This window comes from Micrasema longulum, unplaced genomic scaffold (assembly GCF_059751315.1).
Source record: "Micrasema longulum isolate JH-2025_06_02 unplaced genomic scaffold, ASM5975131v1 h1tg000403l, whole genome shotgun sequence".
Taxonomy (NCBI): domain Eukaryota; kingdom Metazoa; phylum Arthropoda; class Insecta; order Trichoptera; family Brachycentridae; genus Micrasema; species Micrasema longulum.
The window spans coordinates 390514-462602 of NW_028277603.1; the positions used below are offsets into that span (position 1 = coordinate 390514).

The 72089-nt window shown below is 33.8% G+C and overlaps 2 protein-coding genes across 5 annotated transcripts; one reads left to right on the forward strand and one right to left on the reverse strand.

Annotated features, from left to right (window-relative positions):
* Positions 1–4047: 4047 nt before the first annotated feature.
* Cdk1 (Cyclin-dependent kinase 1) lies at positions 4048–40936 on the reverse strand. Of its 4 annotated transcripts, none has more exons than XM_088225998.1 (8): positions 40817–40919; positions 40420–40579; positions 33364–33643; positions 31452–31561; positions 26702–26815; positions 26439–26541; positions 26036–26227; positions 4048–4426 (listed from the first exon to the last, which is right to left on the reverse strand). In XM_088225998.1, exons 1-7 carry the CDS (start codon positions 40848–40850, stop codon positions 26075–26077), a joined length of 954 nt encoding a protein of 317 aa, XP_088082124.1. In that variant the 5' UTR covers positions 40851–40919; the 3' UTR covers positions 4048–4426; positions 26036–26074. The 4 variants fall into 4 exon arrangements, with proteins under 4 accessions (XP_088082124.1, XP_088082122.1, XP_088082123.1 ...); XM_088225996.1 differs by having other exon boundaries at positions 4305–4426; positions 40420–40633; positions 40817–40914; XM_088225997.1 differs by lacking the exon at positions 4048–4426 and having other exon boundaries at positions 25259–26227; positions 40817–40936.
* Positions 40937–54354: 13418 nt separating this feature from the next.
* Positions 54355–69424, forward strand: LOC148281849 (apolipoprotein D-like). Its single transcript, XM_088225999.1, has 5 exons — positions 54355–54759; positions 58177–58399; positions 65585–65736; positions 67284–67461; positions 68319–69424. The coding sequence occupies exons 1-5, from the start codon at positions 54634–54636 to the stop codon at positions 68489–68491; spliced, it is 852 nt and encodes a 283-aa protein (XP_088082125.1). The 5' UTR covers positions 54355–54633; the 3' UTR covers positions 68492–69424.
* The last annotated feature ends 2665 nt before the right edge of the window (positions 69425–72089 follow it).

The following is a 72089-nucleotide window of genomic DNA, read 5'->3' on the forward strand; positions in this document are numbered from 1 at the left end:
AAAAATCACATTTTAATTTTTGTGTTCTCACCGGGAATCGAACCCGGAACCTTCCGTGCGTGAATCAAGCGTCTTGACCACTACAACACGGAGGCCTACGACATTATCTACGACACTAGCCCAGTACTTAAGTGCTATTGGAAATTAAAATACCACCCTTTTAGTAACATTTTGGTGCTGTAAATCCCGAGATAATGCACGTTCTTATTGTTATTTTTATGAAAGTAATGTTTCAGCTTAAGTGCGTTCTAAGCGTTATCGTTCATTTTATTACTTCGGATAAAAATAACGCCAAAACGTCGGAGTAACAATTTTAAAAGGATCCTGACTTGTAAAATATCTAGGAGGTCAACAATACTTTGAGTTTGTCCAAATTTTTGTTGACATGGACTGGATTCAACTGCCTGGAGAGCTGTTAATATTAACATATTACAACAGAGATAAAGAACATTTTACAGAAAGTTCTTCTGTTCTATATTACCTTCTGTAAAATGTTCTACATCTCTGTTGTAATATGTCGGTAGTCAGATGGCAGAAGGGACCATCTGTAATTTTCAAAAATGTTCAGGAGAGCTGAAATGAGACTAAATTTCAAGACTTCAATCCACAAACTAAAATATGTTACTGTTATTTTTAAATGACAAATTACCATTCTGAATAATTCTGTTTTTATTTTTAAAAAAATATGTGTATTTACCAAAATATTTACTAAAACTTTTGAAAACTAAAACACAAAAAAAAAACACAGATGGTCCCTTTTGCCATCTGACTACCGATGTTAATATGAACAGCTCCCCAGCGAGTTGAATCCAGTCCTCGTCTACAAATTTTTTGACAAACTCAAAATATTGTTGATAAATCCACCTGGTCCATGTAGAAGTATAGAAATTGAAAAAATAAGATTTTTCAGGCGTTGCCTAGTATGTTGGTAAAATAATTCAATTAGATGAATCTTATGTTAAGGTTTCAGCTCTTTAACTTCACAAACATCAACAGACGTTAGCATTTAAGAAATATAGGTGTTCAAATTTGGGCAGAACGGTGAATGTTACACAGTGAGTAAAGTGGCCACTATGGCTTTACAAAAATCACACTTTTCCCTCTTTCCAATTGTTCCAAGACGCTAAACTTTTAGACAGAAGACAAATATATTGTTTTCAATGTTTAAAATATACATTTAAGAACAAAAATTTATTTACAAGTAATTCAAATAGATCAAGTCAAAGAAGGAATCGTGTGTTTGAAATACCACATTGTAAAACGAGGCTCGCGCAGAGACATGCATATTTTATAGGCCCAAAAATTTTTTAATTATTTTTTTACTGGTAATATTTTATTGATTCCAAACTTTCAAAATTTTCCTTCTTTTAAAAAACACGCACTATCCTGGATTCGAACTAAAGATATGAATTCTTTTTTTCTATGATATATTTTGTTGCCCTTTAATAATAAGGAATATTTTTGTATTTTTTATTTCCTTTTTTAATTACTATAAAAAAATACCATATAATCTTTTCAGAATATTTTATTTTCTCTTTCTTATGTTAAACAAAAATATTATAACTGTCTATTTATTATAGGAGCAAAAATTCATAAACATTTCTTGTATACCCACGTACAGGCCATGCCTTTGTGGGATTTTTTTTAAAACTATTTTTACTATTAATATGTATTTCATCGCTATGTAATTATCCTTTATTTTTTAATACTCTGTTTTACCTCTAATGTATATTGTAAAAAAAAAACAAAAAAATATATTTAAAAAACAGCCAATGATAGGTCTTAAGCCCTGTAGATGCCTAGACTTCTATATTACCTTCTGTAGAATGTTCTTCATCTCTGTTGTAATATGTTATCTAGAAGGTACCTACTCAAAATTAAGCACAAGTATAGCGTTGAAACTAACAACAGGGCTTTACTTATAATCCTGATATAAAATTACGCCTAGGCATAGTGATAGAATAAGGATGGTATAGTTTCAAAGTACAAAAACTCGTGCTTGGAACAATGAAAAAAGTTCTTTTATGCTATCTTTCAAAAGAACTGTTTGAGAATGAGGAAGTTCAGTGGTTTTTATCAATTTTTTTATTTGTTAATTGACTGTTAAACTAAGTCAAATTTTTTTTTTTAATTTTTACATATCGTATTATCGGTGCTACGTGACGTCAGAGGTTCATTTCCGCTTATTCTCATTCAATTCTTCCCATTGGTCCAGAAGCGATAAGCAGACCGGAAATCTTCCATAGCTCTCAGATCATAGGTCGATTCACATGAACCAGTGACGTCATTTAAAGTAGTGCGTGTTTATCAAAATATTTTTTATTATTTTTTCTGTACATTTTCAAGAAACTTTGTCGTACAATTTAATGCTCTAATTTTTACCCCGCGTAAGAAAACATTTTTTGTATCCAATTTCCCGTAGGGCTGAAGTTCCTCGTTGTAAAGTTCTAGATGTGCGGCAGCTATTTTTTAAAGTGCCACTTGGGAACTTTTTGAAAGGAAATCTGTAGATAAAGTCAGGACTCAGGACACAGAAAAATATACAGACGTGATCAGCGGGAAGGATTAGGAAGTCGGATGGTCCTACCTAAAAGAAACTTTACCTTCCTGGCTCCGAAATTTTTTAATCAACTTCCGGCAGCCATAAAGAACTAGTTACCAAAAACGATAGTGGTATTTATTTATTAATATTTTATTTTATTGTGGTGTTTAAGATTTGGAATTTCTTCTAAAACAATAAACTATATTTTTTGGGCGTCATAGACTTTTGAAAGAGAATATTATATGTAAATAATATTTAAAAAAACGATTCATATATATTAATTACACCACGTACAAATTGACATTAGTCATAAAAAAATACACACCGAAATGAAATATGCCATTGATAGATGTTTAAACGCATACATTTTCATTTAATAAATTTAAACATGTAATATAATAAATCTTTTATACACAGCTAAATATACCGAGGATCATTTTCAAAACATGCTAAATAAAACTTATCTGAATGTAATGAATGTGTGTCCCAAAATTCATTTGTTATCACTACTTATTACCATTTCCCCACCCGCATTCAATGATGCATATGGCACTGCACTGGCACTACAATTTTACATAGAAAGTAAGGTGGTCAATCTTACGCTTTAGGCGCCAGTCCAGGAACAATAAAACATTGCTGTCTAGAAACACCTTTAAAATCAATATTTTAAGTCCAGATTATGATCCGATAGGTTATGAATATATTTTTTTTTGTTTTTGCAACAGAACAGGCCAGGAGATCATACTACAGTGGTGAATTACAACACAGAACACCCGGGCTTGAGAAAAATCACATTTAATTATTGTAGTCTCGGCTAAATTTCACTAAAATTTAACTAATTTTATTGTAATACCAATATTAAATCAACTTCTCCACAAGTGTATAGCTTATGTTAGGTTTTTGTTATTTCATTGTGCGTTTTGTAATATAAATAATATAGATGTACATAAATTAATTATAAACATAAATAAATAAGTGAATATGGAATTGTATTTTGATAAAGAGTGTGAATAAATAAATAAATAAATACGTAGTGTTTAAAACTGTTCGAACATTTTGTTAAATATCTCTGTTTTTTCTCAAATGTAAAAATATTTTTAAAAAAGGGTATATTGTTAAGTGTCTTCGGCACGGGTAACCCCAGTGAGGTCACATTATTTTTATTATTAGTTATAGTTTATAAGATAAAAAATAGTTTATAAGATAAAAAAGGATTGGCAATATATAATATAAAATGTCATATTTTTTGTCGGTTATTAATTGGTTTGAGACCCAGTATTCATTTAAAATTTATGTTAAGTAAATTAAATTGTATTCGACTTTATTTGGCGGAACTAGGGGACGCTGGATTGACGTGGGAGGACGCGAGACTGCTGGCTGGCGACAGTCTCCTGGAGGCAACTGGTGATGTCCACATGCTTCACTTAGGAGCGGATGTGGAAAAGAAGAAGAAGAGTGAAGAAATTAAAGTGTTCATATTTAGAAAAATTATTTAAAAATACAGGTAATTCTTGAATCATTTATTTTGTACTTACAGAATAAAAAATATTTTTTTCGTATCCGCAGGAATTTATTCGGGCGTAAAAGAGCTAAATCAAAACGACAGGTTCTACTGCCAAAAAAATTAAATTCAAACTGAATTTGGTCGTGCCATGCCTTTCTCAATCTTCCTCCTTCACAAAGAGTGATCTAATGTTTTCTTAACGCTCGTCTTCTTCGAAGGATTCTTCTAAGGATTCTAAAAATCTTCATTCTCAGGCTTCTAAATCGTCCTAGGAGTGGAACCATCGAGGAAATTAATCCTTCAGATCCGTCGGAGTCAAGAAAATGGTCAGGCCTTCCTTTCAAGAGGCCGTGGTCATTATAACGGCCCCGAAGAACACACTAAAAATAAAATTAAAAACATAATTAAAGCAAATTAAATTGATTTTCTAGAGAGGGTATCATTTGCCTATTTAGGATCTTCATCGTAATTTTTTTTTCCACAACATGTGGTGCATAGGGCACTGCATTGGTAAACCAAATGCAGCTAAGATAAGGTGATCAGTCTTGTAAGATCAGAAATGTAAGAATCCGAAGCAATTTTTTTTGGATAGCTTCAATTCTATCCGAATTAATTTTATAATTTGGAGACCAAATAATGGAGGAGAATGAGGAAGTTCATCGGTTTTTTTAATTTTTTTATTTGTTAATAGACTGTTAAACTAAGTCAATTTTTATTTTTTTTATTTTTATATATCGGATTATCGGCGCTACGATTTTTCAAAGTTTTGTATTTCTGAAATAACTCCGCGTGTAACGTCAGAGGTTAATTTCGCTTATTCTCATTCAGTTCTTCCCATTGGTCCAGAAGCGACAAGCAGACCGGAAATCTCCCATAGCTCTCAGATCATAGGTTGATTCACATGAACCAGTGACGTCATTTAAAGTAGTGCGTTTTTATCAAAATATTTTTTATTATTTTTTCTGTACATTTTCATAAAACTTTGCCATGCTCTAATTTTTACCCCACGTAAGAAAACATTTTTTGTATCCAATTTCCCGTAGGGCTGAAGTTCCTCATTCTAGAATTATACTTAGGCAGAGAGATTTATACAGAGTGATGGGAATTAGTGGATTTTAGAATGATTTCGTTATTCTTAAGATAAAATTTAATAATTTTGAAGCACTTTTCACAATGTTTTCAACGTGACAGTTAAATCTTATTGATGAATCAAGGATAACTCCGAGGTCTCTAACTGTTGTTTGTGTAATGATTTTATGGGTGTTTAAATTGTGTGAGTGTATGATTTGAACTCTGTTATTTGGTGAATACATTTATTCTCATTAAAAAAAAAGATCATTTACTTTACACCACTCATTTTTGACAGTTCCGAACTTTTGAATTCTGTGACTTTAAATGTGAGACAGCGTGGGACGAGACAAAATACTTATTTTGCTGTTGATTTGCATAGTTCAAACTATGCCAAATACTCACCTATTCCACGGTTCCACATGTTAGCAAACAAACATGGGAACTTACATTTATTAATTTATCTTTATACAAATTAAAATCATTACTTTTTAATCACTTATTTTCGAAATTAAAAAAATTTACTAAGTGTTATACTTGTTTTACTGTTTATGCTATGATTCATCGCCTCTGTTACTTCATTACTTTTTATATTTAAACCCTTTATTTATTTTTAATTTGCTGCATACCTTTGTTATAATTCCTTATTTAATTTTTCTTTATTATTTCCTTATTTTCTGCTAATTTTATTTCATGTATCTATTTTTTTTATTTTCTTTTATTCAGGAAAACATATAGTATAGTTACAAAGTTTAATATTTTACACAATTAGACTTAATTCTAATGGACCAGTGAAGTTTCCATATTATAAAGCAATTATATGTTAAGTTAATTATGAAAGTATAAAAAAGAGAAGGAAAAAGAAAAAATAAATGAAAGTTGTATAAAAATTAAAATTGAAGTTAAAAAAAGATAATTTAAAGTTTGTAGTTTGTAGTGAGTATTTACAAATGGAAATAATATTAAAAACGAAGAAAATTTGTAAGAGTAATTAAAAATTAAGAATTGAAACAAAGAATGAAAAACATGCTCAGATGTAAAAATAAAATAAAATAGTAATAACATTTTTTTAAAAAAAGGTAAAACATAAATATACACATATTTATTTTAAGGGATTCAAAGAAACGATGAGAAGAATCTTTAAGTGAAATATAAGACAATTTAGGAAAGTGAAATATAAGATAATTTAGGTCAATTTAAAAAACATCTTCAAAATTAATGACACATTATAGTAAGAGCAGCAAGATATTGATTTAATTTACATATATAATATAAGTAATTAAAAGTAGTTTAAAAGTATAAAAACATGCCAATGCAGCAGAGATAAAAAATAAAGAAGGAATAACAAGTATGGCAAGTAATCTTTAAAATTTGAAAAAGCAATATAAGGAGAAGATTTTAAACCATCAATAGTTTCTATACTGTGTACAGGTGTTTTGTTTCATTATAATTGTTTTTCAATATTACTTTATAATTTGTCAAAGGCGTAAGCCGTCGAAATAAATAAATAAAGAGAGGTTAGATCTCTTTGAAGAAGCTTACAGTCATCCATTTTTAAAACACAGTGATATAATAATTAAAAACATTTCAAATCGATATTTCACGCCCACCCTGCCAGGAATCGAACCCAGGGCCTCAAAAATGGTAGGCGAACGCACCAACCGCTTTGCAACGAGGCGGACTTATCTCCACTCGATTTCTTTATTCAAGATTTTCGGATGAGAGCAGCCATCGAGTCGAAAACGCTCGTCTAGGGTACTGGTTCTATTTTACTCGCAGAACTGTTTTCTTCATCCGCCTGGACACAGGTACAGACATTTGAGATACCCCTATAATAAATCATAGCGTTGTTTCAGAGGACGGCTAAAAAGATTTACGATGTGAATGACGAAGGATGCAAAGACCAACAAAGACATGGCACGACCTAATCCGACAAATTCTTGAAGATGGACTTGTCAAAAGTTAGAATAATCGGCGCGCGTGTATGGAAGATGTATAAATGTATAGGAAGCGGACAGGCTAAAGTGGCGTATTATCCTCTCTGCCTGTCCCTACGGAGAACGGCGTGATGCTTTGTTTGTTTTTTTTTATTTGTCATCAAAATAACTTCCGCATTTTAAGGAAACATAATATTTGAATAATAATCACAAGTGAATTAATTGTTTTCATGTGCATTTTTGCCTAAAAACAAATTTTACTAAACAAAACTACAGAATGATCTAAATGCGGTATTTAATTACCGTATTTTGCGGACGATAAGACGCAAATTTTTCTAAAAAAAAATGACGACAAGACGCATCGGCCCATTAGACTCACCCCAAATTTATGTTGAATTTTCAGAGTAAAAAATTGCGTCTCATGTTCTGAAAAATACGGTTTGCACAGTATGCCGATGATGTATGAATTTTTTTTTACACATCAAAGTCAAAGGAGGCAAAAAAGTTGTATTTTGGATCACTTTGAACGTAAAAATTATTAAATATTCCATACTACTTTTGGCCCTCAAACGAGGTTTGAAATTTATCACTGTCTGAACATTTTGTTCATTATATATATTGATAAAATTATTTTTTGTTAGTAAAGATATAATTTATTCACATTACAAATCCGAACACGTTTTAAAACTACCGAAACGCAAAAAGTTTACACTCCGCGGAACTGATTCCGTTGAGCGCCTGGCTAATATTGACGAAAACAATGGCTCATTAAAACAATGCCACCCATTTATTAAAAAACAAAGTGCAACTTACGCCCTTAGATGCTTATTTAATAAGGTTTAATGCACATTCTTGCCGGGTCCCTTCGACGTAGGCAATCTACAGCGAAAGCATATGTATCTGTCCTGCGCTAATTGTACATTTCGCAGCCAGGACGACTGCTTATTGATGTACTCGCCGTAGTTATTCCTGGGAAAAGGACCAGAGTGGTTTCCCGTTGCCTTCTCCGGTGGATTTTCTGTCGGGGTTACCTTACCTTAGCTGGTTGGTTTTGGTTTTGAGGCGCCAAAAACTCGCCTTTCATCCTCTCGTTACCTGCTGTGATCACACCGTTCTGAGTGTGATTCCATTGCACAGGGTTCGCGACGAGGACGCTAACGAGTTGGACTATAGTCCTTAAAATACGGCTTGATAAACTTATTTCATTATTGATGGGAAATTACTGATAACTAATCAAATCGATTTTATCAGTTATTTCATGCAATCATGAAACTCTGTTTTCGAAAATTGATATAAAAAACGCAAAAACAAGCCTATTATAGTGTGTTTAACACAATTATTCACCAAAACATGAGACATTTATACTTTTTTCATGAACAACATCAAATGAATAATTTTTTTATTCGATCAATTTACATTGATCAATTTGTCCCATCTCTAACGTAATGTAACTTTGTTAGAACGTCGTTAATAATTACGTTTTATTTATTTTTCTTTTAGTTTCAAAGCTGATTTCATATATTAATGTTGATTTATGTTTCAAGCATTGTATTAAATAAATAAATTAACACACCAGATACAAATGATTTTTCGTGTGTCAATATCAATAACTCCTTTGACGTTACTACAAAGTTATGTCGTCACTTTTTCTGACAACTGTCATTCTAATCATGTTGCATTTTAAGGACTATGGTCAGTAGTGTTGCCGGTGGAATGCAACTGGGCGTTGGCAGCATTTTGTAGAATCACATCTTCCAGCAAGATGTGACTCTCTGCGACCCTACTGACAGTTCGAACCCCAAAAATGCACATTACAAAATTTAATTTGACTGATTTTATTACTTAAATACAAAATGGCAGCCGGTTAGCGCAAAAAATCGACTTTTTCGAAAACTTCAAGCTCTGGTTGTGGGCCAAAAGTAGTATCGATTTTTTTAAAAATCATTTTCGTATTCCGAGTAATCCAAAAGGCAACATTTTAGACCCCTTTCATTTCAAAATTCAGAAAAAAAAATATCGACCCACCCTAATGCACAATGTTTGAGGGTCAAACCGTGAAACTTCGGAGGAATATTCCTCATGGTGAACATTAAAAAATCCTTATATTTTTTTCCAAAAACTATTTTTTTTAAAAAACTCCTTGGGAAAATTGTATATAATTATGTATAATATATTTTCAATATAATAAAAAAAAATAAAAAAAATAAATAAAAAAATATTTATATATAATTACAACATGGAATACACCTTTCATTTCTCGTACTAGCAATAATGTTATCCGTCTCTGTAGTAATATGTTAATCTTGAAAAACAAACTTATAAATTTCCATTGAAGAGTTTACTGAGATATTTGCGAAGAATTTTGAGATTTGTAATTATGCTTCACCAACTCAATGGAGAATGCTAAGTTTGCGGTGTCATAATTGAAATTTGTTTTTGCAAGATTTAGAGACGGTTTTGAATTACGCTATTATTTAGGCAGGTAAGTTTTTATGTATAGTTTAGTTTAATACCCTTAATTATTTAATATAAAATAAAATCTTACCTCAGAATCGAAAATCAATGCGATAACCAAAATTAAAAAACAACACAGCTTAAGATTCATATTGGATTATTTTAAAGTTACGTATTGTCTTTCTTTGAATAATTAAATATAAATGTGTTTTTCCATGCCGTTTCTCCTATTAAATATTTTTGAAAATGTGTTTTATTTTTTGTATTTGCAAGATACGGCACAAACTTACAAATGGACATGTTTGAAACACCTTGTGTTGCGTCAAAATGATGACAAGGTTGTTGATTTTTGGTCGATCAGGCATTTTCGGTAGACATAATTTAGGCATTTTGCAGAATATGTGCATTTTTGTCGGTTCTACGTGATATATATTTGATATTTCTATCAGTTTATGCAGTTTCAAGTAATAAAGCGAGGTGAAAACGTTTCAAGATGGCGGTAATAAAATTTGAGATAATCATAGCGTGTGCATCGATATTGCAGGTAAGATAACTTATATTAAACGTGTTTAATCAGGAATAAAATTAAGCCTCCTTGGAGCAATGGCTAAGACGCCTGGCTCAGGCATGGAAGGCTCCTGGTTCGATCCCAATCGGAACACAAAAATAGAATGTGTTTTTTCTCAAGCCTGGGGGTTCCGTGCTGTAATTTACCACTGTAATTGGGTTTCAATTACAATTGGAAGTTAACAGAACTCTTAACTTTATATTTTATTTTATTTCTCTATTCGACTGTCTATTAAGTAAAATAAAATTTTATGTACCGAAATGTATATATCGGTATGAAAATTTTAAAGTATCTTCGCCGGTAATTTGTAATTGAACATGTTCAAAAGAAAAAAATGTATTCATATTCTGCTTTTCATACAGAAAACTTCATTTTACTTTGTAGATAAAATTGAAGATACCTTTTTACTACTCATTGTAATCAAGGCCCAGAAACGCATTGTATCATAATTTTTTATTTTTTTTTACATATTTATTACAGCAATTTACAAGTTATTATTTATACAACAAATTGATTAAGTAGTAAAAGTAAACATATATATTTTTTTTATTTTTGCTGTTGGTTCATCTAAACTGCCTAACTAGGGATAGCTTCCCCTTCTAAGGCAGTAAATTATGTATTTTATAATAATATTAAAAAGTAATTACAGTTTTATCATAATGTGTGCTTTTTCAGTCTTTAAAGTAAACAATAAATATCCAGAGAAAACATAAATAATACCAAAATCTCTCTATCCTAAGTCCTAAGTCATTACTAGTAAAACAAGAAACCAGCTTACGTCCTTCTACATCGGACAGCAATTTCCCTGACTCCCTCCGACCAATATGGATTACAAATGCAGTCAACACCTTCCTCAGCCTGGCAATCCCACCACATTTCCACGAATCTGGGATAAGGTTATATACCCTCGGGCCTATATAATATTGCTGCCTTTGAGCCAAAAAAGTATTAACTCCTCTCTGTAGAATCAGATCCTAATTGGAGTGTCTAGTATTATGAACATGACAAACCCTTGCGTATTTTTCTCTGTTGAGATGTGTGACCGCTACTGACCTCAATATATACTGTTGACGAATATGCAGCGCTTGAAATTCTTTAAAGAGCGAATCACTCGGGTATTGGTATGGTTTTTTTAATATAACTCTTAACACTGATAATATATCTATCTTCTTCACGTAACAAATTAATGATTGTGTGAAAGTGGGAGCAAGATACTTTACTTAACACTAAAAAGGGCTTTGAAGAAAGATATAAATATATAATGTCCAACTGATTGTGGCCAATCAATCAGAGGGGATTGAAACAAAAAATAAAAGAGAAAATGATGATGGTACCAAAACGTTCAAATATTTTCATTTATAACAATAACATCATTAATCAATAAAAATGTAACAATATTTTACCCATCTACCTAAAAACAATATACTTTATGAAAACAAATGGTCTAAGCATAAGTAAAATAAAAGTGACATAACATTTATCTTTAATTTTATCTACAAAGTAAAGCCAAGTTTTCTGTATGAAAAGCAGAATATGCGTACATTTTTTTCGTCTAAACATGTTCAATTATAACGGTTATTAAATTTCAGTTCAACATTCAAATTCAATATTTAAATTCAGTTCGATTATATAGGTTACCGACAAAGATACTTTAAATGTTCGTGCAAATTTACTAATTTTTGTACACAATTATCGTTTTTTTTTATAGACAGTCGAAGATAACTCTGTTAACTTCCCATTGTAATAGGGGCCCTGGGCCTCAATTATGAACGCTATCTTCATATGTATATATCGAGACACTATACTTAACTTCTAAACTTTGGTATGTTCTACCTACTTGCCATATCGACATCATATGATCGAAACAAACCAATGAATGACCGCAACAATTTAGTCCGCGTTCCTTACATCAATAACATTTAAAATAGTCCTCATTTATATTTCAATAGGCTTCTGTGATAATAAGTTCTCACTTTAAAACGATTATAAACTCCAACGAGTCCCAATTCCAGCAAAAAATGCTCGCTTAACATGATTTTTATATAACTTTTGACAATTACAAAGACTGTTGCTGTTTGACAATTACAAAGCTGGCTCCTTTAACGTCTCGATACGTACACTCAGGAAGATAGTAAAGCAGACGGAAAAAATATAATAACTAATTATTTTTTTATAGTGGCAACTTTCTTACCTCTAGATACTTTTATATGTTAATAGGGCAGAATCTAGCGACATTCTTTTTTGCATCTAGCTACTCGTGTCCGAAACTGACAGTTATGTCAGAATTTAATTCGACTTTAATTAAATAATATTTTTATACATACCTTATTTTGTCGACTTCTTAAATTGTATACACGAATTCAGATGTAATATTTTGTAATTTACAAACAAATCAATTGAAATTGAAAAAAAAAATCAGTTGGCTGTTTTGATTTCAGGTTTTTGGGAACAACGAAAGCTGCCAACTTCGCAGAGTACCAAGAGCCGATTCCAGTGCTCCAAACGCAATCAAATTTTCTATCGAATGTGTTAATCCAAACTTGGGGGACCCCATGGAGGCAGCGTCTTCCGATGTAGCTTCAGTTGTAGAAGCACAGCCAAAGAGCTCTTCAAAATTAAGATATCTGCTTCACAAAATACCACTATTAAGGAAAGCTAAAGGAGATCTTATGGCCCCAGCTAGCTCTAATAGCCTACCAGTCAAACTACCATTTGATCGGAAGTTATCTCTCAACAAACTGCGCTCAGCTCTTAAAATGTCTCCACTAGAAGTTAAGCCAATTAAGCCACCAACCCCAAGACTCGCCAAAATTCCCCCTTTATCACATCTCCTCAAAAAACGTGTCGATATTCCGAAGTTCAGAACACTCGATGCTGCTTCTTCGAATGTAGATCCAGTTAAGGTATCCGGTAGTCAACTCGCTAGGTTTCCATCGCTTGTGAAAAAGTCAGCTCAGGAACCGGACTTGGGAGCTTTGGATGAAGCTTTGAAAAATTCGAAATTGCACCTGCCAAAAATTTTGACGCAAATTAAAATGCCGGAAGAGTCGTTGTTGCCAGCAGCGTCAAACATTCAAAGTTTCCGTATGCCAGAAAAGTTTAATTCGGCACTTCCCAAGCTTCCGCTTTTCAAAAAATCCACAGTAGAACCAGTCACACCGCCGGCTCCTGTTAAATCAATTAGTGAGAAACTTCCAAAATTCGATCTTGCAAAGTTTCGTTCACTTATAAACCGCAAATCTGTCGATCCTTTGCCATCTGCAAGTTCACAAGTGGATAAAGTCGTAGATGCTACAAGCGTCTTGCCAAATGTTGTCGGCTCCTCAAAAATACCAAAACTAGACGTTTCTGATCTCAAGTCTAAATTGAGATCTTTGATCATGAACCCAGCTGACGACGCGATCGCCTCAGCGTCTAACGATGTTATAGATAAACTTCAAAATATACCGAAGCCAAAGCTGCCAACTTTGTCTAAACTTATGAGGAAAACCTCGGAGAAAGAAACTTACAATGAAGAAGATAAAAATCTTAAGATTGACGACGAACCAATAGCATCACCTTCGAATGAAGCATCGGAAATCCTTTCCAAAGCTTCGGTATTACCCGAAATCAATGCGTTAGAATTTCCAATACTCACAGCACTTTCAGATACTATAAGATCCACTGCAGATATGGTAGCTACAGCAGCTGCTGAAGGATTAGCTGCCGTTGAATTACACAAACAACACGTTCACGATAAAATGCATCCCGTGCATGAACAGTATGACGAGAAAAAAGAACAATTGAAATCCTACCTTCATGATAAAGTTTCAGAAATCAAAACGAATTCAGAAAAGATGCGTTCTTTGGCTAAGAAACCAGTAGATATGATTCCATCGCCCACAGACGAGGTACCAGATGTAGTTGTAAAATCACTTAGACCTAGTAACTTTAAACTTCCATCACTTAAAGAGCGTATGAAAAAGGCTGCGGATGACCTAAGTATAGCAGCAAGTTCTGACAGACAAGTGTTTAGTAAACCAGAAATTCCAGAAGATAAACAAAGGCCATTAGAAAAATTTAAATTATCGTCTTTAATAGAACGTTTGAAAAAGACTCCGGAAGATCAAAGCATTGCAGCGAGTTCTGATAGCCAAGCTTTAGATAAATCGAAAGTACCTGAAATTACTGCGAATCCACTCGAGAGAATAAAACTACCGTCTCTTTTGAACAGACTAAAAAAAACTTCAGAAGATCAGAGTATAGCAGCAAATTCAGAAAGCAAAGTTCTCAACAAACCTAACAAATCAGTTCAAATGAAACCAGCTGAAAATATAAAGCTACCTTCACTTTTAGAACGTTTTAAGAAAGCTTCAGAAGACCAAGGTGTGTCATTAGGTTCTGATAGCAAAGTTTTCAATAAAGAAGAAACTCCACAAGTCATGGCAAAGCCGTTTGAAAGAATGAAACTACCATCGCTTTTAGAACGTTTGAAGAAGGCTCCTGAAGATCGAAGAATAGCAGCAAGCTCCGATAGCAAAGTTGTCAAACCGGAAATAGTGGAATTGCCAAAACCACTTGAAATAAAGAGACTACCATCACTGTTAGAACGTCTTAAGAAAACTCCTGAAGATCAAAGCAACGCAGCAAGCTCCGATAGTAATGTTTTTAAACCAGAAATAATAGGATTGCCAAAACCACTTGAAATAAAGAAACAACCATCACTTTTAGAACGTCTTAAGAAAACTCCAGAAGATCAAAGTATAGCAGCTAGTTCAGACAATATTTTAAAAACGCCAAAAAACCCACTGAAACTACGAATTTCCCAAGCACCCATCGAGGAGACTGCAGAAAAAATCTCGAAACTAAAGCTGCCCAAAAAGGCTCCGTTAGATTTGGATAAACTGAAAGAAAACAAACAACTATTTAGGTCTGCATTGCTAGACAAACTGCCTTCTAAAATAGACTTTCCAGAGGCTAGATCGAAATCGACAAGTAGTGATATGCAAGAGTTACTTGACAAAATTCGAAATACCTTAAACGAAGCTGTAATTGATGGCAAGATGGATCCAATCAAAGGAAGATCATTACTTTCCAAGCTGTACGAAACAAAGGATTTAGATGAAGGCGCTTCCAATACTATCCCAAAATATACAAAAGAAATTTTGCCCGAAGCCTCGAATATGGAACCAGTTTTGAGTCCTCCACTCGAAGATGACTACGAACTCACGCAAAAAGAATTGAACAGTAAGAGCTGCGATCTTTGCAAATGCTTCATGAAAATCTTCCCTAAAAAGTTTAAGGACAGCGACATACAAGCCAGCGAGCAAAACGAAAGCGTCGAATACATAAAACCAAAACCTCTGCTACCGGCCAAAATATCAGATAAGATTAAAGATGTTTTCGAGGGTCGAAGCGCCGACCAAGAATTCGAGGGGGACAATGCGATACCATCTATTGTAGAACCCGATGCAGAAATGCTGGAATTAGAAAAAGCGCAAAGAGTACAAGAAGGAATTAAGAGGCTGATCAAATTCGTAGAATTAGTTGGAGAACTCGATCAGTATGTTTCGCACAAAACCAAGAACTTTATAACTAGAATGGCAAAACTGTATGATGGAAATGATCATCCACAAATTCTTTGAATTTATTAACAAGGAAACGCTAAACCATTTCAAAATGCAGGCAAGATGCACCATATAACCAGTTTACACATTTTCATATAACTTATTCATTTAAATGTAAACCAATGAGTCAATAAAGAAACAAAAAATGTAATTCGGTAATTAGAAAAGAATTAAACAAAAGAAATTATATGGCACGTCAGATACCAAAATAATCTCATGATCAAGAAAATTTAACGTTGACGTGTTCATAGGAAACTGCATGAATTAAAAATATCTAAAAGATGTATATGAGGCTTAGCTTTATTAAATTATTTGTATAGTTTGAATATCATTATTTATTTATTATAATTAGTAATGTAAATATTAAATTATATTTCTTTTAAGATTGTGATATTATATTTTATATTTTTTACCTAATAAAAACATAAAATTTCAAATACTCAATTGGTTTTAGTTAAAGAGTTTTAGTCCCAGCTCATATATAAAAAGTGCAATGTGGAACTAGTGTGAGAAATCGACACAACTATTCTACTAGTACTTTTCTCTATAGAACAATGATATACCCACATATAAATTACTGTTCTTCTTCCTTCTGGCTGTATATCCCATTTACTTGGGGTCAGCTCTCCTAGTCCTCAGTCTACACGTTGGACTAGGAGATTTGTAGTTTGGTATCCGTTTTACCTGAAGCCGAGATAGTAACACCTCTCGCTGACTGGGGCTTAGGATGCCACCGTTGACTATTGTTCTGACGTCCTGCCCGACGCCGCTGTCTTCCAACAGCCCATAGCCCAAGTATGCCTGGGTGGCCTTAAAGAAGATTTGTGCCCCTTCCGCCTGTTTCGCCGTACTGATGCACTTCATCTCCGCCATCACAGCCGTTGAGGTCTTCACCCGTAGCCCTAGGTAAGAGATCAATTATACCCCGCAATACTGGGTCCTCACCCAAACTTAGCCACCTAGGAAAGGTGCCAACCCCCGAGAAGTGGAGCCTATGAATGAGAATTACTCCAGTGAGAGCTGAAAGGGGGACTCAGTCTGAACTGAGAAGGTGACCCAGTAGGTTGGTAGGAGTGCTGCTCCTCGATGAGCGTAGAACAAACTATGAGACAAGACTCGAGACAAGATCTGTACAGACTAGGTATACCACGATTTGATCGAGCACTAAATAAATAGTCCAGATCTTGTCTTCATGTCATTGGTCAGATGATGGACCAAAGGTATGAGTCCTGCCAATTGCAAGAAAGATTTGTTCTGAATTGGTCTAGGTGTTGTGGTATATTTTTCATAACTTGCTTATCCTATTTCCCACCTCCTGACAAGCCTCTAAAGAAGAGACTTAGCGGGTTATTCCCTTAATTAAATTAAGTGTTTTGTCAAAGCTCTGTTCTTTTGTTTTGTCTCTTATATTTCACAATGCGAGTGTGAAACCAAAGCAAGTGAAAATTTCTAATTTTTGAAATTTGAATGCAAAACAATTGGCGTTAGCCTGAAAGTGTAAATGGAAACATTAAATTCAAATATTAACGCCTATTAAGAACCGAATTTTTCCAAGCAACGTGAAATTTTCAAACACCCATGTCAACTATAGTATTTGCACATACTCCGGTTTTACATTTACTAATAGTGTGATTTGTAACTTAGACTTTATTTCAAATGTATCTGGTTTACCTTTATAAATGGACAATGTTTTCTCGTAATCGGATCCTCTCTCATCACATCTTATTCTTATTCTTAGAGGTGGAGGTCAGTGCTATGCTTTAAACTCCTGACGTCACTGCGACCTGTGAAGATCTATTGTGAAAGGTCCACGTAAATAGTTCTCACCCTCCAAACCCAGGTATATAAAGAGCCTAGCTACTGTGCGCAGGCGAGAGTTTACATTTTGCTAAATCTCCCGTAAGGTATCGGGCTATTAGGTAGGGAGCGAGCTCTTTAACATCCTCAGGTTTAACCGGTGGTCCCCCGAAGATGAGGCTCCTTTTATGCTGTAAAGCATCACATTCACATATAATATGTATAGGTGTTTCCCCATCTGCACTGCAGAACTTACATCGAGAAGTTTCGGAAAGGCTCATTCTAGCGCGGTGTTTGTTCAATCTGCAGTGCCCTGGGCGGGCTCTAGTGATAGCCCACACTCGGTTTCGGCTGAACTTTGGTGCTGATCATCATAACATCATAACAAATGATTTGCAGCTGTCTGTAACTGAAGTCGCAATGGACAAATTGTCAAATGTCTTACTATCGAGATTCTACTGCCTTGAAAAATTTACAGGGAGCAAAAATTAAACATAGTTTATTATTTTAAATTTAATTTATTTCATCTTATAAACCTTTAATTTAAAAGCTACTTAAACCTAAAATATATTTTATACAAGACATTCTTCACCGATCCTCAATAAAATACTATAATGAATTAAATTTTAAATTCACTATAGTGGAACCTCGCTTAACGAGCACCACTTGACGAATAATTCGCATGACAAGCAAAATACATTTTTTTAAATGGCTCCCTCGAATGATGCGGAAATGAGGAGTCCCCTCTTCGCGTCATTCGCTTGCACGCCGGGACTTTCCACGCCAGTGCTACATCGGTATGTGTACATTGAGAAGCGTCACTTTAATAAGGCGGTGGATATGCGTTCTATAAATTTATTTACTGATAATGCCGTCACATTTTCAGCAAGTTATGAAGTGATGGCAAAAACAAATGTCTCTAGAAAGCTTTCTAGTAAAAAAAAATTAGGTAATGTGTCAAAAATAAGCTGGAAGATTTTAAGCTCCATTAGAAAATCATCTTCATAAGTTGTTAAGTCCACTCTTTTTTAAAGTAATTCGCATTTGAAAATTTGAGCTCATTCCAAAATTTGACAACTCCCGCTTTGATCGCAACAAATATTGACAATTCCAAACCAAGTCATTTGACCGGCCATTTTTAAAACAAAAACAAGTTTCATATAAAATCACGAGAGTGTTTGTACTCAGTAAATCATCTCTTAAGAGGATATGCGTGGCAGAGGAGATTGATAAATAGGTATTTGAACAGTTTTTCTGTCACCCTCTCTCAGATACTGCGTGAAAAAGAAAACAACACGCTAGACTGATTATGCCTGACTAAAATCCCGATTTTCGCACCTCAGAACTGAACCGATGTTAATTTAGTATCAAAATAAAATTTCGTCCGTACATATTGCGTTTAAAAAAAAAAAAAAAATTATCATTTTTGAATACTGAACGTCTGAAAATGGCAGATAAAACTGGGCGCTTTTATAAAATAAAATAGCAAAAAATTATTTATTTATTGTGTATGCAGACAATGAGGAATTCCACTGTTTTCTAATTTTTTTTTTTCTATTAGCGTACTATTTAACTAAGCAAAAATAATTAATTTTTTTTGTGCATTATTTACAAAGATATGATTTTTTAAAGTTATATTTATCAAATACCGCGCCAAATGACTGTAATCAGTGTGTCACTTTTCGTAGTGACGTCATGAAACGGTTGGCGTTCTTACTTTCACTTACCGCGGTAAGTTGTATTTCTCCAGCCAATAGCAAAACTTCTAAGGATCTATGGAATATTGCTTTGATTACTTCATTTAGTTAATCGTAATTTGCTCATTTCTATGTTGTGGTTGTTTTTACGAACGTTTCGATTTAGAAAAACCTAGAAAGTTGACATAATCTCTGGTTGATATGTCAAATTATACTGTTTTTTTCTATGGTCAAAACGTTCCTTGCAAGGTACGGGGGCTTGAAAGCGGAAATACTACACGTAGATATAAGAAGCGACGTCATTATTTAATATTTTAAAATGAATACTATTTTTAACATTTTTTATTTATTTTTGCGTGCGTTTTTGAGACATTTCATCCTATTCCAAAATTTTTAAATATTTATGTGTACACGAAAACATTTTTAAAATTTAATTCCAGGTTGGGCTGGAATTCTTCATTGGTAGAATTCCATATTAAATTTGGTATTGTATCCAAAATACAACATGTTTATTGAATTTAAATTCTGCTTTTTTTTTAATATACAAGAGGGTATATTGTAACACGTTTCTTCTCTTTAGGAAATTTTAAAAGTTAAAAAACTCTTGTATATTTTTAAAAATTCCGCAGAATTAAAATCCAATAAACGTGTTTTATTTTGGATACAAAAAATTTAAAAAAAAACAAAACTATAGGGACATACCAATAGTAAATATCTATAGTGTGTATGAAAAAAACATTGCTCTAGTGCCATAATCCAGGGAGAAAATATGGGAATACGTATGTATGAAGTTTCCTCTTAAGATTCAAATATTAATTGGGTTATGGAAATACAATAAATTTTAGACCCCAATGTTGTTATTCGATTAGGAGACTTTTTACTAGTACATTTATTACGTTTTCCACAGAGGGTGGAATACAAACTCTGTTGGCTTATGTATAAGTCACTGCACAACTCTGCTCCAGAATATCTAAGGAAAATCGGCATTCCGAATGAACTAGCTGACAGATGTTTTACGCTTAGATCAGCTACATCTACGTCGAAAGAAAAGGCTATTATACCTCTACGCAAACAGCGCACTAAATTTGCTAACGCGCATTTGTGGTTGCAGGCCCTACGGCATGGAATGCTCTCACAGCAGAGGTGCGAAACTGTGAGAGTGAAGTGATGTTTCGGAAAAAACTTAAAACCCACTTGTTCTCTAAATCATTTGAATAAATCCTTAGCATGTGGTGACCAAGTTCATTGTTTTTCTCAAATTACAAATCAAAAAGGCTAAAATTAGATTAATTTCTTTATATAATCACTTTGTTAAGCGCCCTTGAGGTATTATATTACGAAAATGGCACTGTGTAAGTTATCCATAATAAAAACAACAAAAGGAACTGCAATTCTTGGTAACAAAGGTCTACGATGTATGCGAATGCGAGGGAAGCGATTTGCTGATGAATGTCGATAAATCCAATGTGATGGTTTTTGAAAGAAATGAAAGTATGACTAAATGTGAAGTCACCGCGAATGAGGTTATACTAAAACAGGTAGAGGAATTTGTGTATCTAGGAAGTATGTTTACTAGGAAGATATTGAAAGGAGGGTGAGTGCCGGGAACAGAGTGAACGGTGCACTTAAATCAACCTTGGCAAATAAATGTTTGTCGCAAGAGGCAAAATTAGCAGTTCGCAACGGAGTCCCGGTCCGGACCCTGATGTATGGGAGCGAAGTATGGACTTGGAAAAACAGGAATGAAAGTAGGCTGAATGCTTTCGAAATGCGATCTCTCAGGCGAATGTAAGGTAAAACTATGTACGATAGATGCATAAATGATGAGATCCATACATTATGTAAAGCATTAAAGAAAGGAGCTCTGCGTTGGTTTGGACATGTAGAGCGAATGGACAGCGAAAAACGACAAAAAATATTTACAATGCGAATGTTGATGGATGCAGAAATAGAGGCAGGCCGTGAAAGACATGGCATGACCAAATCCAACAAATACTTGAAGATGGACATGTTAAAAGTGGGAATAATCGGCGCGCATGCATGAGAAGATGTATGAATGTAGAGGAAGCGAGATCTGAATGCAACGATAGAGTGATGTGGTGTTCTATCCTCTCTGCCTACGCTTACGGAGAAACGGCGAGATGGTTTGTTTGTTTGCAAAACGAGGAAGACCGAGAAAGACATGGCAAGATCAAATCTAACAAATACTTAAGGATGGACTTTTAAAAGAAGATGTGTGAATGTAAAGGAGGCGAGGTCTGTATGCAGACAGAGCACAGTAGCGTTATATCATCTCTGAAGAATGGGGCAATATCTCGTTTTATTGCATTGGCCACCCCCCTAACACGTCACGATTCATGTAAACATTTAACTTTGTTCCAAACCGTTCAAATTTTTATAGAACATCGTAGCGAATCTTGACGTCACAACTATCAATACCAAACATGTCGCATTCTTCTGGTGACATTTTTTTTTTTAAAATTCTTTTTTACTTATACAGGGTGTTCATTAAACCCTGTCACATCCGAAACCACGGTGATCAGTATGAGCAAAAAGACATATTGGCACATTAAAATATTTTTTAGAACGAATAAAATTAAATATTTAAAAAAGCCAATGGTTGCTGACTTCTGCTGCGGAGAAACGAGGAGTGAGGAGGGGAAGTCTGATGCGCCTACAACCACGCGGCCGCGCTCCCCTTACTTCTCCCCTGCAGAAGTAAGCAACCATTTGGTTTTTATTTATTTTATTTTTTTAAATTTTCTTTGTTCTAAATATTTTTTTAAATATGCTAATATGTCTTCTTTCCCATACTGATCATCGTGGTCTCGGATGTGACAGGGTTTAAAGAACACTCTGTATATGAAAACATTTCCACACAATATCCATATTTCACAACACAATTAATTATTCTAAATGCATTTCAGATATTTTTATCCGTATTTGTAGTATGTGATATTTCCCTATTGAGATGGTTTGTTTTGAACGCGCTTCAACGGGAAAAATTGTGACATCACAAGTAATAATGATAAAAATTTATTCATTTCAATTTCAATAATAAAATTGGTTAACGTCGTATGATTCAAAGATATTATTAGGTAAATAAGTACATGCAACTCGTATAAAAATTGCTTCTAACAACATTATAAAATCAAATATTAGAAGAAACGCAATTTGACTTGTACAATCCACGTATTTCATTCTTAAGTTTACCCATTTGAAGTTTATTCTAAGACAGCACTTCAAATTGTATGTTAAATAAATAAATAAATCAGCAGGCTTATTCTGTCACAATTTCGTTTTGTAAGTTCATTTCTTTTACACAACATTATTTTTGGTACGTGTACTTGTACACACACAAATCTGGATTTTCTCCCAAGGGGGAGTAGGTATATATTTTTATTTATATACCTACAGAGATGAGGTAGAATTTTTTCAAATTCAGGATTATGGATATTCGAGCGTTTACAGGGCTTATGACCTGTCATTGGCTGGGTTAAGTGGCCACTTTAAGTACTACGACATTCCCCATTCCGCTTACCTGGTGTGGATATTCGCTAATAACAAACCAGGTCACAAGCCATGTATAGACTTCTATATTACCTTCTCTTAAATGTTCTTCATCTCTGTTGTTATATGTAAAATTTAACTAAACTTTTTTTGCTTACCAAAAGATTAAACTTAAGCAATTAAAAATCATGCTAACGATTAACTTTCAAATGAGTTATTACACTTGTATAATATTAGAAAAGACTTCTGGGTGATGTGAGTCTATTTGACTCGAGGAATGTACAAACTATCAATGTATACAGATAAAAAATAAGCGTTCGTTCATAATTTTCAGGTTTAAAAACGAGCACATAAAACGACTCGCAGTTGGCGTCACGTCACTTTAAAATCACTCGTCACACCCGCCGCGTGCGCATCTAACAAAAATTGCGTACAAGTACGATGCGATAACATAATTTTTACCGTGTGTCCCGTAGAGCGCAAAATCGTCTCAATTTCAGATAATTAAAAATACGAGTATTTTAAATCGTTGTGGAAAATTTATCCCACATCGCACGGATAAAATAATGATACTTTTAACATCGCCATTTTTTGCCCGTTTAAAAATTAATAATTATTTTAAAAACGAACGTGAAATAACCCTGTTGAGTTTTCTTTATTTAAACGCTAAATTGATTTTTATACAAGGAAACTTATTCACTATAATTATTTTTTTTACTTTAAGGTCGGGATGCCGACAGGATCACTCGTTTTTGGATAGCTGTAATTTTGTAATGATACGAACACGAAAGCTAAAATTTGGTATCACTGTAGCTTATTTATTTTTTTTTTAAATAGCATTGTATTTTTTTAGATTTACTAACAATATAAAGAGTTACAACGGCTTTGTTAAAAAAATGGGAAAAGATCCACTGTGTACTCTAGGACGGGTACGGCGGAGTCATTCTATAGTCCTTAAAATACAGCTTGCTTAAATGACGGCTGCCAAACTAATGTCAGTAGTGATGGGAAATTACTGATCACTGATCACTGATCATGTACCAATAAAATCGATTTTATCGGTTATTTCATGCAAACATGAAACTCTGTTTCCAAAAATTTATATAAAAACGCAAAAACAAGCCTATTATAGTGTGTTTAATACAATTATTCACCAAAAAATAAGACATTTATAATTTTTTCATGAACAACATCAAATGAATTATTTTTTTATTTGTCCCATCTCTAACGTTTTTGCAAAATGATGTAACCTTGTAAGAACGTCGTTAATAATTAGGTTTATTTTAGTTTTTTTTTTTTGTTTTAAAGCTGATTTTATCTATTTATGTTGATTTATATGTCAAGCATTGTATTAAAAAAATTCATTAACATGCCAGATACGACTGATTTTTCGTGTGTCAATATAAATCACTTCTTAGACGTTACTACAAAGTTATGTCGTCACTTTTGCTGACAACTGTTATTCTAATCAAGCTACATTTTAAGGACTATAATATGCAGTAAATAAACATAGATTTAGACTTTAGTGAATATGTGGGTAGCATAAGAAATACTTCTAATAGCTTAGGTATACGATGGATCATTATTCACTGTATTCTAAGGTATTTGATCCACTGTACCCTGCGTGGCCATTTTGATTTTCTAGTCAAACAAACACAAATTATTAAGTTTGACTGTAACTAGAATACATGCAGTTTACAGTAAAATCAATGACATATGAAAATGTTACATGCAAATCAGACAAGAAACAAACTTTAAAGAAAAACTTATTAAAATATTTAAGTTTGTAAGTGAAAATTCTTCATGGAAGTTCATTGTAATTTATTATACAAATAAAAGACGAGTGATAATTTAATCCACAAATTTGGAATATCCAGTGACTGGTTTAATCGCTTTCGCGACATCTTCGAGACTGGTATCTTTATTAAGGAAGCCTTTAAAACACGCATAAAAGAGCATATATATCCAATCATGGTCTAATAATAAAGATAATTCAAATGTTGCCAATCATTTAATAGAAAATAAACATTCCTTTGATTTAAAAAAACCATGTAAAAATAATTCATATTGCACCTAAAGGCCATGAACTTGACAAACTAGAAATTCTCAAAATTAATAGATTAAAAAATAAACCCGACGTAGAATTACCTAATGAACAGATAACACACGTGCATACCCCATTACTATCTATACCCATTGTAATATTTTTAGTAATGACATTTTACGCTTCGTTTTCCAGAAGTCATAATTGACAGAAGTCACACTCACAAGGATGGGACACAAAAATAATATATATACAATACTGAAACTCATTGAAATAGCATTATATCAACTCATTAGTTAACCTGAAAAATTTCGTTAATGATCCTTGAGGCAAAAATAATTTTATTTAATTTACTTTCATTTAATTTTGAATTTTGTATCCTTAACTCTGTTTTGTATAAATACATTGAACTCCTTTATAAAGACACCAGCCTCGAAGATGTGGCGAAAGCGATGAAACCAGTCACTGAATATTCCAAATTTGTGGATTAAAGTATCACTCGTCTTTTATTTCTATAATACATCATTAAAATTTCTTTTTGACACAAAAAAAATGGATGCTTCACGTGCACGCACTGTCACAGCTACCAGCCGGCTAGCGGTGATGTGTTTGCCCTATGAGACCTTCGTAACGTAAGCAAGATTAAATGTAGAGCTTACACATACATGCAGGGTACGTGATCCGCTGTACCCCCCTGAGCCACAGTCAGCACCTTGACACCACATTTTTTAACATGGCATTGGATTAAACAATCCATTTAAAACAGAAGTCTATTTTGTATCAGAAATCGTTATATTGGAGACAACGGGGATATACGAGGAATATCTAGAAAGTAAGTTCCCTTTGTATTTCTTGTCATCATTATCACAACCTTCGTTGAACTGTCTCACCCATCTACTTACCATTGAATCACATATGGTTTCTCAGTACACATACCAAATTTGTTGACGAATGTGGACTGGTTTAATGTTCTTTCCGTAAGGGAAACGAATTACAGATCTAATCACAAGCGGCGAGATTTTTATTTTATTCGGCATTTCAAACAAGCACCACGAAGCGTACACAACAGTCAGCCAACTCATATTAGTGTCAACTCCTCAATAAGTCGGGTAAGTACCACGAATGCAAACTGTGATTGTAAGAAGTACAAATGGAACTTACTTTCCAAATATACCTCGTATTATACTTTATTTGATTTTTACAATGCACAGTGTTAAAATTTCTTACACATTTTAGTACCACCAACCCTTTGAAATACTGAGCTCGTTTGTAATGGCGATTCGACGAATCTGTCGACAAATTAATTACCATTAAATAATCCATAATACAATTATAATTAAGAGCGGTTTAATTATCCTTCTCGTTTTTACAGCACGCGGGAAGTTTGACGTCATTGAAGTAGGGATGTCTTTGAACCTTCAGGGCTGATATGCGGCTCACGGGGTCGTAAACGAGCATCTTTTGAAGGAGGTCCATAGCTAATGTGTCCATGTTGCGCACCTGCAATCGAAAATAAAACATATCTTTACTATAATTTTCCTATTCAACGGAAGCCCTGTAATCACAGGAACTCCGGTATCTGTTAGCTAAGTGCTGGACCCTCAATAAACACAAAGGTACGCTTTCAGATTTGGCCTTAGCGATACCTATAATATACGATATAATTAATAATCACAGTATGTTCATCAAATAAAATAAAACATATTCTTACATTATTTTCAAGATTATTGGCTGTCCAGCAGGGGAAAGTGGCCTTGTAATCTGGTAGAGCCGTCACCCCGGGCCAGATCTCCTCTGTGGGAGTCTTGAGTACCCTGAAACAGACGACAGAGGTCAAGGATAGTTCATGATAAAGGAGCCTCGCTTAACGGAGTTACAGGGAGCCCCTTCGGCAGCTTCTAGCCGAGTTTCTGTGGAACGGAACGTACACACAAGGTGTAACGAGCATGTACGAAAGACCGCCATATCACTCACCGAAATATCCTGAAGAGTTGATCAATCTCAGAGTCACCCTGGAAGAGAGGTTTCTTAGAAGCCAGTTCGGAGAATATGCAACCTACTGACCATATGTCTATAGGACAGGAATACCTGGAAATATAAATAAATACAGTTATCAGCAATGTTTTGAATATGTCAGTATATAATAATCTTCCTAATGAACTAAAAACTATTAAAAATAATATATCAATGAATAAATTTAAAGTTAATCTAAAGAAAATGTTTGAACTCGTGTAAAAACAACATTCAATTTTAATTAGTATGAATGTATTATTGTTTGATGTTTTTTCTTTATATATCCTACGTTTTTCTCTTTCATGTACTCGTATTTAAAATTTTATAAACTCTTATAAATAAACAACTAAAACAGTGAATCCGTGAACTGATTGTCGTCATCGGTCAAATCAAGGGGTCGGTCGGTATTAAATAATCCAGGGGGTATCAAATAAGTGTCGTAGCAAATAAGTGTCTATCGCAAGAGGCTAAATTAGCAGTTCATAATGGAGTTCTGGTACCAACCCTAATGTATGGAAGCGAAGCATGGAGTTGGAAAAAAAGGGACGAAAGTAGACTGAATGCTGTTGAAATGCGATCCCTCAGGCGAATGTGCGGAAAAACAATGTATGATAGGTGCCCTAATGTCGAAATTAGAGCAGAATGCAAGGCTGAGTTAAGCATTATCGACAAAATTAAGAAAGGTCTTTTGCGATGGTTCGGTCATGTGGAGCGAATGAATGATGAAAGAACGGCTAAAAAGATTTATGATGCGAATGTGTCTGGTTGTAGAAGTCGAGGAAGGCCGAGAAAGACATGGCATGATCAAGTACAACAAATTCTTGAAAGTGGTCATGTGAAAAGTCGGAATAATCGACGTGCGTGCATGAGAAGATGTATGAATGTGAAGGAAGCAAAGGAAGTGTGCCAGGACAGAGTGGTGTGGCGTTCTATCCTCTCTGCCTACCCCTCTGGGGAAATGGCGTGATGGTTAGTTAGTTCAGGGGGTATGGTATTGGATTGAGTCGATGACGGCCGCGTAAACCACCATGTGAAATCATTTTAGGACAGTCTATTAAATGCATAAAAGTGTTGATTACAGACATAACTATGGAAAAGAAAAGAATTGTGGTCTTGTGGTAGTGTTGCGGTCCTACGGATCAGGGATTCGAACCCCGCTCTACCCTAACATAATTATTTTCTAGCACAATTATTTACAACTTTTAGGAATGGCTTCACAATTGAAATATTTGCGTAAATAACTCAATCTATGGTTTCCTAAGAAAGCGGAGCCGTCGCGCAGCGGTGGATGATATCATTAAAATGTTGCAAGTGTCCTAGAGTGCGTTGACTGTGAGCAGAACTTCAAACAGCGGTGCCTTCATTTTCCGGACAGTCACTAAAGCAGTTTTGGAATGTTTTTTTTTCATGTATCTGTGAGCATTTTTGTGTCTGAAAATGGAGAAATTTTCATTTTTTGTACGAAAATCATAAAATTTGTGCTAAACCTTGAAATGCACATTGTGTAATATGATTTTTAAACATCTTACTCTCCTCCGAACAATAGTTTTCGACAATATTCTGAGTTTGTCCAAATTTTTGTGGACAAGGACTGGATTCAACTCTTTGAAGAACATTTAAGACAAAGTAATATGGAAGTCTGGGCATCTACAGGGCTTATAACCTGTCAATGGCAGATGAATCTCACCCGCATAAATAAAGGTTTCAGCTCTTTAACTTCACAAACATCAACAGATGAAAGAATTGAAGTGTAAGTCACTTTCCAAGCACAAGAGTTAGTCTCTTTTTTTGGAGAGTTACAGTGATAACATTTACTAGATGTGTAAAAGTAGATATGTTTAGAATTTTACAAAAACATGTACTTGTTACTGTTACAAAAAAACTTTTCCAAAAAAAAATTTTTTTAAATGTCTGAATTATTGAAGACAGGCTGGATTTCCTCTCTAGGGAGTTATTAAAATCTTTTCTTAACCAGCCTTTCTACAAACATTTGAACATACTCAAAACAATTTTTGAAAAGACAATTACAAAAAAATCTCATCTAATATAGAAATCAATATCGGTGTTTTTGTACATAAATGATATGACTTTAACATTGTCTGATTGCCAAGTTCGACTTTTTGCAGATGATACCTTAATTTATGTAGCTGATAACGAATATGATTCAGCAATAAGGAAAATAAATGCAGAATTAAAAACAGTCTCCAAATGGCTTAAAGCAAATAAGCTAAAACTAAATGTAGGAAAAACAAAATGTATGATAATGGGTAAGAAACGCTGTTTTAACAGTGATCACAGTGTTGAATTAGATGGAGAAGTTCTTGAGAATGTTGAAAGCATAAAATATCTAGGAGTTTGGATTGACTCTAAATTATCTTTTTCAAAAAATGCAGACTATACGAGTAAGAAAATCGCAAAGAAGGTATCCCTGTTAGGAAGGATAAGGAATAAATAAGACATTAAAACCTCCCTGCTGATATTTAAAAGTATTATCGTTCCCCACATTGATTATTGCTCCAGTATTTTATATTTAAGTAATGAAGGAGATCTAAAAAGACTCCAAATAATACAAAACAAAGCGATGAGGATAATATTAAGATGTGGGAGACGAACAAATGTTAAGAAAATGATTCAACTTTTAGATATCATGACAATTGATAAAAGAATCAAATTCAATGTTGCCAATGAAATAAACAAAATTATCAAAGGAATAGTTCCGAGATATTTTCAAAATAAACTAAAAAATAATGACTTCTTTCATAGAAACTATGCAACCAGAGGATCCAAAAATATAAGACCCGAAAAGAAATCAAAAGCAATGTCCCAGAACTGCCTCATGTACAAGGGAATAAAACTATTTGAAGAAATGCCAGAAAGCATAAAAAATGAAATTAATGTAAATATATTTAAAATTAAATGTAAAAAGTATATATGTGAAAAATATTAGGTAGTATAGTGTAAATAGTGAATATAATTAATGAAAATGTACATATGAAACAGTTAATATTATAAATTAGGATACTAAGTGTATAATAGTGATAAATAATGTTAAAATAAGTATAGATGTAAATATTGTGTTGTAAATATATATTAGACTATGTTACATAGAACTAAATAAATAAATAATAGTTTTGGTCCGATATTTCGGTTTTTTTATATTATCGAAAACTGGCACTGTTTTACACATCGCTCATTTAGGTAAAAACCGTTTGCAATAAGCTAAGAGTTTGCCTACTTAACACGTACCACTTTAAAAAAAAAAATTTTTTACAATAAACATGATAATAAAACAGAGTATTAAAAAAATAAAGCATAATAACATATCAATGAAGTACATATTAATAGAAAAATAGTAAGCAAAAAAATCCCACAAAGGCATGGCCTGTTCGTGGGTATACAAGAGAATGTTAAAGAATTTTTGCTCCTAAAGTAAATAATGGACAGTTATAATAATTTTGTATAACATAAGAAAGAAAAAATAAAGTATTCTGTAAAAGAAAATATGGTATTTTTTTTTATAGTAATTAAAAAAGGAAATAAAAAATATTTTAAAAAAATATTCCGAATCCAGGATAGTGCGTGTTTTTTAAAAGAAGGAAAATTTTGAATGTTTGGAATCGATGAAATGTTATCAGTAAAAAAAGAATTAAAAATTTTAGGGCCTATAAAATAAGCATGTCTCTGTGCGAGCCTTGTTTTGCAATGAGGTATTTCTATCACACGATTCCTTCTATGACTTGATCTATTTGAATTACTTGTAAATTAATTTTGGTTTTTAAATATATATTTTAAGCATTGAAAACAATATATTTGTCGTACATCTAAAAGTTTAGCTTCTTGGAACAATTGGAAAGACTTAAAACCATACATACAATACCCAGTGCTGAGACTAGTTTACTTGGGGCTAGTTGACCCAATAATTCAATATGAATTGAGATAATAGTTGTTTTTAGTGATGCCATAGAAAAAATGTGATACCGTATAAATAAAATTTCCCAACATTTAGGGGAAAAATTATTTTATGTTATTTAATGCAAATTAAAAATTCTATTTTCATTTTTATTTTATTTACACACAAAATAATTTTGATATGCTGTTTATAAATCAAATAAAAAAACAGAACATAATATTGTTCGAAAAAATACAAAAACTGTGAAACTGGCGTCGGGGGTTCGATTTCCGCCAATTGCAAGAAAAAAATACAAGAAAGATTTTCTCTCAATTGGTCTGGATGTTGTGGTATATTTTTCATAACTTCCTTCCATATCCTATTTCTCACCTGCTGACAAGCCTCTAAAGAAGAGGCTTAGCGGGTTATTAATTTTTTTAAATTAAATAAATAAAATTTAAAAAAAAATTAATTTAAAATAGGTTAAAAAATATTGTCAATTTCCACTTATCACCGTTTTTACCATTTTTCTGGAAGTATATGTACACTATAGTGTAACAAATCAATTTTATTTTTATGTAATTCTTATTTTTTCCATACATTTTTCATTTTTCACTTCAGTGTTTTCCTCAGTTTTACACTTTTTTCTTGCTCCCTTGAAAAATGTAAAAATGAGTAAACGGAATCAAGTCGGGGTACAGTGGGGTTCGAACCTCGGACCTCTCGTGGGTTCGTGACACCAGCCACGGGACCACAACCCGATTCGAACAAATGTCGGAAAGATGAGTGCCGTGTTTATAGCGTAGAAATAATATAAAATACCTCGTGCTGCCCAGTAGGACTTCGGGCGCCCTGTACCACAGGGTGACTACTTCGTGTGTGTATACTCTGACGGGAACACCAAACGCTCGGCCTAATCCAAAGTCCGCCACCTGGAAAACAAATTAGGACCTTAATTTGTGCATGTGCAGATTTTGAATCTATTATTAATTACAGTCGAACTTGGTTATTACGAGGAAGATGGGACCGATTGAATTTGTTTGTTATAATAAGCGTTACTTGTTATACGAGAGAAAGGTTTTTTTTATACAATTGCTATTGCACATTGTCACTAACTAAACAATTAAATTTTTTTTTAAATGTTATGGAAAATTATAATAAACGCTTACAAACATACCTATCACATGAAGACATTATTACATTTAAAATCGATGTTTCCAAATTGTTTTGTTAACTTGCAAATCCTGCGTTTCTTTGGATACAAAACCATTGGAGCAATGCTTCATCGACATTAGTACGATCGAACTTAAAATTTTTTTTGTGTCCGTAATATTATTTTCAAATGCAGACAAATAAACATCTTTATCTGTCCACAATGTTGACACTGTGTCGCTATCGGCCTGGGTCGGGAGAAGCACGAACTACAAATGCCTTTTTCTTCCAAAGGAACATAATGCGATGCGGTAACGAAATGTGTATGTGTGGGTTTTATTTCAGTTGTAATTACGCGTGTATGTGTAAGCTAGTAGGCAGTGCTTTTTGAACGTTGGTAGGTACATTGTTTTGGAAAGAACAAAGGAATACGTTACTGACATCTAGCGTTTTTTTTCGATTATTATTTCATAAAAGACAGTCATGTCGAATAAATAACCTCAAATTGGTTTCTGTTATAATTATACAATCGAGAGTATTTTTGTTTCGCGTTTATTTAAAAAAAAATAATAAAAAAGATAATTTTTTGGAACTTATTGATTTGCTAGTTAAATATGTCGGTATCTTGGAAAATCAATTATCTAGCAGTGCATTTACGAGAATATCAAATAGAGCCTAAAATTATTTAATTTCGAGATTTCATAGTAATATATTGTATAAATTATATTAAAAATAAGAAATATATTATATAAATTTAGCATTTATTTGGATATTTGATGTAGCTTAGGTAATTTCAATATTAACTACCTACAGCATAGTGATTCAAACTAATGTGACTAGTGAAGGAAACTGTTTGGTAAGATTGATTAGGTACTTATACTATATAAAACATACTTTTTTTCTACTGCCTACCCTAGTTGAAAACTCTGCATGCGACTGTAGATTGGCATTAATGAGTAATACTTAATCTAAGCAGTCTTAAAATCTACTTTATTTACGAAATGTATAATTAACAAAGGGTATAAATATGGTATAATCTAGGCGGAAACGGCAAGTGTGACATCGCGAGTCAGGAGAGACAACACCGCTTGCTTCTTAAATGCCTGCCCTTGCTGTAGGAACACATCGACAGTACCGTTTAGTGAGATTTCGTTCACTGTTCCGAGGATCCTCGGCAGAGGGGAAAAGAATCCGATGTAAGTTTTACAAATTCCCACAGCAAAGACAGGATTGGTACGCAGTTACCGCGAGGTACATTAAGGTTTATCTGGGCGAGGATATCATGGGCATCTATACAGTTAGATATTAATTTTTGCAAGAATATCAAACCAGCCAAAATCCTTCTGAATTCCAAACTGAAGATATGAAAGTACTCTAGACAATCATAATAGTTGATAGTTGATAATAGTTGATCAATAGTTGATTAATAATAGTTGATAATAGTTGATTAAGTTACAATAATTACCCCACAATATCACTTTGTCTTTGCATACAGACCTCGCTTCCTCTACATTCATACTTCTTATGCATGCACAACGATCATTCTGACATTTGACATGTCCAATCCCTAATGATTTAATACCTTTATGACTCCATTCTCGCTGATGAGCAGATTCTGCGGCTTCAAGTCTCTGTGCAGAATCCTCCTCTTGTGGCAGAAGAGGATGGCGCTGTTGATCTGGTAGAGGTAGCTCTTGACAGTGGCCGGTTCCAGGAATTTGTTGGAGCCGAGGCCGTCCATGTGCTTCTTGAGGTCCATGGAGAGGAACTCGAAGATCAGGTACAGCCGCGCTTCCTCCATGAGAACGTCTTCCAGCTTCACTATGTTGGGATGCTGCAGCTCCTTCAGGAGAGAGATCTCCCTGAAGAGAAAGTAAGCCAATATACATGCATACAGTGAAACTCCGTTTAAACAAATGCCTACAAACATACCACTTTCTAAATTTCAATTGTAGATAAATAAACATTCATATTTTTTTACAATGTTTACACTATGGATAAGGACACAGAAATCTTTTTACACACTTTAGACATTTTTCTCGCAACCTTCTAATTTACAAATAATTGACACTTTTTCACAAATTTCTTGTCTCATTTCTCTTTGATTAGCCTGTGTAGATAAGTTGCATATAGCTGGACTATTCTCCAAAATTCCATTTCTCACTTCTCTTTGGTTAACTGAAGGAGACAGACGACTGCTTTGTACATTTCTCCTGAAATTATCTGGTAATGATAAATGTCTAGTACTATTGGCTAAGTTAGACTCAAAGACATAAGTTCATTTATGAAGCTATCATTTACTAGATTTAAACTTGATTATTTTTTTATTATTTTTATTTATTTTATTTAGAAAACATACAGTCATACAAAATAAGTACTAAAAACCACAATTTTTTAACATAAAAAGACCAATTAAGTTTTCATAAATTAAAAAGATATGAACATTAAATGTGACAAAAAATAAAAAATAAATAAGAATTTTAAGTGAGAAAAGGATAATTGTTGACATTTGCGTTTTCCATGGAGGTAATAAATTAAAATAAATAAAAATACCGAATGTACACTCCGAGCCATCCACGCACACACATGAACGCACATATAAAACATACACAAACATATACATTACATGCGGCACATATACATAGCATAAACCACTCAAGATGTACATTCAGCAACTATCCTAAATAATCCACCCCATGAAGAAATTTTCTGTACAAATGCAACGTGCAGTTAAAAATGTCTACATCAATACTGAGTCCGTTATAATTTCTACAGGTACGTCTAATGAATGAATTCGAGGTATAATTGTTTTTACAAGTTGGTACATAAAAAAGGGAATTTAATCTAGTATAGCGAAGAGGACAACGGAAACCAATATTTTGTAAAAGATACGGCGAATCAACTATGTTATTGAGAATTTTGAAAAGAAAAATTAAATCATATCTAAGGCGCCTTTTTTGTAGTGATTCTATATTAAAATTGATCAAAGATGCGCCGTAATCATTTTCAATGTTACCAAAACGATATTCCAGGCTCCTTATAAATTTCTTTTGAATGTTTTCAATTTGATTAATATATACATTATATTGAGGGGACCATACTAATGAAGCGAATTCGAGTTGACTTCGCACATAAGTATAGTAAAGAAGTTGATTCTCCATTAGCTAGAGAAATTGATATTGCATCCAATACAGTGGGTTGTGAAGAATTGGAACTTCCAATCAAATTATGCGAAATATCGACTAACATATCCTTATTACCATTTTTCGAAGAACATACGTACTGTTGGTTATTCATATTTGAGGACCCAACTAATTGACAGCGCGGTCTATTAGCAGTAAGCTGTTCATCATCAAATACTAATCTTCTACGCATATTCAACTGTGGAACATCTCTTTCAGTATTTCTACCATCTCTATTTACTCGATAAGGCCCACCAGAATTTCTCAGTAGATCCCTTAAAAATGAGTCTTGCCTTACTGATGAACAATTCAAACACTTCTGCTTGTTAGCGGTCATGTTTACAATGCGAGGGTTAGGATTTATCTTATCTGACATCAGCCACTAGTAATATTCATTATGCATTGACCATAACATAAAAATAAAAAAAACATTGCAAAAAAACCCCCGAAACAAGGATATCATTCATGAAGTACAAAGAAAGATGTCCCGTACTACTAAGTTCACAAAGCTTGGATTTTTTATTCGCAATGAGGAATTCCACTGTTTTCTAATATTTTTTTTCTATTAGCTATTTCTAGTGCTTTATTTATTTAGTTTTTTATTGCTTAGTTCTTGGCATGAACACTTGACAAACTTACTGCTATGCTCTATTTTTTATAAATTTATTGATATCATTCTAACTTTGCTAGAATTCCACTCGTCCATGCGCTTAGTAGCTGCAAGACGTGTTGTAATCTTACTCCTTTTTATTATTCATATTATTTTTATTTTTTTTTAGTATCATTAATACACTAAATTTATTTGTCAATTTTTAAAATGTGTAAATGGGGGCTAAATTTCTAACTGTCTATGCGCTCTGTAGCTGCAAGACGTCCTGTAATCTAGCTCCTATCTGTTATAATTTTTTATTGATCTTAATTGAAAACGAGGAACTAGAATCCCAACCGTCCATGCGCTCTGTAGCTGCAAGACGTACTGGGATATTTATTAATTGTACAGCGCCCTTGAGGTGATTTTCACAAAAATGGCGCTATATAAATTATCCAACTTTATAGCGTACTATTTAACTAAGCAAAAATATTTTATTTTTTTGTGCGTTATTTACAAAGATATGATTTTTAAAGTTACATTTATCAAATACCGGACCAAATGACTGTAATCAGTGTGTCACTTTTCAGTAGTGGCGTCATGAAACGGTTGGCGTTCTTACTTTCACTGACCGCGTTAACTTGTATTTCTCCAGCCAATAACAAAACTGACAAGAATCTACGGAATATTGCTTTGATTACTTCATTTACTTGATCGTAATTTGCTCATTTCTATGTTATGGTTTGTTTTTACGAACGGTAGATCTGGCAACGCTGTTGAGATGTCAAAACTTTTTAATCACAAATTACACTCTTTTTTTTTCTATGGTCAAAACGTTCCTTACAAGGTGCGGGGGCTTAAAAGCGGAAACCGGAAATACTACACGTAGATATAAGGAGTGACGTCATTATTTACGATTTTAAAATGAATACTATTTATATCATTTTTTATTTATTTTGCGTGCGTTTTTAAGATATTTCATCCTACTCCAAATTTTTTAAATATTCAGGTGTACACGAAAACATTTAAAAAATTTAATTCCGGGTTGGGCTGGAATTCCTCATTTCAACCATATGTGTGATAATTTGTCAATGTTGTTGGCGAAAACACCAATTAGGTACTTAGACGTCCAAAGTCCTGTGTTGAGTTGGAACGAATATATGCATAAAGCTTTAACAGTCAATATTACCATATTTACCGCATACTCGTATAGCAAAAACATATTTAAAAAATACATGGCAAATCAAATATAAAAAGAAACATGCAATAAAAAAACATTCAAAATATATGAAAGAATAAAAAATAAAATTGCAATAAAACCAGACTCAAATATTTGAAAAACCATCAAGGAGTTTCTCACTTAAATCCCTCCCCCTAAGGAAGATCCAGTCCTGAAGCTCTATTTTGAAAATATGTTTTGTCCTTGAGAGCTTTACACGCTCTTCCAAAGAAGAATGATTATTAAAGACTCTCGGTGCGATAAAGGAGAGGTGTCTCTGAGTCGTCATTATATCCGAGATCTCGCTATTTCCGAGATCGTTATAAACAAGTTCGACTGTACTTCCATAAATCAGCTTGTAGAAATGTTTCCCAAGAAAAATTCGCCGAGATTCGAGGGTGTCGTAATCCAGCATCCCTGCTAAAAATAATGATGGATACAAGAATGGATTAAATATGAGTGAAGCGCTTCCGACAACCAAGCTGTGCCAGCGTCTGCCCAGATCGCCATCTCCATACGAGCTGTGCCAGCGTCGCGAGACCGTCGGCTTCTAAACCAAGTTCCAGAATCACATCACGCCCCGACATCAGCGGGTTAGTGGAATTGCGCAACCTTTCTTCCCCCTCAATAAGTATTTCACGTTGATCTCGCCGGGAATCGGACCCGTGACTTCGAGGAATATTTCCCTAATGGAAAACGCCCCAACCACTACACTAGGAGGTAGACCAATCTCTATCGGATTTCCTTTTCAGGATTTTTTCTGAGAGTAGCCATTGAGCGGAAAACATGTCCAGGATTCTGGTTCATTTCACACACAGAACTAATATATAATATTTCTTTTTTGTCCCTATATGAGAAGTCTACCTAATAGCACAAATTAATAAAAGCAGAAAAATTAAAAAACAAGGACTTATATTTTTTATTATTATTACTAAAAGAATGGAATGGTTACTGGAACAAGTGGCATTCAATGCTCCAATTCGCCGGTTGCGAAGTAATAATGTGCTGTTCCTTGATCAACACTTCGGTATTCAGATGGCAGAAGGACCATCTGTAATGTTCAAAAATGTTCAGGAGAGCTGAAATACGTCTCAATTCTAAGATTTTAATCCACAAACTAAAATTTTTGAGTGTTGCATTTTAATTTTAAAAAAATACCATTCTAAATAACGCTGATTTAAAAAAAAAAATCTGCGTGTATTTACTGAAACATTAATTAAAACTTTTGAAAACTAAAACATAGACAAAAATACAGATGGTCCCTTCTGCCATCTGACTACCGACTTGTGCTGATCCTTGATCTTGATAGTCCTGTTCTGGTTTCCGAGTTGGCCCTTAATGTACCTGGCTACCGCACCCGTCACACGAATCAATCTCTTTTCCATGTACCTACAGTTCGCAGAACTCTCCTCTGATTCGCTTGGCGCGTATTTATAATGTGTTTTTCAATAACATAGGCATATTTAACTGCAGTTGACTCACTTTTAAAACAAGAATTAAAAAACTATTGTACGAAAAAAAAAAAAAAAATATTTTTACATTATAAACTTAAGATGTTTCTATTCACTCATATTAAACACACACTCACCCTGTCCATAAACCCACCCTCACACCCATATACACACACACATATTCACATACCTACCAAAACCACACTCCACTCACTTACACACGCATCCTCACACAACAAACTCGCACACATGCACTTCTATGAATTAATATCTAACTGAACTGGATTTTTATAATTGTATTTTATGTGGAAAACTGATTTGGCTTTATTTTATGTTTTTTTATAATAATGTGTATATTTTTTTGTATTGATGTTGTTTTTATGAATAAACAAAATAAAAAAATAATAAAACACAGCAAAAACTATAGCCTGCATGCACTAATGTCCCGATCGTGTCGTATGGTAAACTCAAGACAAGATCTGGACTTTTTTGGTGTAAGTCTTTATAAATTTAAAAAATCACTAAGATAGATCGGATCTTGTCTTGAGGTAGCAATTTTTAATTTGTTTGTCCTAGCTTTAATTTTATTTAGTTGTATTTTATTAGATTAGTACCTGTATTTATTATAAGAAATTGTATTTACCATTGTTAGAATGGACTGCATAAGTCTGTCAATTAAATAAATAAATATTACTTAAAACAAAACTATAACTGTTAGCAAAAACACATCATTCTTCTTCGTTTTTTTATGGCTTTTTCACCTCTCAACTCGGGTGTACTGGCCAGTGTCGAGTTTTTTGTTTTTTCGTTTATTTATATATTTACACATGAGTTAGTAATATATTCAGATTAGTAAGTTAGTATTTAATATTTTAAAAACTTTACATTTAATATTATAATATAATATATTTACAACTTTACTAACTAGATATTTACATAGAATTTTAAATTCATGTTTATTGGGTGGGGACAGGAGAGTTAGAATATGAATAGGGAGTGGGATATTAGTATCAGAGAGGTCGGATAGGAAATCAGGATAACAATCATTAATGGGGCATCCAAAAAAAACATGGTTTAAATCTTCCTCATCAAGCTGACATTCGCAAATGGCAGAGTCCCGGACATGGATTCTGAACAGGTGAAAACCATTGCAGCGGTGCCCAATGCGCATTCTGCATATTATGGAGGATGTCTCAAACTTGTTCAGAAACAGTTTGGAAAACCAAGGCTTTTCTGTTACATTTGGCTAAAAACACATCAAGTCCAATGAGATTTATTTTTTATTTATAAATCATAAAACACAAAGTATTTTAAGTATAATATGTTGAATTACATTTCCAGGAGTTACAGCAACTCAATTCAGGACATAAATAATATTAATTAATTATGTCCCGATAATAACAAGTATGTACAATTTGTGTATCTGGGAAGCATGTTTTCAAGAGATGGAAGAGTAGAAAAAGATGTTGAAAGGAGAGTGAATGCGGACAACAAAATGAACGGAGCACTAAGCACAGTAATTGCTAATAAAAATGACAATCGAAGCTAAACTGGCAGTGCACAGCGGAGTTTTAGTCCCAACACTTATGTATTGAAGTGAAACATGGAACTGGCAGAGGAAGGATGAGAGCCGAGTGAGCGCGGTTGAAATTCGATCTCTTGGGCGAATGTGTGGGAAATCAATGTATGACAGGGTTACTAATGATGAAATCAGGCGAGTGTAAATCTGAGGCAAGTATAATTGATAAGATTAAGAAAGGGTCTCCGAGATGTTGGTCACGTAGAACGAATAGACGATAAAAGAATGATAAAACAAGTATATATGGCAAAAATGAACGGTAACGTGAGATGAGGACGACCAAGGAAGACGTGGCATGATCAGATAAACCAAGATGAAAGTACTAAAGGAAATCGCAGGGAACCTCAAAGAAGCAGAATCCGGAGTCAAGAAGTTAGACGGAATTGCGATACCCAGTGCATAGTAGAGATTACGTCAATAATTATTTTAACGGACAGCTCCAAACTATTTTTTATATTTAATTAACGCACTGCATTGATTCAACAAAGACAAAGTTACATTCTTAGTGTATTTTAGAATGTTCTGGTAAACGAAAGGCAGTTTCTTACAAGAAAACTGAGTCAAATGTCAAAATGTTTTTATAGAGGGATTCGATTGTATTTATAACCTTAAATTTACCTTATGGCCGTGGACGGTACTCCTTCGTCTTCTGATTCGAGTCTGATCTTCTTCATCGCCACAAGTTGACCGGTGATCTTATTTCTACCTTTGTATACCACGCCGTACGTCCCTTCTCCAATCTTTTCTATCTTCAAAAAGTCCTCCATGCTGGTGACTCCTGACGATCGAAAGCACAAAACCGGTGAGTGTCTTAAAGGATACACTAGTAACGCTACAAATGAACGAAATCCACAACATATTTAATTGAATATCGCTAAATTATAATGGCAAATGCACACGACCCAACGGGCAGCTGCGACCATCGCGTACCGGGTGATACACGACAGTCCAGTGCATATTGCGCATTGAACGAACAAACAGTAATAGATAAATATCTCATTTAGTGAAAACTTACGTTTCTGTTGTTGAAATTCACAATATATTGACATAAAACACAAAACAAAATACTTCAACCGTAAATTAACCGTCCCAACGTTTTACGCGCTTTTGAAGTTTTGGAAGAATTTGAATAGACGCGGTGTGGCATGAGTCAAATAAACATAATGACAAACTTTCACAGACATTAAACGGGGGACTTTGTTAATAAAAAACAAACTGTTTTTTTTTTTTATATATTTAATTGATTACGTATCATATTTTCACTTTTTGAATTTGTACAAAAAATTAAACATATTTTTAATATTTCTATGCGATACTCGGCTGTGAGTCTCCGAAACATCATATTTTCTTATGATTGTAACAAATAAATAAAAATGTTAAAAAATAAACCGTTTTAAAAAAATCAGCATTTTTTATTTGGTTAATGTTTTATTTGCGTTCCTACAACTGTATTGGAATATTAAAAATTTTAAACACTCGTTTTTTTCTACCCGCACGCCTTTCTTCGCCCATTCGTTTTTTTTCTTCCATTATATTTCTTGCTGTTTCGATGTTTCTATCTGCTCGTGAATGCAAATGATGCAGCACTTTTGTTATAAGGTCATAAAACGTCTTTCTTCCTTTAAACAACACTTCATCGACAGCTGATTCAGACCTGTAAAAAAAAAAAAAGGTTTCTTAACTTTGGCAACACTGAGTCAACCCGCCCAAATTATTAAAATTATTGAAATAGGTCTTCGTCGTATTTTTTATGTTCTTAGTTCTCACAAATTGATGCTTACAGAAAATAATAGACGTACCTTGGTATTTCGATTACATAAAATAATTCATTATTTAATTTAAGATATAACAATTGCCTTACGTTATTGGGTCTTCTTCGGCAGCTCGCGGCTCGTCAGCCTCAGCGCCTTCAGCCTTCATAATTTTAATATTCGAAGGATCACAATGTCCAATATTTATTATGTATGGAGCCTCTCGTTGAAATCTGGTTCTCATTGCCTCAGCAGAAATAATTTCAACCTGAAACAATAAGAATATAATAATTATGATATATTTAATAATTATTATTTTAGTCAAAGGCCGTCCCGCGTCATTTTTTGTATCTATCGCACACGCATAATGAAAAGATCAATTTTTGTACGATTTCTTCCAGTACAAACTTTATCTGCTTATACGGGGCGAATTGCTATCCCCGTAATTAAATCACAATAGGCTATGAATAGATAGTCAAATAAATTCAAAAATCAAAAAGTTTCAAATTTGAATTTAATATTTCGAAAGATGTGTTGAGTGTTGACCCTTTTTACTTAATAGCTTATGTTACAGGTGTAATGCGGAGAGGTAAACAATAATTATAATAATGGCGGCCTCCGTGGTGTATTGGTTAAGACACTTGACTCACACACAAAAGGTTCTGGGTTCGATTCCCGGTGAGAACACAAAACAAAAGTGTCCTTTTTCTCAAGCCTGGGTGTACTGTGCTGTAATTCACCACTGTAATTGGGCCTCAGGGCCTGTTGTGGTGCAAAAAATATATCTGAAGTAACAATATTAAGGTGACCAATTAACTTTCTTATCTTAAGTATCTTATCTTAAGTAATAAATAATATTAAAAGAATTTCCTCTATATTTGTATTATTATAACAAAATGTATCTCTCTTTTTTTAACGAGTTTCGTGAATATTTTTCGTTTTCTTTAAACTTATTATTAAATTTTCGATAATACTCAGGCATATTTGTGTTTGTTTTTTTTACATCGCAAAAATAATTTACTTGAATCCTGAATAACATAAAACATAATGTATTTTATTACTATAGATAATTAATGTAACTTTTAATTATTTTCATTTGTATTATGGATAACTAATTAAGCGCATCCGAGATCTTAAAAAAACCTAGGTCCTAAGAGCCGATAAACTGAGAATAAGCCTGCCTCGTAGTGCAGTGGTTTGGCGCGTCCGCCTACCATGCTTGAGGTCCTGGGTTCGATTCCTGGGGGAATCGACATGAAATTTATTTATACAAATACATATATTACAAAAAATAATTACTTATCCCTAACTCTATGACGTCAAGAGCCCTGCGTTGAGTTGGGATACAACATAATGGAAAGTGGAAGCATGCATATTATTCACGCCACGCTTTAGTATATAAATCTATGCAATATCTCGCAGCAGTCCCCTGCAATGGTCTCTTCCCTTAGACAAAATCCAAACTTGTACACTTCTCCTGAAAATGGATTTTGTTTTGATGTTCATCCAGGACATTTAACTCTCTTGGGGTCACAAAAGAGACATTTCTCTGAGCAAAAGTCGTACGTGTTTTAGATATTAAAACATTAAAATTACAGAAAAACCTCGTACGAGCATTCTGATGGGATCTCCTCTAGTAACCGCTTGACCAGAAATGTCTTAATGACTCTTTTAAAAAAATCCCAATGTCCAGTACCTTCACAAATTGAAACAATGGCTCAAATGTTTGTTTACTGGGTGGTTTTCACTGAAATACTGCACTTCCCCTGTGCTGGCACTTGAAGAGAGAGACTGATCGCCTTACCTAATAAACTTAACTATCGCTCAATCTCAATTCAGTCGGTATTTAGTAAACTTTTTGAAAAAATAATATTGATTTTGAAATATAGCCCAAATCAACAACACGGTTTTCTAAAACAACGGTCATTTTTATCAAATCTTTCAATTTTCACCGATTTTGCCATGCAAAACATGCGTAGTAACAATCAGACAGATGTCATATACACCGACTATTCCAAAGCATTTGACAGGGTGAATCATCAAATTTTAATTAATAAATTACTGTGTATCCACGGGGATTTACTCAAATGGTTTACATCATACCTAGAAAAAAGGTTACAAAGTGTAACTATTGAAGACTATAATTCATACTTTGTAACCATACTTTCTGGTGTACCACGGGGTTCTCATCTAAGCCCTGTACTATTTAATGCATAAACTTATGACAAACAAATGTTTTAAATATTGTAAATTCATTTCTTTTGCTGATGCCATGAAAATTTACGCCTTCATTAAATCTCACTCTGACTGTGCAAAAATGCGAGAAGATCTCGACAAACTTTTTGGCTATTGTAATCAAAATTTACTGGAATTAAATATTAGTAAATGTCATTCATTTTGTATTTCGCGCAAACAAACGACGGTCAGCTTTCCTTACTCTTTCAATAATACCCCGATCTCTATAACAAATTGTCAAATTCGCGACTTAGGTGTTATTATTGATTCGAAGCCAATGTTTGATATTCATATTGAATCAGTCCCGAAAAAAACAAATAAAATGGTCGGACTTACTATGCGAGTATCAAAACCATTTAAACATGCAGAGACATATGAAAAACTTTACAAAACATTTGTTCGTCCCCATCTAGAATACTGTACTCATATTGGGTCATCTTACTATAATGTAAGTATTAATAGACTAGAAAGGGTCCAACAAAAAAAAAAAAGCAGGTCGACTACCGGTTAAACGTTAACTTCTCTAACTATGCAGAAAGTATGCAGTACCATGGAATAAACTCTCTTAAAAATCGAAGAATAATGTTAGACCAGTTATTTTTATTCAAATTAATAAATAATAAAATTGATTCTCCTAACCTAACTTGAAAGACTTCCATTTCGTGTGCCATCTAGACCAACAAGACAACATATTCTATTTTACACAGAAAACGCGTCAACTATTTTAAACAATCTATAATACCTAGAATATGCGACCAATAACAATAGATTTACCGAGGCTGATATTTTTTGTGACAATGTATGTAAATTTAGGTAAAAAATTATAGAAATTTTGAGAAAAGCAGATATTTAACTTTATTATTAAATATACATTTTTTCATTTCGTTTCTTTTACATTTATTATATTGAACATAATTTAAATTATTGTATTAAGTGTAAACAATTTTTTTTGTGTGTGCGTGAGTATCTTACACTAATATACAAAGAAATTGGCAATGTTTATGTACATACTGTTTGTTAACCTAATAAAATAAAATAAATAAAATAAAAATAAAATTACCTTCCTGTAACAAATGGTCGAGATTCGAGATTCGAGATACGCTACATTTAGTATCCTAAGCACCGCACCACTGGACTTGGATAAGGATTTGATAATTTTGATAATATATATATATTATTACCTTGTTTAATAACGTGGTAGCCAATAACATTGTTAAAAAAGATTTTGAAATTTCCATTGCAAAAAAACTTTTGAAACTATTCACTTCATAAAAAATAAACTCTATTTTTTGTCTATTGTTTCATATCACACAAGTTGTCTATCTGAACTCTAAAACTGAATTATTTCGTTGATTTGAACTTATTTTTGTATTCCCGTTATTTTCGTATTTTTAATTTGCATAAAACGCATATTTTTGTCACTTTTGGGAAGAGAAACAATAGACTAAGCATTTGAAAATATTTTTAAGTAAGGTCAATGGTGTTTGTAAATATTAGTATTTAAAAATGTGCCGCGTTTGCTAGCAGAAAGTTTTTTTTTATTAGGAAGTATATTTATGCTTATTAAGTAGTAGATTTGACAGACATCACTGCCTCTGGATGTCTCTAAGTAATGATGGAGATTTAAAACGATTTGAAATATTACAAAATAAACCAAAAGTGCAGTGGACGAACACAAATTAATTGAGTGACAAATCTTATGTTTATTATGCCTCAGGAAATTCGGTGTTTTTTTATTTATTTAATTTGTTAACAGACCATCAAACTAAGCCAAATGTTTTTTTTGTATATTTTTATGTAATTTTGAAATGACTCCGCCAGTGACGTCACAAGTTCTGGTAAATGAGTGCTGATTGGTGAATTGACTTCCCGGAAACCGGAAATCGATCACAAAACTCTATCATGGGTTGATTCAGAAGAACTTGTGACGTAAGTTCAAAGTAGTTTATTTTTATCAAAATATTTTTTTATTAGGGGAAGGGGTGTACAAAATGACATAGATTTTTTGTAAAATGAAATAAAATTCATTGGTAGCATATTTAGTAAAAAATCTCTTTGGTTCAAAATGTACACTATTTTTTAACATCTTAGCACTGTTGTTGAAGGAAAAAATACAAATCTATCAAATAAAAATACAAAAATAATAACATACTGCAAAAAACCGTTTTGCCCCACCGGGTGTACAAAATGACATGCGATATATACTTAGATGGGATGATTATTCAACACTTTTTAAAAACAGAATTAATATGTTTGTTATGAATATTAAGGAATTAAAATATTAACAAACAAAAATCTTGTTTTTTTTTATTTAAACCAGCACATTCTGCATGAACCCAGTTTCCGCACTTTATGCATTTTAACCATATTTTACCTGGGTTTGATCTCGTATATAACTCATTAAAATAAATGCTTGTGCAGTCATCTTCATCGTCTGTAAGTAGAAGGTCTTCAGTGTGTGAATCAATAATATTTTTTTTACATATACCTTGTTTACACTTTTCCAGGATATGTTTTTTGGAACCTTTAGCTTTAGCCTCTGATATATTTGGAGTTGAGTTGAGTGAATACTCAAATGTTATGTTTTACGCACATAATTGCGAAGAATTATTATTCTTCTAAAGAAATAAAAGTATTAAGTAGAGAAAAATGACATAGTATGTCATTTTACCCACATATGTCGTTTTGCCCCACTACGTGAGTTTTTAAAAAAATAAAAAATATCACATTGCACTTAGTAAATTTTTACAAAATTATAGTTTTTCATGAAGATTAACAATGACACAACATATCCTTTCAGTTTGTGTTGTAGAAGAATACAAAAAAAAAATAATAATACCTTCGGTGTACGCGCAACAAAAATATTGTTTTATTTCACAAAGTAAACCGCAACACGTTCTTCTCGGGCGGTCGCCATAAGCGTCCTAAATATTGGTGAGTATTTATGTGTCGTACCAGTGCTCATTCTTGTGCAGGTTCAAACATGACCAAGAGTTTGGTTTCTGAGATATGATTACTATGTCATTTTACCCGCCTATGTCATTTTGTACACCATTCCCCTATTTCTTTCGTACATTTTTAAGAAACTTTGCAAACAAACAAACGAACCATCACGCCGTTTCCCAGAGGCAGAGAGGATAGAACGCCATATCACTCGATCTTTGAATACAGACCTCGCTTCCTCTACATCCATACATCTTCTCATGCACGCACGCCGATTATTCCTATTCTTGATAGGTCCATCTTCAAGTATTTGATGGACTCGATCGTGGCGTGTCTTTCTCTGTCTTCCTCGTTTTCTGCATCCATCAACATTCGCATCTTAGATCCTTTTAGCCGTTCTTTCGCTGTCCATTCGCTCTGCATGTCCAAACCAACGCAGCACCCCTTTCTTTATTCTGTCGATAATGCATGTCTCAGCTTAACACAGTTCACGGATCTCGAAATTTGTGCACCTATCATACATCGTTTTACCACACATTCACCCGAGAGATCGCATTTCGACAGCATTTAACCTACTACCATCATTTTTCCAATTCCATACTTCGCTCCCATACATAAGAACTCCATTGTGAACTGCTAGTTTAGCCTCCTGGGATAAACATTAGTTTGCCAAAATCAATTTCAGTACACCGTTCACCCTGTTCCCGGCACTCACCTTCTTTTCAATGTATTTCTCGGCTTTCCATCCTTAGTAAACATACTTCCCAGATGCTCAAATTCTTCTACCTGATTCAGAATATCTCCGCTCACACTGATCTCACATCTAGTTATATTTTCATCCCTTTCAAAAACCATCACTTTCGATTTATCAACATTCATAAGCAAATTGCTTTTCTTGCATACATCGTAGACTTTTGTAGACTTTTGCTTAAAGAAACTTTGCAACATAATTTAATGTTAGGATTTTTACCGCACGTAGAAAACGTATTTTCCATAGGACTGAAGTTCCTCATTACAACAGTTATGTTAAGTGCCAACCTTTTGCCTTTTGTTATATTCAAAACTAGCTCAAACCCTTGTTAGATAATTGCCATCTCCCACACCTTAATAACTTATATGGTATCGTAACTATTTTATTTTTGATCTTTGGCTTGACATTTTATTTTAGCCAATGGTTATTTATTAGTCGTAGTCTCTACCCATTTGACGATTTATATCTAGAGTCTATACGCGTCTAATAATTTACCTATCTTAATGCTCTCACCTGCAAGGGGCGGATGTCCCAAGGGACAATATTGTCTTTTTAAGGATTGACTATTTAGATGCACCTTGCGATGCTCCAAACTGAACCTTTCATAAATTAACCTATTATAATCCCCTCCATTTACTGAAAATGTACACTTTATAACCCAGTACATTGGTTCCAGGAGGACACATTGAAATTAGATTCCTAACTTAGTACGTCGTGACTACGACAATTTATTATTAAATGTAAACTTGAATATTATTAAATTATAAGTACAGTAAACCCAACGAGTGTAGTTGGACACATCTTGTTCTCTTCAAAGGTGAACTAAATAAAACAATACCATCTTCGAAGCTGCCTTTTATTGACTACTGGAGGACGATTCAATTACTCATTACAAAGTGCCCCTCAACACCTTACACGGCACATAACAGTTACATGAAGGTATTTGAAGCAAATTTAGAAATCTCCACTAAAAACGGAAAATTAGTTATTGATGCCAAAATAAACTCTACGTTTAAACCTACCTACCTTAATAATAGCGTAATTAAAACCGTCTCCAAATCTTGCAAAAACAGATTTCAATTACACTACTTGCCACCGCAAACTTAGCATTCTCCATTGAGTTGGTGAAGCATAATAATCTAATAAAGAAAAATGTGAATGAAAGATTAAATAAATAAAAATATTAACAGATGTGATGCATTATATATAATACATATAAACAAACATTTTATTACTCGTACAAATTCCTGTAAATTGAATAATACGAATTTCCGTTCGGAGAGTTTAATTTCAAACACCGCAAATAAATATATACATGCAGGGTTGTGAAAATATTTATAAATTAATTTTGTATCAATTAAATAATTAAGTAAATACTTAGCGTATGGCGAAAACAAAAAAACACGAAAATGAAAAAAAAAAAACAAAATAAATTAGACGTCCGGATCTTGGCCAGTCAGATATGCTGTCGATTCGGGAACCGCAGTCAGGTAGTCCAGAAATAGATTAATTTGTATTATAAATTGTTTATGAAAATATTTTTAATTAAAATTCAAACCTAAAGCTCGGGTTTCCTAGGACAGCGGTGCCCGTATTTTAACGGCCGTAGTGAACATTAACGCGGTTGACAGCCGTCGTAACGGTGACTAGAGAGTGGTTTCCTATAAAAATGGTGTTGATAACACCGTTAAAAAATAAAACCACTCTCTAGTCACCACTACGACGGCTGTCCACCGCATCACCGTTCACTACGGCCGTTAAGATACGGGCACCGCTGTCTTAGGAAACCCTAGCTTAAGACTATTATTATTAGACAGTGGCGAACGGTGATTTTATTTACAGGTAAGCCATAAAAAAATATAATTTACTTGTACCTACATAGTTGGTACATAAAATAATGTAAGTGATATTTACTATAAATTGCTATTTATTCTGTGTTTCTGTGTGATACAACGACTCTCATCTATGAAATCAACTCAAACGACGTAACTTCGTGATATATTATATTGCGTAGCTATGTTTTCAATTTTTAATAAAAATAGCACAATGAATTCAGTTAGTACTAGGTATTCTCATTACGATTGAAATGTCGACTTGCCGATTTGTTCTAGAAATGAATAATGCCAAAAACGGACGCGTCGAGCGCCACATGTGTTGCGAGTTGCGAGTCATGTGTCAAAAGTATCATTTCAAATAAAAATAGTCCTTAAGAAATAATGTTTGAAATACTGTTTTCCAAATCAATAATTTTTAAAGAATTTGTGTAATCTGCAAGTTTACTCTAGGAGAAAAATGCCGCTACTGGGTTTAAGACGTTCAAAATATTTTCACTTATTTGTGTGAAGAAGTAAGCTGGAGTAATCGGCTAGTTTATTGGCTCATTGCTGGCTCTAGGCGCTCTTTATTAATAGTTTTATTAATATTTGGAGAAGAGTGGCAATGATTTATAAGTAATAGTAATTATTGGCTTGTTTTTCTGTAAATATAGTTACCGTAGAACATTATTATGGATAGTCAAATACATGTAATGGTAAGCTGCGCATAATCGCTTCTATACTCGGTTCGCCCCTGTTATTAGAACACTCTACTTCAAGATTCAAAATAAAATAAAATAAAAATGAAAAAATACAAGACGGTGTAAAGGCTGCATTTGGTTTTCACTGAATAAATATCTGATCTCCAGACAGCCTTCATACTGCTGAATGCGGCGCCTTCTATTTCTAGCCCCACTCCCAGCTCTTTTTGAAAGCTACCATTTTCCGTAACATACTCGTATACTCCCAGTAGCTCAATCACAGATAACTATCTATCGTGCTAATAAGCGACATGATAACAATTTCTCACTATGGTAGTTCATCGTATAAGCGATCACATGGAACATCCGTGAACACCTAATATTTAATGTCTAAATATTTACGTTTCGTGACGTATAATCCTGCTGCGCAATCACATATTTGAAATTCGCCGGTGTAAATATGGAAATATTCAAAAACTGCCGTTTTAATTTATTTACTTATTACACAACATTATTTTTGGTACGTGTATTTTGTACATACACAAATCTGGAAATGGGGAATGTTGTAGTACGTAAAGTGGCCACTTAACCCAGCCAATGACAGGTCATAAGCCCTGTAAACGCTCGAATATCCATAATCCTGAATTTGAAAAAATTCTACCTCATCTCTGTAGGGATATTAATAAAAAAATATTTACTTATTATTTATCATGCTATTTATTGCATTTAGCCGGTAGTTGGCAAGCCAAATGTCATGAAAAGCAGTCGCCATTATTATTGTAATTTAATTTTAACTTTTTTGTATTAGATACTCCTTACAATTTTGCAAATGCAATATAGTGTATGAGTTTTTATAATAAACACCAATTTTTTGCCAATGAACTGCATTTATTTACGAGGAAAACAAAAAACAAGCCGACATGAGCGTTGACTTAGAGATAACACACGCGTTGGCTTTTGACTGCGATAACTTAAGCATGTTCATTATTGTTCATTGTAATCGCTCAAATGCTTGGCATGTTTTGAGGCACGTCGATAGTTATTTGTGATTGAGCTACAGGTACTTGAAACTCTCGACAGTTATATTAATAAGAAAATGTACTAAAATGGAAACAAAAAAAAAGTACATAAATGAAACAGCCAGTAACAGATCATAAGCTCTGTTCATGCCTAGACTTCCATATCTCTTTCTCGAAAAGGATTTTCGCTCTCCGTGAAATAAATTTCCAACTTTTTATTGTGTATAGAAAATCGTTAAAATATTTCAACGCCATGATAGACGCGATTCCTACTGTTTTTGAAAACATTTGTTGGTATAACTGAAATATGGGGAAATATGTAGGTACACCATAGTTATTTTTAATAAACAATAAATAATAAAAACATGGATTTGTTAAAAAATCTATGGGCCTACTTGTAAACCTGTGCCGTATTACCATGAAAAGTTAACATTTATGTTAATTTTATCCGCTAAGTAAAATTAAATTTTCTAAATTAAAAATATATTATGCGTACATTTTTTTCTGAACATGTCCAATTACAGGCTATCGACGAAGATACCCTAAATTTTCATAAAAATATACACATTTTTGTACATAGATATTGATTTTAATTTATATCATCTCTATGTGTTCCGATGAAGATAGCGTTTGTAATCGCGACACTAGTAAAAATAAGGATGGCATATTAAAAATTCATTTTGAAATATTGCCGTTCCTTTAAATCAATCCGAATCTGTGAATTTTCCAATGATTTAATTAGATACTTGAATAAAAATATTAGCTTTATCCTAAATATTTGTCTATTTTGCAAATTGATCTGTATGTAGTTTTTAAACCTTGATAAAAGGTTTTAATCGATACAAAATGGAATCAGATTTCACGTGTTAATATCTTAAAATACTTCAAAATAACGTAGGCAAATCAATATTATGAAAACGTTTTTATTATCTTGGTACATATTTGGAAATGCGAATCTATGAATTTGAATAACGATTCAATTTCAAATAAAATAATGAATGAAAAGTCTTACTTAAGCTAGGGTTTCCTAGGACAGCGGTGCCCGTATTTTAACGGCCATAGTGAACGGTGATGCAGTGGATAGCCATCGCAAAGGTGATTAGAGAGTGTTTTCCTAGGAAACCACTCTCTAATCACCTTTACGATGGCTGTCCACTGCATCACCGTTCACTACGGCCGTTAAAATACGGGCACCGCTGTCCTAGGAAACCCTAGCTTTACATCTGACATTGAAATAGAAATAATAATTCTGTTGCATTTAGGTATCAATGTGCATATTTTTTTTATCGTGTTATCTAAATATTACACGTGGAGCCTTTTTATAAATAAATCAAGTCTTTTTTTTCCTTACAAAGGTAGTAACTTGCTATCAATATTTTCTAAGCTAGACAGGAGAGAACTAAAAGAATTTTTTTTTAATAGGACTTTGAAAAATGTCTAATCGTTACTCTCCCCAAAAAATCTGGTACGACAAAATGCGAACAGCATAGAACACTAAGCTTAATATCTCATGCCTCTAAAATATTGACAAGTATTATTTTGCAGAGAATCAAACCGAAAGTCGAGGTTACTCTTACTCAAGACCAATTTGGATTTAGAAAAGAAATGGGAACTAGGGAAGCCATACTGTCTTTGCGAATAATATTGGAGAAAAGACTGAAAAAAAATCAAAATATGTATATTGTTTTTGTGGATATTGAAAAAGCTTTTGATAAAGTTGAATGGAGAACCCTTTTTGAGATGTTAAAAAAGACAAGAGTGAAATACAGAGACAGGAGAACTATATATGCACTATATAAAAATGAAACTGCTGTAATTACATATGGAAATGATATAAAAGAAGCCAAAATAAGACAAGGAGCCAGACAGGGATGCTCGCTGTCTCCAGTATTATTTAATGGATATATACAGTGCGCAATCGATGAAATCAGGGAAAAAATGAGTCATAGAGACGGTGTTAAAATACATGGAAAAAAGATAGACATGATAAGGTTTGCCGATGACATCGCCCTGCTTTCTAAATGTGAAGAAGAACTCACTGAGACTCTGACCTCCATGGAAAATGTATTAAATAACAAATATAACATGAAAATAAACAGGAACAAAACCAAAGTAATAGCTGTGGCCCGTAATGAGCAACAAATAAATATAGTAATGTCATGCAACTCAGAAACGCGAAAGACTTTGTGTACTTTGGAAGCAGGATCACCTGGGATGGGAGAACAAAAAGAGAAGTCGACTGCCGCATACATCAAGCGAGGCTTGCGTTTAACAAAAAATCAAAGATTTTTTAGTCAAATAATATCAAACTAAAACTCCGCAAGCAACTTGCCAAGACATATGTATGGAGCATATTGATGTACGGTTGTGAGACATGGTGCCTTGCCGAAAGAGATAAAAAAGACTAGAGGCCTTCGAGATGTGGTGCTACAGAAATATATTAGGAATTTGCAAGAGACCACATCACTGATGACGAGGTTCTCAATAGAATCGAAGAAGGTAGACACCTAATCAAAACCATCTCAGAGAGGCGAGCCCGGTGGATCGGCCACATTATGCGCCATGAGGGTCTCTTGCACGACATCATAGAGGGAATGGCTGAGCAAGTGTGCGAAGATTTTAACTGCGCCTCTTATGTGGAGCTGAAGAGGGCTGCAGAAAATAGAGACCAATGGAGGACGATATGCAGGACTTTGCTGCAAACCAATCCCCAGGATTGAGACTGCAAAGAAGAATAGGAAAAAAGACTTGATTTGTTGGCTCCACGGGTAGTATTTAGTTGACATGATAAAAAAAATAGGAAAGAGTTCATTAGTTACGTAAACCTTGACGAAGAAGCGTGTTTGCTTTGAAACCGGTGGGTGGAAAAAAGAATAAAAAAATAGTTGTTCAAAATAGAGTTGTTTTATTTATTTTATTACATTTATTTCTATTTTGTTATATCTTAAGCTTTTTTTATCTTTATTTTCTATTGAAATATGTTTTAACTTAGATTATAAAAATAAAAACTTTTATTTTATCGGTTGGTTGGAAGAAATTGCCATTTGGCAATAAGTCCGCCAATGTAAAATTTAAATTATGTACGAGAAGTTAAATAAAATAAAAAAATAGAACTAATTCTGTCTTTACGATAGACGGTTTTTTAACATAATATAATATAATAATTGTCTTAAACAACGTAATAAAAACATGAGTAATAGCGAATTGACAGAACAAAGTCATTAGAAATTCGGAAGCGCATAGTTGAATGACTAATCTGGTCAATGTCTCATTTTGATGATTATCGCCAACCCTGATTCTCAACTATGTAGCATAACACTGCCTTTTCCACTTGTGACTAATAAAACCCGTGGCTAGACATCCTGAGATTACTCATGGCATGTTGAGTTCCAACATTATCTGATATAAAAGTCAGTGGGTATATAACCAATGAAAACAATCTCCACAAGTTAGTAGAAGTTGTCCACCGCCATTACCGGTTTAACCACCTACAAAAAATACAGTTTGGAAACTCCGTCGCGAGTGACGGACGCGCGCGGTTTGACATTTGACAGCAGTTCAAATATAGAACTACAGCCAAATCATAACAACCTTTGTTTGCGCGAACAAAATTTAAAAATGGCGAAAATCACGAGTGTTTTGTTTGTTTTATTTTCTCTAGTTATTGGTTCGTCATGGGCGCATACTTATCATTTGGGTTCGTGTCCACACGTAGAGCCAATGAGAGACTTCGAAATGAACAAGGTGAGAATTTATAGTCTTTAAAATAAAGCTTGAATAGAATGACAGACGTCGGCAAAAGTGACGACATAACTTAGTAGTAACGTCTTAGGAGTGATTTATATTGACACACGAAAAATAATTCGTACTTAGTGTGTTAATTTTATTTTTTTAATACACTGCTTGACATATAAATCAAAATAAATTTATAAAATCAGCTTTAAAACTAAAAAAAACATATCTAAATTTATTGCAACAGAGAGGGAAAACATTTTTGAGAGGGGAATATAGATATCCGGTGGCCTCCGTGGTGTAGTGGTCAAGACGCTTGACTCACGCACGGAAGGTTCCGGGTTCGATTCCCGGTGAGAACACATAAATTAAAACGTGATTTTTCTCAAGCCTGGGTGTTCTGTGATTTAAGATTTAATTCAACACTGTAATTGGGCATCCTGCCTGTTATGGTGCAAAAAAAAATTTTCAAAAAAAAGATCTATAAACTGTCATTAGCTGGTTTAAGTGGCCACTTTACACAATGTGTAACATTCACCATTCTAATGTATTGACCTAATATATTTAAAGAGGTAAAATAATGTTAAGAATGAAGATGGCCATACCATATATTAATTTCGAATCGAAAAAAATTAGACTTGGCTCTTTAAACTTACGTAACATAATAAAATAAAGTGTTTTAAGGATATTTTATAGAATATACAAGTGACCATAAATTTATTTAACATAATAAAATAAACCGTTAAATAAAAATAAAAATTAAGAATTTTTTTTAAATCATGTTAAAAATGTTAAAACTGTTAAAATTGTTTTTGATTAATATGTATGTGCATACTAATCTGGTACAAATATTTGATTTGTATTTCAAGCTCTTGACATATTACTCTGAATGGTAAAGTAATTCTATATAGGACAGTCACCCTTATTTTGGGTGTGCACCTTAAATTAAGAACCAAAACTGTATTTTCATTTTTGTAAATATTTCGCACTCATCTTTATTGAAAATTTAAAATATTTCGCATTTATCTTAAATGTGAAATAAAGGAGTTTAAAGGAGAGTACTTTAAAAAAGCCAACAGATGGAAGAGTTGAGGAAATGTGGATGTTTAAAAATGGGCAGAATGGTGAATGTTACACAGTGTGTAAAGTGGCCACTTAAGCCAGCCAACGACAGGTCATAAGCGCTGTAAATGCCAAGATTTCCATATTCCCTTCTTAAAAATGTTTTCCCTCTCTGTTGCAATCAATTTAAATATGAATAACTCTCTAGAGAGAAAATCCCGCCAGTCTGCAAGCATTTTGACATACTTAAACATTGTTAAAATAAACCTAATTATTAACGACGTTTTTACAAGGCTACATCATTTTGCAAAAACGTTAGAGATGGGACAAATTGATCAATGTAAATTGATCGAATAAAAAGATAATTCATTTGATAATGTTCACGAAAAAAGTATAAATGTCTTATTTTTAGTGAATAATTGTATTAAACTCACTATAATACGGTTGTTTTTGCGTTTTTACATCAATTTTCGGAAACAGAGTTTCATGTTCACATGAAATAACTGATAAAATCGATTTGATCGGTACATGATCAGTGATCAGTGATCAGTAATTTCCTATCACTATGACATTAGTTCGGCAGCTGTCATTTTAATCAAGGTAAATTTTAAGGACTATAGTGTTATGTTTTTATTTAAACAACAATCGAAGCTCGAAGATCGAAATAGAATTCTTCGTTTTTTATTTATTAAAAAAAATAAAAAAATTAAGTGTTTGTGTTGCCAGTTTTATTATTTTTTTTACTTTGATATAGAGTACAGATAAATAAGTACTCATTGTGTAAAAAGTACGAGTAACTAAATAAAATATTTATTATAAAACATGGAACTTTTTTTGTAGTCTGTTTTTACAATAAATTCTATATTTTTTAAGTGGTAGCTTTATACTTTGTGTTTGTCTCATGCCTCATTTTATACTGAAAAAGATCGGGGTCTGATTTCCGACAAGGTCAGCATAAAATATTGGTTTATGAGATATTAAGTGATTAATAATTTAAATATATTTTTTCTGCAGTGTGTAGGCATTTACAGGGCTTATGGTATGTAATTAGCTGGTTCAAATGGCCACTTAAGAGTAGAAGAGTTGTTTAAACATACGCAGAATAGTTAATGTTACAGAGTGTGTAAAGTGGACACTTAAACCAGCCAATAGTTAAACCAAACCAGTCATAAGCCCTGTAAATGCCTATACTTTCATATTTAGATCTTAGGGAGAAAATCCAGCCTGTCTACGACGTTTGGACTACTCAAAACGTTGTTAATTAAAAATATGTATTTATGTATATGACAATAGAGATGAATAACATTTTATAGAAGGGAAATTCAGAAATATATCCATTTACAGGGCTTATGACCTGTCATTAACTGGTTAAATGGACCACTGTACACACTGTGTAAAACTTACCATTCTTCTTACGCTTGAATATCTATATTCCTTTAATTTTTCCCCATGTAATCTTTGTGAAGTTAAAGAGCTGAAACTTTTAATGAAAATAAATATAAATAAATTATTACAAATAAAACTGTAAATATGTATAGGTACATAAAATGACAAAAAACGTTACAATTAATACATTTAAGTTTGGAAAAGAAACACTTAAAAATATCTATTTTTTATATGTATAAGGATAAATGAAATAAAACTACATTTCTGTAGAAGGTGAAACCTTGCGTAAGGGGTAGGTCCCGAAATTTGCGGAACAGAAGGGTTGCCAGGGGTGTAAGGGTTGATTATAATAGTCTGACTCATCACTAGTATATACATACCGAGTATTGACATAAATGAGTCATTAGTTTCCAAGTTACGCCTAAATAAGTGAGTCTGTCCGCAAAAAATACCGAGTATGGATAAAATCGAGTTTCAAACCGTCATCAAATTTTTCACTGATTAAACCACAACGTATCATTTTGAAAAGCAGTCGCCATAGTAATTGTAATTTAATTTTAATTTTTTTATATTAGATACTCCTTACTATTTTGCAAATGCAATATATTGTATTATTTTTTGTAGTAAACGTCGATTTTTCGCAAATGAACTGCATTTATTTACGTGGAAAACAAATAACAAACCGACACGAACGTTGACTTAGAGATTACACACGCGTTGACTTATGACTGCGATAACTAAAGCATGTTCATTATTGTTCATTGTGATCGCTCAAATGGATAGTTATTTGTGATTGAGTTACTGGTATATACAGTCAAATGCGCCACTGATTACTTTCTAAAATCAGGCACGACAATTTCAATACATCAACAGACAACTTCCTAGTTGTGCTGATAATAAAACCAAGGGTTTATGTTGCTCGGGTTAAATATATTTCTCGTATTACAAGCATGTAATCTAATCTCAATGTTTGTTCTGCAGATGCTAGGCATTTGGTACGTGATTCAAAAAACATCAACAGCGTCCCATTGCCTGACATACAACATCACTAGGGGCGAGGAGCCAGGGGAGTATGAGCTGGAGCAGGTGTCTCAGCACTTCATCCTCGGGCTGACTCCCCTCAAGCACGACTACCGGTACACCGGAATCCTGACTATGGAGGACCCTGGAACTCCGGCCAAAATGAGAGTCAGATTCCCCTTGAGTAAGCATATCTTACGTTGCTTTATTTGGTTTGGAAATTTGTCTAGTTTTACGTCTCTTGGGCCTTTATTTTGATCGTTGGTTAGTAGTTAAAACAAGGATTAAAGTAGGCTGAATACTGTCGAAATTTGATATCTTAGGCATGTGTGACATAACAATGTACGATAGGCCACAAATGTCGAGATCCGTACATGTAAGGCTGAGATCATCACTATCGACAAAATCAATAAAGAAGTCCTTTATTGGTTAGGAATGGACGGTGAAAGAACTGCTAAATATATTTACGATGCAAAGGTTGACGGATGCAGAAAACGACTGAGACCGAGAGAGACATGGCATGATCAAATCCAACAAATCCTTGAAGATGAACATGTTAAAAGTCGGAATAATCGACGCGCAGGCATAAGAAGATTTAGGTATGAATGTAATGTAGAAGCGAGGTCTGTATGCAGACAGAGATATGACGTTTTATCGTTCGTTTATTTGTGTAAATATAATAGGGACTTGAAAAGGTTTTCGTTGTTTCCCGACAAATGGTGTTATCTCAACCTTTTTACACCAGGTAATACTGCAGCATCATCGTGAAGCTCATCCATTAGGTTTTAAATGACGATACATGGTATTCCGCCGATTGTAAACAACACTCTTATTCATAGCGTTCAACATGCCGAATTTCGTGCCAAAAAAAAGAGTATTTACGGGGAGCACATTGAATTCTTGTGGAGACTTACGGTGACCATACTCTGTCGGAACATCACCGAACATCGTCATCTTTGCTCTTTACCATGATCAGCTGGGTGTAGTGTATTATGAGCTTCTCAAACCTAATGAAACCATTACTGGAGATCGCTATCGACTGAGGTTCTCTTCTGAGGGTCTCTGAGATGGTTTGGTCATGTAGAACGAATGAACGACAAAATAAAACAAGTATATATGTCAAAAATGAACGGTAACGTAAGACGAGGACGACCAAGGAAGACGAGGCATGATCAAATCAACCAAAATCTTAAGTTTGGTCATGACAAAAGCAGATAAAACCGATGGGTATGTATGACAAGATGTATGAATGTGGATAAAGCCAAGAATGTGCCAGGATAGACGTGTGAGGCGGTCCATTCTCTCTGCCTATCCCTACGGAGAAATGGCATGATGGTAGTAGTAGTAGTATCGACTAATGTGCTTAAGGCGAGACAATACAAAGTCAATTTGTAGCATGACAACGCTCGGCCACATGTTGCGAGGCCCGTCAAAACATACTTGTAAACCCTCAAATGGGAGGTCCTACCCCGCCCGCCGTATTCACCGGACATCGCTCCTTCCGATTACCACTTTTTCCAATCGATGGCTCATGGTCGGGCTGAGCAGCACTTCCATTCTCGATTCGTGGATAGCCCAAAAGACGGGTCATTCTTTTGAGACGGTATTCGTATGCTGCCAGAAAGATAGAAAAAATTCGCTTGCGATGGACACAATTCTTTCAATGACATGTTATTTGCTAATTTTTAAAAATAAAGCATTAATTTTCACGAAAAAACAGCGTAAACTTATTCAAGTCCCCAACGTAAGTTATTTTTCGGCGTATTATGACTAAATGATTATGACTAAATACTATTGTTGTTAACATACCTATGTGTAAATATTTTTCTGTCCCAAAATGAGTTTGTTGTAACTCCTGGGAGTACAAAAAAAAAAAATTTTGTATGATTTAATAAAAAAATAAAAAAATGCAAGTATTTTTTGCTCTATGAATTTTCGCACAAAACCGGTATGGCGGTATTCGCTATTTTTCAAATTAGTAATCAATCATCTTAATTGCAAATAATTGCACGGATTTAAATAGAAACGTCTCGAACAAGCACTTGACTCTTTCATTGATCACTTCCTGTGAGTCGATCATAACAACCCGTTTCAATCATAACTTGTATAGATACATATCATGATAGTTGTAAAGGTCGATAAAATTGACCGATTGATCTCATACGTATCAAAATAATTGGCAATATCTTTTCATTTCACAATAATAAAAATAAACCATCTTTTTTAAAAAAAAATATTTAATAAAATGACCCCATAATAAACTCATTTTATTCAATAAGGAAGTTCAGTGCTACGGAAAATTTGACTTTTTTTTTCTTACACGTGGTATAAATAAGAGCATTTAATTGTACGGCGAAACACCTCAAAAACGTATTTAAAAAATAATAAAACTGAACTACTTTGAACTACGTCACAAGTTCTTCCGAGTCAACCAATAATATAGTGTTGTGATAAATTTCCGGTTTCCGAGAATCCAACTCACCAATCAGCAGAACTCACCGACTAGAACTTGTGACGTCACTGGCGGAGTAATTACAAAACTTTAAAAAATCAGAGCGCTGATAATACGATACATTTTTTTATTCAGATAACAAAAAGAAGTATACAATATTACTACTTAATACAATTTTTATATTAAATAAATACATATATTTACATTAACGTTTCCCATTACGCAAAAGAAAAAAAACAATTCTTGAGTACGTAAATTCTTTTATTTTATTATTTGAATTAGTTTCATTGGTTACGAATTATATAGGTATGCATGGGTCAAGTATTGTCACAATTTCTCCATCCTTTTACCCACAACCACTGATCACTTCCCACCTCAGTATCCTTTGATCACCCGCCACATTAAGACCTCGTGTCGTACATCGCGCATTCATTTTGTTGAATGTATGCCGCATTATAAACTTTGTTTCCACCAACCACCAGTGTTGAACTCCAGATCGGGGCTTGTCCTTGTGTTAGTGCCGCTTGCTAGTTTCAAGTCGGATTTGACAAGTCCGTCGAGAACGAAGATTAAGTTAGTGGTATCCCTTCCTAATCCATCTCATTTGTTGGGGTTGTGACCGATTGACCTGCATACCGCATATCGAGGTATTTTATTAAATTTCATTAAAGCCTACTACGCTCAATAATATCGTAGAAGTCTTAGGGCTTCGCCCCCCGCTATTTCACGCCCCGCATCCACGGGGGAATTAGTTTTCCCACCATTCATAGTCTATTAACAAATAAAAGAACATTAAAAAAACACCTAACTTTCTCATCATGTTCGATTCCTGGCAGAATCGGTCTGAAATACTTGTTTAAAACGTGGTTTCGCATTGAAATATTTCACTGTTCCTGGACTGGCACCTGAACCGTAAGACTGATTGCCTTACCATCGAGTAACAGAAGTTTTGTTTTTGGCATCAAAACACCACGCTTGCCAGACGTGTCGGTGAGTTTGGATTCAGCCGCCCTTACATAGGGAGCAGGCGCTGTTTGTAGCCGCCCAATCTGGGTCAGACGCTACTGCCTGTTTGGTTCACGGGAGGTATTTTATTTCCCTCCTACCCTGCATATCTGCTGAGTGTTCTCCTATCCACCACCTGGGGACGCGTCCTCTAGCGGTTACAGGCTCCGCGAAGGACACAGAAAAGCTGGGTCGACGACATTGCCTCTATTGCGGGTGATAGGAAGGAATGGAGACGTTTGGAAGAGGCTTTTATCAAGCAGTGGAGAGAATAAGGCTGGTTCTCCAGAAGGTGAAGAATAGGAAAGATGCACCATTTAGGGTGCGGACATGGGATGATGATAATAATTTAAATAAACTCTATGACCCATTTCATGCGTTCATAAGTTACCTTACTGTCTAAAAAAAAAAACGATATTTGTGTAAGAATTCTTTTATTTTTTATTATTAAATTGAAAACATAATTTTATATAATATTCCCAAGGAGTTTTTAAAAAGAAACTCATTTAGGGACATGCAGATAACAATATTTATTTAAAGACGTTTTTATATTTTAAACTATAACATTATTTACAAAGCAGAATAAAAATTATGATACACTACAAATTAAAAGGGTATGAAAAATATTTTAAAATAATAGAATAAACATAATACTAGGTATGGAAATAAATTCAAAATGATGTGTACATTATACAATCTGGAAAAGAAAAATTAAAAAAAATAAAAAGTTTAAAAATTACATGTATGTATTGTATATATACAAATTGAACTAGCACGAGAGTGCAAATGTTAAAAATTACAAGAATAAAAAAGTTTTTTTTAAATTAACAAAATATACAGGCTAAAAAAATATCAAAAACGTATTAAAATTACGTATACATAATACAAGCTTAAAAAGTATAAAAAAACACAAATAACATTTTAATAGCATTAAAAATTACATATACAAGCAAAAATGATAAAATATTAAAAGTTATATGTTGAAGATGCGCATTCTCTGGATAAACTAACATTATTTATTCAAAGTACTTCTGGAAAAAAAAATCAACTCGCACGTCCTGTTTCTATATTTTGAAATTGGTACTTTAAATTTTTGTGGCAATTTATTAAATCCCTTGAAACCTACGTATTGTAAAGATCTAGTACCAAACTTCGTAGACTTCACAGATCTAATATAAATATTATTTTTTGATCGAGTACTGTACTGATGGGTGTCTCTAATGAAAGCTGGCTTTATGTTACTGTGCATTGAGTTGTATCAATAATAGTGTCAGTTATCTCGAAACAGAAAAGCATGCTTAAAGGCATGATTTTTGTTTCAAAATAAATGTCCCTTACATGAGTATCATACGGTAGGTGAAACACATTTCTGATCGCTCTTTTCTGAATAACCTGCACCTCAGAAATTTTGCTCTTAGTTGCGAAACCCCAAACACAGCATAGGTATGATAAATGTGAATGGACCATAGAAAAACAGATTGCTCGAAGCAGCGCAAAATGAATATATTTGCATGAACATTTAAAGTATCTTCGTCGGTAATCTATAATTCAACGTGTTTCGAAGAAAAAATGTATGCGTATTCAGCTTCTCACACAGAAAACTTAATTTTACTATGTAGATTTACTTCTCATTGTAATCGGGGCCGTGCTGGTTTTGGACCGGATGCACCAATGTCGATAAAAACCGTACCACGAAACCGCAACGATAAAATTTATCTGTTTTTATTTATAAAATAGTCCTCAGGACTCTTGACTAGTGACAAACCACATCCTTTCTATCGTGTTAGATTTTTAAAATTGGTTTTCCGTTTTTTGTTATATCACTAATGATAAAAATGTGATACTCGTGATTTTATTTATATCTCAACGCTATTTCTCTATTCACATGGAGTGTAGGGTTCTCATTTCTGATTTCTGCTAGTCTAAAAATACTTTTTGTCCTGTTGGTGTCGGCTCTCACTCCCATCCAGTAGCTCAATCACAAATAACTATCGACGTGCTTAAAAACATGCTAAGCATTTGTGTTAACAAAAAGGCGGACTGTAAATGAAAATCGAATTTCATTCAGTTTTGTTTTTGGGAAATATTTGAGAAAGGATAGGAACATGGAATGAATACCTACCTTTAATATAATCTGAATGTTCTTCAATTTCTGGCACTGGATCAAAAAATGAACTATAAAATATAACTATGTTTTCCTCGACGCGCGACGATTCCAACCACTTTTTATCCGATTTCATGTCAAGTCAAAAATGTTGTTTTGTTTTTGTTATAAATCCGAATCTTCTAATTTTGAATATCTTCTATCTTGAAATTAGGTAGGTACCATAAGGATGGGTCAAAGGAAGGATGGGAACGAAAGGTAATCGGCCAGGAATAGTATCGATAAATGCTGTTATTTACTTAACATTTGAGCGATCACAATGAACAATAAAGAACATGCTTAAGTTATCGCAGTCATAAGTCAACGCGTGTGTAATCTCTAAGTCAACGCTCGTGTCGGTTTGTTTTTGTTTTCCTCATAAATAAATACAGTTCACTGGCGAAAAATCGGCGTTTACTATAAACAATCATACAATATATTGCATTTGCAAAATAGTAAGGAGTATCTAATACAAAAAAGTGAAAATTCAATTACAATTACTATGGCGACTGCTTTTCTTGACATTTGGCTTGTTAACCGCCGGCTAAATGCAATAAATACCATGATAAATAATAAATAAATAACATATTACAACAGAGATGAAAAACATTTAAGAGAAGGTAATATAGAAGTCTAGGCATCTACTGGGCTTATGACCTGTCAATGGCTGGTTTTACACTCTGTCCTTGTCTACAAAAATTTGGACAAACTTAAAATATTGTTAGTGAATAAATAAATATCAATAGCAGTTTTTGAATATTTCCATATTTACACCGGTGAAATTCAAATATGTGATTGCGCAGCAGGATTATACGTCGCGAAACGTAAATATTTTGACATATAATATTTTTCTACAGTTTTTTACTAGGAAAATGACGATAGATCCTGTAAACTGCATACCAAAATAAATCAGGGATCCTTCGAGTTCGAGTAGGGTCCATCATCTTGTTAACCTTAATAATAAGTTAAGGAATGCTATCTTTGTTTAGTTTTTTATATTTTACTTTTTGTGCTGTTACATGTTCACTTAATTGCCACACTTACTAGTTCTTTGCTCAATGTATTATTGTTGTGTTTTTTTATTATTTTTTATTCTTAACTTTTTAAAATCATTCTTATGTTGTTGAAATTTCATTCGTCGATGCGTTTTGTAGCTGCAAGACTTTTTGCGATGTTAACTATCATATTATTTTTATCATATTATGTAAATGTTATCAACTATCAAATATCTAAATTTAGTAAATGGGGTCTAGAATTCCAAGCGTCCATGCGCTCAGTAGCTGCGAGACTTGTTGTTATCTAACTTCTAATTTTATAAATTAGCTTTTTATTTCGTTTTTTAAAATATCACTTAAACTCTAAACTTCATTGTCAAATAAAAAAATTAAAAATAAAAATGTAAATAGGGGCTAGATTTCTTACTGTAGCTGCAAGACGTGCTGTTATCTAGCTCCTATATATCACAATTGGAGACGAGGAACTAGAACCCCAACCGTACATGCGCTCTGTAGCTGCAAGGCGTGCTGGGATATTTATTTATTGTACAGCGCCCTTGAGGTGATTTTCACAAAAATGGCGCTATATAAATTATCCAAACATTATTATTATTATTATTATTAGGTGTTCACGGATGTTCCATTGTGATCGCGAATACGATTAACAACCATGGGAAGAAATTGTTATCTATATTTTTGATTGAGCTACGGGTCATGATAGCATAAAAATGTTCTTGTATCGTCTAATGTTTTTGCGTTTTTCTTCATTCTCAGGTATTGGAGGTTCCGCCAGCTACACCATCCTATCGGCAGACTACTCCAACTACGCCGTCATTTTCACCTGCCAAAAGTTGACTTTCGCCCACAGGCAATCCGCTTCTATCCTCTCCAGAAGGCGCGACCTGGACAAGATTTACCTGGATAAGGTAAGTCTTCAAATTAACCTCGTTTGCCACACAGTGCGCCTCGAATTGCTCAATTGTCACTGTTCGTCTCTTGCTAGAACTTGCATTAAAATACAGGTAAACGTCGTTTTACGCCGGGGTTCTGTTCCGAGAGACACCGGCGTAAATAAAATCAGCGTAAAATGAACTCAAATATAAATTCTGATGTCCCGGAAGGCTCCTCATGAAGGGGAAACAGAGCCTCTCTCCGCTGGTCACATTGACCTCCGGATAGTAGTGGTCTCCTCGTGGTACAGGGAAGGGGTTGCACTCGGGGTGGACGGTGCGGGGAGAGTCACAAGAGCGGCAGTTGGGGATGGATTCGTGGAAACCTGAAAATTAAGTTGATATTAGCAAATTTTCCGTTGCATATCCTTGAAACAAATCAGTCATTAGCATAATGGAAGATATAACATTAGGTTCCGTGTCAAAATTCTAAGAACAATCTAACATGTTTATTTAATTACTATAAAAAAAATATACCATATTATCTTTTACAGAATATTTTATTTTTTCTTTCTTATGTTACACAAAAATATTATAACTGTCCATTATTTATTATAGAAGCAAAAATTCATTAACATTTTCTTGTATACCCGCGAACAGGCCATGCCTTTGTGGGATTTTTTTGTTTACTATTTTTACTATTAATATGTATTTCATTGCTATGTAATAATGCTTTATTTTTTTAATACTCTGTGTTATCACTTACGTTTATTGTAAAAAAAAAATTAAAACCCAAATACATGTTAAATAAATTCTATTAATAGATAAGTTTAAATTCATTACAAAATAAATAATAATCTCTTGATATAAATTATGAATTTTTTATAATAAATACTAACTCACCAGGTCGTCGGCACTAAATTAAATTCTAACACTTTTTTGAAAAAAGCTTCAAATTTCATTTGTTTTGATTGCTGCTTCCTTTTTTGCAGAATCATAGCATAAACTACAATTATTTGAATATAATTTTAATTTTAATTTTAATAATAATGAAATGGAAAATATAATCATACCTTTTATTTTTCTTAAAAACAAAACGAAAACTAACTCGAAAACAGTTTCACACACACAATAGGCTGCTCGCGTACACAGTAATAGAATAAAACAACGTGTAAAAGTGTGTCTTCTATTAGAATCGCGGTGCCTACAGTCGTCTGGTGTCAGCCGAACCGGGGAATCCCACGCCGGCACCAACCGGCGTAATTGTAAATCGGCGTGCGAACCGGTGCAAAACGACGTTTACCTGTACCTCTAAAACTAGAGAAGAGTATATGAAATTTTATTTTCAGTTCTTTATATTAGTAAAAATATATATTTGCGTTATTATAATTTACGCTACTATTTTTGAGTGCTACATATTTTAAAAGAATTTTTAAAAACTTAATAATAGAAAATTATTCAAAATAGGGTAGAGTCTCTGGTTCGAGCCTCTGATCTCTGATCCGTGAGTCCGCGACACTAGTCACGAGACCACAATCCTATTATTTAAATTGTTTATTAATCAACGTCTGATTTCTCCACAGGCTCGCTCTCGCCTTTCATCATCAGGTGTGGATCCCTACGACCTCTCCATCATATCCCAAAAGGAGTGCCCTAAGCACCCTGACGGAACCGCCAACGGAGTAAATATTGACATTGATCCTGATACGTTTTCTGCTCATAATATTGCTGGTGTGGTCAAAAAGGCAGGAGAAAAAATCGGTAAGTCTTTTTTTGTTGATTTTAGACTATTATTCTTATTTTTATAGATGGGGATCAGGGCTGGTATTCCAAACGCCCTCGCGGCCGTATTATCCCGTGTATTTACATACAAAATACACGAGAAAAACTGTTTTCTCGTGCCGCGAGAGTGGTTAAGAATACATAAGACCCTGATCTTTGTGGCCTGAGTAGATATATTATGACGGGTCCCCGTAAGCTAGTTCCTGGGTCTTTAAAGAGGTTAGGCGAGTGTTTTTTTGTTCCTGAATCTTTCCCGCATCCCAAGTCCTTAAAGAAGCGGGCACACAAAGGTAGAGGGTGGAGACTCTCGCATCCTCAGATTTAACCAATGCCCCGCTGAGGAAGCGACATCTTTTGCGATATAAAGCATCACGATCACATATAATGTGTATAGGTGTTCCATCACGTACACTGCAGAACCTTTATCTAGAAGTTTCTAACAGGTTCATTATAGCAAGGTGATTATTCACTCTGCTTTGCCCTGTAAGGGCTTTAGTAAGACTCACTTGGTTTCGGCTAAGTTTGATTAGGTCGAAATCCAACCTTTGCGACTACTATTTTAGCAGTTTCTTCGGATGGTGCTGACCAAGTATTGTAGACCATTACTGTCACGCTTTTTCTCCATAGAGATATGGATAGAACGTCTTCTGTGTTTCACCACACAATTATTTTTTTTTCATCTTGTACCCTTCGAACAAGCAAATTTTTAACTTACCAGATTTAAGGTTTTGCTTCATCTGGTCATCTCAAGTCTTTTTACTGGCTTACCTCCGTTTTATGTCGAAATTCACCATTCATTGTAGATTTGTTTACCATTCTTTGAGTATCTGTTTCAGGAGACGGAATCGAATACGTGGCTGGAGCTGGGAAAAATGTCTACAACAAATTGGCTCACAGTGCTGAAGATGCTTCTGCAGATCTCAGGAAGGAAAGAGAAAGTGTCGAAGCTGCTGATGTGAGGGTTTATGGACAAAACAGCCCAAATGCTGATGCCGAATGGCTTCCCTAGAAAAACAGTAGAAAATGAACAAAAACAAAGTCCAAAGAACAATGAAAATTTTATATCTGATTTTTACGATCGTAACTGTTCTATAGCTTGAACGTGGTGTTAATTTGTTAGGACACCTTTAGCAATGGATATTTTATTTGAATTATAAATATACGATTTTAGTCTACTTTAATTGTTTATTTCATGAAATACATCGAATTAATTAGATGCGTAGATTTTCATGGTCACCGTTATCGATTTGAATTGTCTTTTTTGGGTGATCCCGTGTTAGTTGAATTCGTTACTACGGGCAATCGAAATACAGTCAATAATAACAGAGACAAATAAATTATACAAACACCCAAATAACTTAAACTATTGAGTTCTCGGCACCACACACGACAAAATAATCACACTGACTGCTGACTGTGAGAGAACACAAATCACTAGACATTTTTTTTCTGTACAACACATAGTTGACTCTGAAGATGGCTCCTGCTACGGTAGTCGGAACGAATCCAACTTCTGTAATCCCTTGTGGGATCACGAAAAAAAGGGGATACATTTTAATCGAATTACTTTTTTTAGTGGTACAAAAGGTGTATTTTTTATAACTTTAAAAAAAAATATTTAAGTTTTATTGGGGATTTAGGGAAATCCCTGTGGTACACGGCTTACAAACCCATATAATGTATAAATTTTCATTCTCAATTCAAAATTTAGCATACAGCAATCAATTGATATAATCACAGTTGTTATTATTATATCTTGTGAAGACGGCATGATTAATATGATCAGTTTTAAGCCAATCTGGTCAAAAGTCAAAATAGTGAACCATGTGTTTTTTCTAGTATTGCATTATATTTCATGTATTGAATTTTGAACAATTATTTATTTGATTGAAGTGTGTTAAGACGAGATGATTAATAAAAAAATTACGTAATAAAATAAAAACTATTGTTTTATTAAAATTTTAATTATGAATATGTAGGTAAAATGCTCAATAAATGAAATATTAATAAATCAATGCAGTTTTACTTTTAATTTTGTTTGATATTTTGCCTGGGAATATTGATCATCATAAAATTAAAAAAACTTAGCTAGGAAAATAAAATCATATATCAAAAGACTGATATTTTCATAAGGTAATTCTGATCTTCGCCTACAAGTCGTGTAAATTGGCTTGGTGAGTGTTGCAACTAAATATATTTTGGGTACCTTTATTGCATTATAAAATAGTTGTTTTAAATGCAGTAATAAATCTGGATGTCTAGAAGCTCACGGGGCCTCAGATAACCAGTAGGTATCTTGGCCCAAGTTTGAATATCCGAATAACTCAAATTCATCCATTTGTTGATTTTTGTTAAGTAAAAAAGAAATAAAAACGAGACCGTTTTAATGGCAGGTATTTTCTTAAAATCCATTGAGGTATAACATAAAGAGATGACACCCAACAAATCCGAGCTAAAAAGTCGTCCCCAAAATAAAGGGAATGGCCAGCGAGGGAGGAAATGTCATTTCGTCATGTCACATCGGCTCCCTTCCCTGAATATCTCATTTACGCCCAGCTAGCTGAAAAGGACATAAACAAGAGATAACTCACGACTAATAAGTACTGGTAACAGTTGTAACATATAAATAAAACGTTTTTTAACATTAAAATAGCTATTGATTAAGATAAAAACATTTCCTACCGGTGAAAGTTCATAATATCACTTTATTTGTCTTTTCTCGAACGATTTGTGCAGTATCTTAGCGTACATGTTGGCATTTTAGTGATTGCAAGGAGAGACAAAAGTTCAAAAGTAACCTCGGAATGTTTGCAACAGGCTCAAGCCCGTTTTATCAAACATATGCCAATTGGTCGTAGGTTAAGGGATCACATTTCGAACGCTCATGCTTAATTTAGTTATATATATATACATCTCCAACATATTTTCCGGAAAATCCAGCATTTCCAGCATATCCAGCATATCCAGCATTTCCAGCATTTCCAGCATATCCAGCATATCCAGCATATCCAGCATATCCAGCATATCCAGCATATCTAGCATATCTAGCATATCCAGCATATCCAGCATATCCAGCATTTCCAGCATATCCAGCATATTTTCCTGAAAACTTCCGGACTCAGTGCGACTTGAAAACGTGACGTTATTTTTAAGACTTGCTGTCTAAGAACTTCTTCTTCACTCCCTTTCAGCACTTATGGTGTATAGGGCACTGCATTGATACACCAATCGCAGCGTACCTTGATCATTTTTGTTACATTAAAGTAAGATGAACAGTCTGACGCTTCAAGTGCCAGTACAGGAACTGTGAAATATTCTAGTCTAAATACACAATTTTTAAACAAAACTGACTAACAAACCATCACGCCATTTCCCAGTAGGAGTGGGCCGAGATAATAGAACGCCATATCACTATGTCTCAACATACAGACCTCGCTTCTTCTACATTCATACATCTTCTCATGCATGCACGCCATGTCCATCTACAAGTATTTGATGGACTTAATCGTGTCATGTCTTTCTCGGTCTTCCTCGTTTTCTGCATCCATCAACATTCGCATCGTAGATCTTTCAAGCCGTTATTTCGCTGTCCATTCGCTCTACATGTCCAAACCAACGCTGCACCCCTTCCTTGATTCTGTCGATAATGCATGGCTCAGCCTTACACACTTCACGGATCTCGACATTTGTGCACCTTTCACACATCGATTGACCACACATTCGCCTGAGGGATCACATCTCGACAGCATTTAACCTACGTTCATTTTTTTTCTAATTCCATACTTAGCCCCCATACATTAGAGTTGGCACTAGAACTCCATTGTGAACTGCTAGCTTTGCCTCCTGCCATAAAAATTTGTTTGCCAAAGTAGATTTCAGTGCACTGTTCACACTGTTCCCGGCACTCACCCTCCTTTCAGTGTCTTTCTCAGTCTTTCCATCCCTAGTAAACATACTTCCCAGATATACACAAATTCTTTCTACCTTATTCAGAATATCTCCGTTCACACTGATTTCATATTTAGTTATATTTTCATCCCTTTCAAAAACCATCACCTCGATTTATTAATAAAATAATTTCAATATTTAAAGTTCAAGCCAGGCGCCGCGCCGTGGCGCAGTTGGTTAGGCGGCCGACTGTAAAACTGGCGTCGTGGGTTCGATTCCCGCCGGTTGCAAGAAAAAAAAAATCCAACATTTTTTTTTTTCCTCAATTGGTCTGGATGTTATGGTGTATTTTTATAACCTCCTTCCATATCCCCCATTCCCTACCTGCTGACAAGCCTCTAAAAAGAGGCTCAGCGGGTTATTTTTTTTTTTTTAATATATTATTTTGATAATTGTATTTCATATTAAAATAGCGTATTTGGGATTACTGATGTTTTCTGCATTAAAACAATGTCTACTACAGAATTTCATCACAAGTTTTTTTTAAGACAAGGGTGGACTTCGATGTTTTATTCGTGTTTAAAAATAGCTTATTGCGATAAATTCTGCATTTTTAACTTCCAAACGGCAAAAAGTGGACTCCTGTGTTTTATCCTTTAAGGTACTGATATTATATTAAAACGTGCAAAAGGTATATAAAATTTTAGAAACTACTTTTT

Coding starts and splice junctions, on each gene's coding strand:
- Cdk1 (XM_088225996.1), bottom strand. CDS start 40,850: ATGTCAATATATTGTGAATTTCAACAACAGAAAC. Junction 40,634..40,816: donor TGAATTTCAACAACAGAAAC/GTAAGTTTTCAC, acceptor GTTCATTTGTAG/CGTTACTAGTGTATCCTTTA. Junction 31,562..33,363: donor GCGAGAATGGAGTCATAAAG/GTATTAAATCAT, acceptor TTTGTTTTCCAG/GTGGCGGACTTTGGATTAGG.
- LOC148281849 (XM_088225999.1), top strand. CDS start 54,634: ATGGCGAAAATCACGAGTGTTTTGTTTGTTTTATTTTCTCTAGTTATT. Junction 54,760..58,176: donor GAGACTTCGAAATGAACAAG/GTGAGAATTTAT, acceptor TTTGTTCTGCAG/ATGCTAGGCATTTGGTACGT. Junction 58,400..65,584: donor GAGAGTCAGATTCCCCTTGA/GTAAGCATATCT, acceptor CTTCATTCTCAG/GTATTGGAGGTTCCGCCAGC.